The sequence below is a fragment of the Coregonus clupeaformis genome, chromosome 3, assembly GCF_020615455.1.
Source record: "Coregonus clupeaformis isolate EN_2021a chromosome 3, ASM2061545v1, whole genome shotgun sequence".
Lineage (NCBI taxonomy): Eukaryota > Metazoa > Chordata > Actinopteri > Salmoniformes > Salmonidae > Coregonus > Coregonus clupeaformis.
Genome location: NC_059194.1, coordinates 19032631 through 19104719, shown reverse-complemented (window position 1 = coordinate 19104719; position 72089 = coordinate 19032631). Strand labels below are relative to the sequence as shown.

The 72089-nt window shown below is 41.1% G+C and overlaps 2 protein-coding genes across 4 annotated transcripts in view; both read right to left on the bottom strand.

Annotated features, from left to right (window-relative positions):
* The window catches only part of elovl6 (ELOVL fatty acid elongase 6), a 23824-nt gene extending 4217 nt beyond the window's left edge, over positions 1–19607 (bottom strand). The window contains exons 1-3 of the mRNA XM_041850618.2: positions 19343–19607; positions 484–615; positions 1–119 (exon numbers count right to left, since the gene is read on the bottom strand). The exon at positions 1–119 is cut by the window's left edge and continues 33 nt beyond it. Of these exons, the coding sequence (XP_041706552.1) occupies positions 1–119; positions 484–615; positions 19343–19425 (334 nt within the window). The 5' untranslated portion in view covers positions 19426–19607. The remainder of the gene's footprint in view (positions 120–483; positions 616–19342) is intronic.
* A 22569-nt stretch (positions 19608–42176) lies between these two features.
* LOC121541548 (pituitary homeobox 2-like) lies at positions 42177–54790 on the bottom strand. Of its 3 annotated transcripts, none has more exons than XM_041850647.2 (4): positions 54627–54790; positions 49589–49657; positions 44596–44798; positions 42177–43342 (listed from the first exon to the last, which is right to left on the bottom strand). In XM_041850647.2, the coding sequence occupies exons 2-4, from the start codon at positions 49632–49634 to the stop codon at positions 42779–42781; spliced, it is 813 nt and encodes a 270-aa protein (XP_041706581.1). In that variant the 5' UTR covers positions 49635–49657; positions 54627–54790; the 3' UTR covers positions 42177–42778. The 3 variants fall into 3 exon arrangements, with proteins under 3 accessions (XP_041706581.1, XP_041706571.1, XP_041706563.1); XM_041850637.2 differs by lacking the exon at positions 54627–54790 and adding an exon at positions 52469–52886; XM_041850629.1 differs by lacking the exons at positions 49589–49657; positions 54627–54790 and adding an exon at positions 45525–46097.
* Positions 54791–72089: the final 17299 nt, after the last annotated feature.

Here is a 72089-nt window from a genome sequence, read left to right as displayed (position 1 = left end):
AGGCCCAGAACTTGCTGACCGGCCCGTTGTAGAAACTCTGATCACACACCGACTGCTTGAGCCCTTTAGTCATCAGAATGTATGTCATGTAGCTTCCAGTGCGGACAGCACCAAATATACTGGACAAGAAAGAAAGAGAAAACGAAGGAAAGAGAGAGAGTAGAATGCTGTAAGTGAACCCCCAGGACTCGGGAATAATGTTACTCCGCCGGACTCTGGTATACAGTCACTCCCCAGGACTCTGGTATTCAGTCTCTCTCCAGTCTCTCTCCAGTCTCTCTCCAGTCTCTCTCCAGTCTCTCTTGCCACAGCAATGTTTGTGCAGCATCGTTGTTTGAGTAAGTAATTCTGAAAACTGGCAGCATGACTTCTTTACTCTAAACTATCCTGACTGTTCCTTTAAGAGGTAGCTATACCTAAGGCCACAAGATGCTTACAGTATGTGCATTCACTGGTGCAGTGTTGTAATGTCTGCCCTCTTACCTGAACACTGCGAGGGTGAGGGACCATAGCACCAGCGGTTTCCTCAGATTGAATTTCTCCCTCTGTTTCATCACATGGCGGCCACCGAGTATGCAGGCAGCATAGAGGGCCGAGAAGAGGAAGGACTTCTTCCTGTAAAGGAAGAATGGAGTTTGGGGAACATAATCAGCACTTACTAGTGTCAAATAATGTAATAACAGATGGCCAAAAATACACAGTATAAAATATACAGTAGCGCAACATTAGATCATTTTTGGGGTATTACAAAAGCATCTGACAAACTTTGATTTTGGAGTAGACTACTCCATTAATTCCACATGGAGCACTGAATACCAGCTGAAACACCACCTGGCCAGTTCAGATCTAAATGATCTACATACTGAAGTGCTCAGCGTTATCATCTGAGGGGTTAGATGTTGAGTGGGCCAAAATAAAGCAACGTTTCAAAGCAAGATGTATTTGTTTGGTCCCAGTGGGCTCAGAATGAGACTTGAGGTCTAATCAATCACATTTGGGTGGCTGATGATGCAGCTTATGCAATACATTACTATATATAACAAAGTGATGTTAACTATAAACCAAGAGGAAGCCAGACTTTGGGCTCCCATATGTTATAACCAAAACCCTAGAGATAACTCCCCTTCTCCATTCTGCAACCTCAGCTTCATATAGTGACAACGGCACTATTTCTTGCTCTTTTCAGCTGACTAGGTAGGTCTACAAGAACTTAAAAACAGGAGAAGTGCTTATTTTTTTGACTTCGCTTCCCTGTGAAAAATGGCTGAAGAGAGGGAAAAGGAGAAAGCTTATTTAGGGTAATGATGATATATTGAGGAGGAAAATGTGGCTTGTCATTATGCTTGAGTTCTCTAACTCTATGATAGCATAGGCGTTTGCCTCTCAGCCTCCCTGTCATTCCCCCTGGCCAGATTGGAGTTGTCTTTTAATTTGTCAATGCAATGCAGGAATATTACCTAAAATCCCATTCATACCTCCACCTACTTTGCCCTGGCCATCCTTATAAAAAGTGTTTCAGAGAAGCATTATAGGGCTAAGCAAGATCATGCACCCTTTCTTGTCAATGCACTTTGCCCCACATAACCCCTAACATCATCTTTCCCTGAACCAGAGGTACATAGCATATTGGAAGTAGGGAGGTTTACATTTGGGTACTATATCTGATTCTGGTTAGATCTACTGAAAAAAAATATAAAACGCATCATGCAACAACTTCAACGATTTTACTGAGTTACAGTTCATATAAGGAAATCAGTCAATTGAAATAAATTAATTAGTCCCTAATCTATGGATTTCACATGACTGGGCAGGGGCACAGCCCTGGGTGTCAGGCCCACCCACTGGGGAGCCATCCCAGCCAATCAGAATATGTTTTTCCCCACAAAAGGGCTTTATTACAGACAGAAATACTCCTAAATTTCATCAGCTGTCCTTGTGGCTGGTCTCAGATGATCCCGCAGGTGACGAAGCCGGATTTGGAGGTCCTGGGCTGGCGTGGTTACACGTGGTCTGCGTTTGTGAGGCCGGTTGGACGTACTGCCAAATTCACTAAAATGACGTTGGAGGCTGCTTATGGTAGAGAAATTAACATTCAATTCTCTGGCAACAGCTCTCAAAACTTGAGACATCTTTGGCATTGTGTTGTGTGACAAAACTGCATATTTTTGAGTGGCCTTTTATTGTCCCCAGCACAAGGTGCACCTGTGTAATGATCATGCTGTTTAATCAGCTTCTTGATATGCCACACCTTTCAGGTGGATGGATTATCTTGGCAAAGGAGAAATACTCACTAATAGGTATGTAAACAAATTTGTGCACAGAATGTGAGAGAAATACGCTTTTTGTGAGTATGGAAACTTTCGGGGATCTTTTATTTCTGCTCATGAAACATGGGACCAACACTTATCAGTATATTTGCTTTGAAGTGAAGGAAGAAAGGTAAAAAAAATTGGCAAACAAAGTAAATCTAACATTATAGAAACATAATAGATCCTAACTTCCTATAGGGACACTCACTAGCCTGTGTTGACCAGAACTAACACTTCTGAACAACCTCACCCTGAACAATATCCTGAAAGAACATTACTGTTGTTGACAACGAGTAACCCTTTGTGCAAAATGCAAATAATCAAACTGCTAGTGCTCCCCATCATCTGTGTTTGCTTGCAGGCTTGATAACTGATTGAACAAAGGACAAAGCAGTGCAGTGAAAGTCCAAAGAAGCTGCTTTAACACAATGATAGCACAGTTCTGAGCGCAGAATGACATCATTGTTTCGATGCAAATAAACAAGGGTGAAGAATGGAGAGAGTCTGAGTAAGCGTCCTATAGTGAGGCAGAGCGAATTCCAGACGAACAACAAACCCACATTCCCCAGACACTGTCTTCACAGCCAAAAAGGTTAAAGGTCACAATGATACAGTAAATGGATTCCTCAGAACAGTACAGTTGAAGCTTCAGAGATGTGGATACTAGGAAGTAGAGGACCAAATACCCTGTTCACACCATCATACCAAACCCAAACCAAACTGTGCTGGTTCTGATCTTTTCTTTTCACGCGATCCTATTCAGCACAGTTCCCAGCAACTATGGTGGATGCTAAACCAGGTCAGCACAGTAAAGCTTGGTTTGGTTCAGCTTGGTTTGTCTCAGTAGTGTGTAAAGCCCTACAGAGTACGGTCTGAATGAGGTACAATAACATGGGGTAAAACCCACAAAGGTCGGAGAAAACCTGGGGCATGTTCAAAAGTTGACAAATGCTCGATCGGGCCAGCTGTGGCCAAGTTATGCCTCCAGGAATGGAAATGAATTTGAGACGTCAGTGTGAATTCACATCATGCCTCCACGCCTCGTAGTACCTGCATGTGGCAAGGGCATTCACGTCGGAGCTTCGGATAGGGGCTGGGGGCTGAAAGTGTCTCTTGCTGCCTCTCTATACCTAGGTCTAGGGGTCAGAGGTCATCACCTATATGCTGATCTATGGTCAGTTTTGCATGTTAAAGTCCGACTGCCTTTAAAAAGCAATGAATCCCTTTGAAAACGGCTTATGTGGCTTCGATATGAGTCAGAAACAGTTATTCTAGTGTCGAAACAGACTACAAAGTGTAAATAGGATAAGTTTAGTCATAAAGTCAGTCTCATCTAAAATGGAGTTTGGTACATCCGTGCGTCACAACGGGTAAATTAAGGTTGAGTTTTGGTTTGACAATGTACATTTGCCCACTAACATGGGGTGAACAGCTACGGTGATTGCTCTCTATCCAATAGCATAGACAGTGAGACAGACCTTGCACACATAAGACAACACGGCGCAAATGTTTTTACTTGAGAAATATTGCACCAAGTTAGTTAGATGTAAAATTGCGCAACTAAAACATCCTCGGCAAAAACATAAAAATGTATTATTGAGTTATCTTAGATTCATTCTGGGGATTTTGAGGAAGTGAAATAGGCTTCCGTGTCTACAGTGTCTCATGGGGGACAAACATTAACCAAATGCGGAATCAGTCAGGAAACACACCTCCAAGACTGAAATCTCATTTTTCTAATGAGCAACAGAAAAACAAACGAGCCAATCGGCATGTTGAGTGGCTCTTTAATAGTTAAGGTCATGATTGGGGGAGTATAAGTTTATCCTAGATCTGTGCCTCTAAGCGACTTCTAACAGAGAAGCTCTGTCAGGGAGGGTTATAGTCAGAGATATGCAATCGTCTCTGAATGATAACATCAGAGATGGTGTACTAATCCAAGAGATTTATCTTCACCTGAAACAAGATTTATGCACTTCAATCAAATCCAAGACATTAGACTCTTGGCACTGGACTCATTTCTTCACAACTGATTTATTTGTTATTTACTTCCATCTGACAATAATGAACCACAAATCTACCTGAGACAGGATATATTTAGATGAAAACTCAGTTTGGTGTCAAAAAACCCAGCAGTGAGTGTCTGCTAAAATGTAAATGCAATGCTATTTGGAAAACAGGAAACTCTACACTATGAATGCTGTTCCTGACTAATTACGATGGCACAATGTATCAGGAGAAGGAGTACTACTGTTACAAGTACAGTAGTGCAATCAGAAGAGACTTCTCACACTCTGCGCATTCTGAAACCTTGCTTTATTCTTCCAGCTGAGATTTGTTGAAAATACCTTTACGATTCACCTCAGCTTCATTGGCGGTTTAAAGCACAGCCTAACAGTGATTCAAAACGAATAATCACTGTGAAAATAATAAACATCACATACAGCAAATGTGGAACATTGAGGCTTCAAACAAAACCATGAGTGGGATTTCAAGAGATGTGATTTTATTTCCTGAAATTAGACATATTTCATGAAATGTTCCTATGCTTTAAATGGAGTTGTAGCCCTTTTTCTTCATTATTATATTGTACCTCTCACATCCCTGAGAGCTATCCAACAGATCTCCTCCTATTGCCAGTCATCATCAGCATCCGTGGAGAGCAAGCCAGCTCCCATGCATTCCCTTATCGCTGGGCGGTGGCCAAGTGTGTACCAGAGCCTCTGCTGGAGCTAAGCAAACATTAGGGGCTGACCTAATGCTTTCTGATAGAGCGAGCAAAGCAGTGGCGGCCTGCCGGGGGATCTCATTTCCTCCTATGTCTGCACCATGTATCAGGTCATCCTGCCAAACAGAGCTAGCTAGTGGCGTGAGCTATAAATATTAATAAAACGTTGATGACTTTTAATATGAAGGAGGCCACAGAACTAATGACTGCGCCTGGTTATAATCATAATGTAGGATCGCACAATATTGTACCTCTTTGCACTTACTTGTGGAATAATATGTCCCCTGGCTTAGGGCTTGTTTGAAAAATCATTGCAATAGGTATCTCGCTCTGTAAATATTTAACAGTGTAAGTGGAGAGAGATTAGATAGGGAAAGTGTGGACAGATCTCTAAACAAATCTTCCCTGAAGATACTGGACCATGGCAGGAACTATTTGACTCAACTTCTCTAATGCAAAAGGAGTCTTTCAATATTGCTGACTAGATCTGCATGCATCTTCTAATGGTTGGGCCAACCCAGTGTTATCAGTTCACAATAACTAGCCTAGTCGCCCTTGTGGCCCTTTCCCTCTCCCTAGCTGTGTTGGTCAAAGCTACTGGCAAACCTGATGTGTAACTTGGATCTGTATTAGCTGGAGCGGGAGATTTCACCCCTTACGTAACACTGCCTTTGAGGATGAGTGTGTGTTCGGTCTGAGAGCTGCCTTCACAGTATAGCGACTCAGTTCAGGGTGAATGGCCTTGTTCCCTGGCTTGCTTTAGTTGTTTGTAGGTTGCACAGTAGCAGGGGAATCAGTAGTGGGGTCAAGCCATACCCCTGAGGTACGCCAAACGTTCGGTTCTGTAACAAAGTGCTACATAAGGCCAAGATATAAATAAGCCCTGGATATAACAGATTAGACAGTCCGGTAAGAACCATCCTGATGCCCGATGTCCACCAGATGCATATGCGTTTTGTTTTGCTGGATGTCCGTCCTTGATGCACATGTGCTTTGTTTTCAACTCGCTAAAAGGTAGCTAGTTGGAGTCTGTGTGTGTGTAGTTCTGTTTGTACCACTGCACGGTAAAGCAACACACAAGTTGAAAATATTGAACACATGCGATACACCGCAGCCAAGTGTGGCACCCCCAATGTAGCGCTGCAGACTGCTCCATTGACAATTAATGACTTCTGCCAGAACGCAAAGTGTTTGATGCATCTGGTGGCCTTAAGGCGTGAGTCTAATTCAGTGGTGTACAGAGGACTATAGGCCTAGAACTGGACATACAGCACTGTGCAAGAAACATCATTGTTGTATCATACAAAGCCTAACACTAAAAAGTGTTACCTCTGGCGCTAGTGTTATGATACAGTTTAAAACATTTACGCCCGTGTATTCAATGGGAAGAATGAGTTTGATAATGATACATTTAAAATGTACACTGTTAGTTACACTGCCTATTTCAGTTGAGCTGATAATAACTGTACAACAAGGCAAATTATTTTGTTTGGCTGTGGCAGATAATCGTTTCAGCTTGTTAAGGGATTAAAGTGTAATGGTGAGTGGCTGGTTTATTTATAGTAGAAAGAGAATGAAAGGTTTGCAAAGGTTTGAATGAGACCTATTGCATTTAGCGAATAAAAATATGCAAGGTGAGCAGTGCAAATTAGATGTATATTTCACCTCATGGCCACTTGCGCAAATGCAAAAACACATTTAATGTGATACACTGGCAGGTGGAAAATGAATATCTGCCTCTGCAAAAGCTGTTTGATAAAATACAATGGAATGACTGCTCTTTCCTCCGTCTGCATCCTGACTATCAGCTGACACTTTGACAAGATGGCAAATTCACCCCACATCTCCCTCTATGTCTCCCCCATCCAGATGAGTTGCTGGGTGACAACATCAAGCCAGAGGTGGGCTCTGGGTCGATGCAGTCAGCAGCAATCACCATCATTGCATCCTATCCTTCTGGGAAAAGCAGCATGTAAAACATCCCTCCCAGAAGTCGATACCATAACTCATTGGGACCAGCTAGCTGGCCTAACCTTTGCGAAAGGAAAATTCTAACCTTTGTCAGAAAGTCACAATCAGTGACGATGTAGTATTAGCTACTGAGGGGAGAGGAAGGTTCCATAGGAAGTTGGAATGTGATGGCAATATAATACTGGGTATGGACCAAAGACTCCCCCTAGGAACTCCTGTAGGTCTGAAACAATTGGGTAGATAAGCAATGTGCGTTGCAGTTCTTGACAGAAACCGGTGCGCCTGGCACCTACTACCGTACCCTGTTCAAAGACACTTAAATCTTTTGTCTTGCCCATTCACCCTCTGAATGGCATACATACACAATCCATGTCTCAATTGTTTCAAGGCCTAAACATCCTCCCCTTCATCTACATTGATTGAAGTGAATTTAACAAGTGACATCAATAAGGGATCATAGCTTTTACCTGGATTCACCTGGTCAGTTAATGTCATGAAAAGAGCAGGTGTTCTTAATGTTTTGTATTCTCATTGTTTTGTATTCTCATTGTATGTCCACGCAATAAGCCAACATGGTATCTATCCCATCACGCTTTGTAGGGACAGCCCTTCCTTCAGAATTGCACAAAACAACTGATCCTACAATGATATGCAGTCACCCAAGAGGATGATGTCCGATCGCTTGGAAGCCCACTGAGGGTTTCAACAACTGAATACACTACACAACCTGAGCAACCATCACTGACTCTGAGCAATGGTGACATCTGTGACTGGGAATGACTCCGCAGGTAAATGGAATATGTGTACTTCAGAGGCAGGCAGCCACAATGTGTCGGACATTGAGACCAGCCAGCTGTGATGTAAGTACACAACATTATGGACTGATCTGTGCGTTGTTTGGACACTTGCTGGCACAGAGCCATACACTCATGCTTACACTCTTGCTTACACACGCACACACATGCACACACACAGGGACATACACACACACACACACACACACACACAGGGGCCAGGGCCGTAACTACATATTAGGACACCAAGGTCTAATTCAAAAAAAATTATATAATACAAATATATATTTTGTACATAATAATTTAAAATAAAAAATACGCATCAACATCTAAATATTGCTCCCAGCGTTAATCAAAGCTCAGAACGCTTATATTCTTGATCTGACTGAGTTCTAGTCGCGCCTGCCTCTTTGCGAACGAGTGGAATCATGAACAATGGTTTGTTTGTTATGTGATTTACCTTTAGCAGCACATTCACCACCCTCTCAAACGGCTAACTTCACCCTCTTGTGGCACAGGCAAAGGGCCAGATATGTGAAATTAACTACCCTAGCTCGGAGTCGGTTCAAGCAAGCAACTAGAGAAGCTGCTGACAGTGTGTTTGCGAGATGCCGGACAAAATGCAATTCTAAAACCGTCCTGCGACACCTGCCATGTCTATAGACATCCTCCAAACAAACAAAAACGGCTCTTGGCGAATGAGTGCACAACTGGTAAATAGTCGCTTATAGATGTGTCAATCAGTCAGGTGGCTAGCTGCCGGCAGAAACTTATATTGCAGTAACGTTGAAGGGCTCCGGCTATGTATTAGCCAGCTAGGATGAAGTCAGAAGCTAACGTTAAACGGAGCCTACCTCAGCAGGAGTAAAAAACTGTTCTCATAATAACTGGCAAGGCTGAGGCAGGCTGCAATGCATGCAGGAGGAAGCAGAGGAGACAGAGAGAGACAGGAAGCAAGCAGAGAGAGGTTAGTACAGTGGTTCCGAAACTTGGGGTTGGGGCCCCATGTGGGTTCCCCTGAGAAGATCTGAACTAATCTTTTCAAACAAGTTATAAAAAATAAAAATAAACGAACATATGTTTTAATATGAACATATCCACAAGGCCGATCTTCCCTATAGGCCTACATTAAAATGCTAAGTTCGAAAAATGTAATACGTTTTCGTTTATATTGGTGGATGTTTGTCTTATCGCAATCGCCCACTGGAGTTCATAGTTTACCCATTACCCACCTTTTTTTTTACCACTACATCACTGATATTAATACAGAATCATAAGTAGTATTCTAATAATTCATGTGAATGTGATAATGCGATCATATTGGTGCTCCATTGATGTCTGTTGATTAGTAATACCTAGGAATACAAATATGATTTAGTGAGGACCTCCAGACTTCACTAAAACTTAAACCCTGGTTACGGCCCTAACCAAAATTATTTTTCAATCATTTCGTTCCGAACAGAAGCATTATTTTTTTTGTTCCGTTCCACTGTTCCGACCAGCAAATTAAATTCTGAACTTGTTTGAATAAAACAAAAAGCACTGTTTTATATCATTCCTTTCTTCCCTTTATACAGTGGGGGAAACAAGTATTTAGTCAGCCACCAATTGTGCAAGTTCTCCCACTTAAAAAGATGAGAGAGGCCTGTAATTTTCATCATAGGTACACGTCAACTATGACAGACAAAATGAGGAAAAAAAATCCGGAAAATCAAATTGTAGGATTTTTTATGAATTTATTTGCAAATTATGGTGGAAAATAAGTATTTGGTCACCTACAAACAAGCAAGATTTCTGGCTCTCACAGACCTGTAACTTCTTCTTTAAGAGGCTCCTCTGTCCTCCACTCGTTACCTGTATTAATGGCACCTGTTTGAACTTGTTATCAGTATAAAAGACACCTGTCCACAACCTCAAACAGTCACACTCCAAACTCCACTATGGCCAAGACCAAAGAGCTGTCAAAGGACACCAGAAACAAAATTGTAGACCTGCACCAGGCTGGGAAGACTGAATCTGCAATAGGTAAGCAGCTGGGTTTGAAGAAATCAACTGTGGGAGCAATTATTAGGAAATGGAAGACATACAAGACCACTGATAATGTCCCTCGAATCTGGGGCTCAACGCAAGATCTCACCCCGTGGGGTCAAAATGATCACAAGAACAGTGAGCAAAAATCCCAGAAGCACACGGGGGGACCTAGTGAATGACCTGCAGAGAGCTGGGACCAAAGTAACAAAGCCTACCATCAGTAACACACTACGCCGCCAGGGACTCAAATCCTGCAGTGCCAGACGTGTCCCCCTGCTTAAGCCAGTACATGTCCAGGCCCGTCTGAAGTTTGCTAGAGTGCATTTGGATGATCCAGAAGAGGATTGGGAGAATGTCATATGGTCAGATGAAACCAAAATAGAACTTTTTTGGTCAAAACTCAACTCGGTCGTGTTTGGAGGACAAAGAACGCTGAGTTGCATCCAAAGAACACCATACCTACTGTGAAGCATGGGGGTGGAAACATCATGCTTTGGGGCTGTTTTTCTGCAAAGGGACCAGGACGACTGATCCGTGTAAAGGAAAGAATGAATGGGGCCATGTATCGTGAGATTTTGAGTGAAAACCTCCTTCCATCAGCAAGGGCATTGAAGATGAAACGTGGCTGGGTCTTTCAGCATGACAATGATCCCAAACACACCGCCCGGGCAACGAAGGAGTGGCTTCGTAAGAAGCATTTCAAGGTCCTGGAGTGGCCTAGCCAGTCTCCAGATCTCAACCCCATAGAAAATCTTTGGAGGGAGTTGAAAGTCCGTGTTGACCAGCGACAGCCCCAAAACATCACTGCTCTAGAGGAGATCTGCATGGAGGAATGGGCCAAAATACCAGCAACAGTGTGTGAAAACCTTGTGAAGACTTACAGAAAACGTTTGACCTGTGTCATTGCCAACAAAGGGTATATAACAAAGTATTGAGAAACTTTTGTTATTGACCAAATATTTATTTTCCACCATAATTTGCAAATAAATTCATTAAAAATCCTACAATGTGATTTTCTGGAGAAAAAAAATCTAATTTTGTCTGTCATAGTTGACGTGTACCTATGATGAAAATTACAGGCCTCTCATCTTTTTAAGTAGGAGAACTTGCACAATTGGTGGCTGACTAAATACTTTTTTTCCCCACTGTACCTCTGAAAACATTTCTTTTTTTTACATTTAGCTTGACATTAAATTACTTCACCAATCATGCAGTGCGAATAGAGCAGCTTGCTATGGAGTGGGCAAGCTATAGCTCAGTGAGTTGTTTGTGTGACAAGAGGCAACTGAAATTTTGCGGGTGGGGAGAGAGCGAGTTAGGGTGGAGGAGAAGGAGGCTTGGCTTGAAGTGCTGGGCATCTTGTTATGACATGCATTATTTGAATTAGGCCCACAGAATTATACCTACGGAGGAGCGGCTTCTATGGAGGATATTTTAATGTCTTTTAACATCAGAGTTGACTTAACGTTGGACCAGAGATAGCTAGCTAACTAACAAGCTTGTGTGTGCAGAGCAGCACCAGAATTAAAAACACGTCTTACCTTTTTGGAGTCAATAAATCCAATGTCAAATGTGATAACTATAGTATCCCTAACCAGTAGCGGTGTGTGGGTAAAATCACTGGGGAAGCCAAGCCAGAAAAAAAGCCATATTAAAACCTGTTTTGTGATAATTGTGTTTGCTCTATAACATGTCTTGACACCGTGATATATAAGCCTAAGGACGAGACAATAAGACCACACAGTGGCAGAATAAATTCAACCGCACCTTTGTTCACAATACTGGAGAGCAACCACTGTTGCAAACAGTTACATGATCTACAGCATGGTCAAGCAAGTTAATGTTTACGACATTTTCGGACCACTAAACAACTATTAATATAGAACCACGGAGAGTTGCCGCAAGTCGCAAAGAAAACAGGAGCTGCCTCCACTATTCCAGCACCATTTCAACATCATCAAATCACCTATGCATAGTCTAATAACTAAAAGATACCAAAAACAATTTAGTCCAATCAACGTAAGCTAAATATGATGTGGCTGTCCATTGTTCTGATTTGTGTGTGTGTGTGTGTGTGTGTGTATATATGTGTTCATGAAGTAGAAAAAAAAATGTTGACTCATCCTACAGGTAGAGAAACGCCAATGCCATCCTCCTCTCTTTCATGTTGCCTAAACGGTCTATGACTCTATCATGCAGTACCTGTTTTATTTTTTGTTGTCCTTGGCTACCTGGCTAAAATGCTTGCTCGCTAGCCTTACTTCCTTTCATGGGAAACGTTAGCTAGTTAACATTAGCCTTCTACATCTAGCTACATATTGAAAGGCTGGTCATGGCTCACAACACCATCTTCCCAGAAACCCTAGACCCACTCCAATTCGCATACTGCCCCAACAGATCCACAGATGATGCAATCTCTACTGCACTCCACACTGCCCTTTCCCACCTGGACAAAAGGAACACCTATGTGAGAATGCTGTTCATTGACTACAGCTCAGCATTCAACACCATAGTGCCCTCAAAGCTCATCACTAAGCTAAGGACCCTAGGACTAAACACCTCCCACTGCAACTGGATCCTGGACTTCCTGATAGGCCGCCCCCAGGTGGTAAGGGTAGGCAACAACACATCTGCCACGTTGATCCTCAACATAGGGGCCCCACAGGGATGCGTGCTTAGTCCACTCCTGTACTCCCTGTTCACCCACAACTGCGTGGCCAAGCACGACTCCAACACCAACATTAAGTTTGCCGACGACACAACGGTGGTAGGCCTGATCACCGACAACGATGAGACAGCCTATAGGGAGGAGGTCAGAGACCTAGCAGCCTATTCCCCCTCATGAGACTGAAAAGATTTGGCATGGGTCCTCAGATCCTCAAATAGTTCTACAGCTGCACCATCGAGGGCCTCCTGACTGGTTGCATCACCGCCTGGTATGGCAGCTGCTCGGCCTCCGACCGCAAAGCGCTAGAGAGGGTAGTGCGTACGGCCCAGTACATCACTGGGGCTAAGCTTCCTGCCATCCAGGACCTCTATAACAGGCGATGTCAGAGGAAGGTCTTAAAAATTGCCAAAGACTCCAGCCACCCTAGTCATAGACTGTTCTCTCTGGTACCGCACGGCAAGCAGTATCGGAGTGCCTAGTCTAGGTCCAAAAGGCTTCTTAACAGCTTCTACCCCCAAGACATAAGAATGCTGAACAGCTAATCAAATGGCTACCTGGACTATTGGCATTGGCCGTTAAATAAGAATAATTGTTTTTAATAATTTTTTTACGCTGCTGCTACTCACTATCAATTATCTATGCATAGTCACCTTACCTATACCTACATGTACATATTACCTCAATTACCTCGACTAACCTGTACCCCTGCACATTCACTCGGTACTGGTACCCCCTGTATATAGCCTCGTTATTGTTATTTTATCGTTACTTGTAAAACAATTTTTACTTTCGTTTATTTAGTAAATATTTGTTTATTTAGTAAATATTTTCATAACTCTTAGTTTTCTTAAAACCGCATTGTTGGTTAAGGGCTTGTAAGTAAGCATTTTACTGTAAGGTCTACACCTGTTGTATTCGGCATATGTGACAAATAACATTTAATTGGATTTGATTTGAACTTCCATCCTCTCAGTCCAGAGGCACAATATATGAATTTATGGTTGGATCAGAATCCCTGTTACAATCACTGGCCAGTACGGAGAATTAAGTAAAACCACAAGTCCAAATCCCTATCTCCATCCATGGCTAATTTAAGAAAGGGACAATTTTAGCTAGCTAGCTAGCCACCAGAAGACAACAATACAATGAGATGCAACAATTCAAGTTGTTTCTGTCAATTAAGTATTTCTCGCAATGCGATGTGATAGGAGTGCAGCCAAATCCAAACTGGCTTCCCTTTACACTTTTTTTTGGTGCGCCAGGGCCATTTACAGTTGAGCTCACTCAGTTTTGCTCAACGCTGATTGGCTATTATTTTATTTTTTAAATGATCAAGGGAGGCCAAATGCTCGCTGGCTTCCCTTGCATTCAATGCTATGGGCGGCAACAATGTCATACTCTTTTTGACCAGACGGCATCAGATAGATGGCCTACACATACAGAGACAGAGGGGCGCTCTTTCGCTCGCTCGGATGCTTTCTCTGGTGAGATACATTCAGCCTCTTCCGAATTGAAGGAAAATTATGAAACACAGAGAGACGAAAAATAAATTATTATTTCTTTTTTTCTTGGTCCATTTTTTGGGGAAGCCTGGCTACCCTTGGCATCCATGAATACACACCACTGTCCCGAACTAGCATTGAAAAAGTTAATCCATTCTTCTATAACAAATAAAATCTCTCTCCCCATCTTCTGAATCACAATTGTAACATCAGTAGGCTGCTGCTATGCTTCGGAAGGGGAACGGCGGGTAGACTACACGCACACATACTGGCAAAGATTTTCAGCTGGCAGGCAGACACTGGAAGAAGTTAATGATTGACAGAGAGGGCTTTGCATAGGTACTTTTTTTGCATCTTTTGTGGGACTGGGAAAAAAAATGCCCAGAACGTAAAATAACGTTATTAACTAGTTCCCATGCTTTTAAAATAACGGTTCTGTTCCAGAACAGTATACTGTAGATCACTTTCATTCCCGGTTCTGATTCTGTTCCTTTAAAATGTTTGTTATTTTCCAGTTCAGTTCTGTTCCCTGAACCAGTTCCAACCGCTGATACACACACCTCTAGAAGAGGGTGATCTGGTGCTATAGGGTTTGAGCCCGGAGGGAATGTGATAGTTAATAACGCTATGCTGAGCAAAAACAGTCCCTTGGTACTATTTTTCTCTCTCACTGGGCAATGTCTCATCAGGTTTATAACTTAAGACCACACAGAGAACAAACAGTGTCGTCTTTATAAAGCTCAAAATATAGAGACATTTGAATGTCCAATTATTTTCAGTTATATCCACAAAGTGCATCCTATTGGCACTGAACGCTGATCTCAAAGTCACCTTGTGAAATAATCTGTTTAATGTCAAAGCATCATCAAAATGTCACAGTGCCACTTTGTTGGCTAACTCCAAAAGAACAGGTGTCTGTTGCCAAAATGCTGTATGTGCCCAGGACTGAGATTGTAATGGAAGGATCCCACTAGGCACAACCTGGTTGAATCAATCTTTGTTTCAACATAATTTGTCAATGTAAGTCAAAGTAAACTGTTGTTTTGAGGTTTACATTTTAACCACAGGATTGTCATCATGGTAACCAAATTTCAACATAGACAATATGTTGAATTTGTACCTATATTAAAACAACGTCAGATCATTATATCCACTATCAGAGAAAAAAACAATAGGCTGGGCAACACCTCCTACTGGAGAATTGTTATATCTACAGCTACCATTTGGTCTTCTCATCCAGGGTTTTAACCAAGCCCAGTCCTGCTTAGCTATAATATTTGTCTCTATTACAATGTGCTATTATGAGAATGCTTGTTGAGAGATCTCCTCTTAAAAAAAAAAATAGATTCACTGTTGCTATCCAAGTCATTCCAAAGGGTACGTTTAACAGAGCAAATAAAATGTGACCATACTTTATCACTCATACAGTTGAAGTCGGAAGTTTACATACACCTTAGCCAAATACATTTAAACTCAGTTTTTCACAATTCCTGACATTTAATCCTAGTAAAAATTCCCTGTCTTAGGTCAGTTTGGATCACCACTTTATTTTAAGAATGTGAAATGTCAGAATAATAGTAGATAGAATGATTTCTTTCAGCTTTTATTTATTTCATCACATTCCCAGTGGGTCAGAAGTTTACATACACTCAATTAGTATTTGGTAGCATTGCCTTTAAATTGTTTAACGTGGGTCAAACATTTTGGGTAGCCTTCCACAAGCTTCCCACAATAAGTTGGGTGAATTTTGGCCCATTCCTCCTGACAGAGCTGGTGTAAATGAGTCAGGTTTGTAGGCCTCCTTGCTCACACACGCTTTTTCAGTTCTGCCCACACATTTTCTATAGGATTGAGGTCAGGGCTTTGTGATGGCCACCCCAATACCTTGACTTTGTTGTCCTTAAGCCATTTTGCCACAACTTTGGAAGTATGCTTGGGGTCATTGTCCATTTGGAAGACCCATTTGCGACCAAGCTTTAACTTCCTGACTGATGTCTTGAGATGTTGCTTCAATAAATCCACAACATTTTCCTTCCTTCATGATGCCATCTATTTTGTGAAGTGCACCAGTCCCTCCTGCAGCAAAGCACCCCCACAGCATGATGCTGCCACCCCCGCACTTCACGATTGGGATGGTGTTCTTTGGCTTGCAAGCCATCCCCTTTTTCCTCCAAACATAACGATGGTCATTATTAGCAAACACAACATGCCATTGGAACACAGGACTGATGGTTGCTGATAATGGGCCTCTGTACGCCTATGTAGATATTCCATAAAAAAATCAGCCATTTCCAGCTACAATAGCCATTTACAACATTAACAATGTCTACACTGTATTTCTGATCAATTTTATGTTATTTTAATGGACAAAAAAATTGCTTTTCTTTCGAACACAAGGACATTTCTACATGACCCAAATTCACAATTGCTGTAACAATCTGTGCAGAATCTTGAACGGCATTGATCACTTGCACCATGTACTTTTAATGTAATCTCAACTGCAATCCAGGTCATGTGGTTGTGCTATTAAATGAAGCACAGTGATATCACAATCTGTTGTATTAATAAACAAAATATCTGACATTGTATTCCCATTTGAGTGGTTGTAATCTCATTGATCAACATCTCAACCAAATATTACCCAATTGTACACCTTGAAATGATGTGGTGTGCCCAGTGGGATATTTTATCAATTTACTGAGTCTCAACCAAAAACATTTGTCCTGAGGGGGATGGTACTTGCAGGAGCTAACGGCAAATAAGGGTAGTTTAATTAGCCATTATGTGAGGATAGCTAAATGCTGTTTTTCAAGTTAAGCACACTGTCCCCTGAAGCCGTAACAGTGATTTGAAGATCAGCCTGGACTGGCCAGATGCCATTTCCAGACATGCTGAGTCAACCATGACATTTTTCTCCCGTTTGGATTGAACACCCCAATAGCAAAGAGCAAGCCTTGTTACAACAATGAGGCAAGGTTTGCGTAAGCTTGATTCTTTGCAGTCGTTCCCAAAAGAGCTTATCATCTGTCCTCACTTTCCCCAGGGATTTTGTCCTCGCTGGACTAAGGTGCACTTCCTGAGTTTGTTAGTACTGGCAGCTACAGAGGCCATCCCTGAATCCGTTTCATCATACAGTAGTCAATAGACTACAGCAGCCTACCATTAAACCTTTCCTCTCTTTCCCATTGGTTTTTGGTAGGCCTCAACATACAGCAGCCCTTTCAAGAAATGTGATGAGAGAGAGAGGGAGGTCACCTGCATAGTGAGAAACATGCTTAAATTACAATGCTGTAGAGTTTGAAATAGTTTTTTTGATGAGTTCATGCATCAGAAAGTGTCATTAAGGTATTTCGTTTTATTGAATAGGGCCCCAAGGGTTGAAGGTAGTTCAAATGTGCCAGACAATCACACATGAAACAATGCATTGTTATTGTATCTGTATGGCAGAGAAAGAAACAGGTTGGTTAACATTCATTGCTTATTTCTCTCTCTAGGAGTTTATGCTTAATGGCTGCACCTATATACAACTAGGTTCACTACTCTATAACATAGCTCTCAAAACATGTAACATGTTCATATATCTATTGTGTAATGTCAATTTGGGTGAATATGACTAACCACTCATGAATTTGTGTTGTGGTTATTTCCTCTCAGAACCATGTGATATGATCTTGTCAGAGCAGACATCCCTGCTGCAGTGCAAACGCTGCCCAGAACAGTGGGCCCAGATCCTCAGCTGTGATGTGATTGGCTAGCACTCTGTCAGCAGACATCATAAGATAATTTCTATTGGTCAATTGGTAGCACCAATTTATAGGCAGCTCCTGCACAATGTTTCCACAGGCTTGATTCTGAAAAGGGACACATTTGGACTCCCGGTAAAATGTCCGGTAAAATGCCCTTTTTTAAGGAAGTGTTTTAACTGCAACATAAATGTTTCTACTATTATAAATTCCCACACTTATTTTTGGTACTTCCTAGTTCTGTAGCCTACCCATAAACCAGCATGTGGCATTAGTGTATGCTGCTGTTGCATTACAAATTAGATTTTTACCTGTCCATTGAAGGTTTTTCAACAGGTATAAATACTTGGATCATCATTTAAGTCAGTTTATAACCAATGCATGAGTGGTAACCTCCCATAGGCTACAACAATGGTAAACTCAGGAGACTAATTAGACACTGATGGTCATGGATAACAGTAGGTTATAAAAAAATATTTGTAAAAACATAATGGTGATTTATTTGCTAGACACTTGTATTAGTAGGGTGTGATTGCAGATCGAGCATAACCTGATTATGGCCGTGCTCATCACCTGCATCATCAATATGCATTACCAAGCCAAATTATTCAGTCTGTGGTGGATATATAACGGTTTTACTCCGTCTTTGGTGAGCATATGTCTATGTTAAGGGTTTGGCCAGAACATGAACATATAGCCTATCCAAGCAGTGCCGTTATTTTGAGTGTTTGGCTATAATTTGGTCATATTTTCTTTAGGAATGTGGTTGTAATGGTTAGCACCATAGACGTATAGGCTAGGAAGGCAATTGCCACAGACACTGATGCGTTCTGTGTCAATGAATGAACACGTTTGTTTAGTTATTCTGTCCGTTTGGCTAGAGAAACGAGACTACAGACACCAAGCCGGTATTGTGCATATTGTGCGTATTGTAGGTCTAGATGTAATCTGTTTTTGGAGCGCAACGGACGGTAGACTAGATAAAACAGTATGCTAATAAACGAACGGTCTACCTCTGTCAAACCCTCGGCCTACCAATGTGGGGTTTCTTTCATTCATAGCCTATCGGTTGTAATACGGGCTATTGGGCAGCGGTAAATGTAAGAGGATGGAATTATCTGGTCAGGAGACAGATAATAGCAGCACCGCATCACCTTGAATACCTGGAATCTGATGCCTAAAATAAACATTCTACATACGCAAACCACTTTAAGTCACATCAGAAGGCAAGGCAATTGTAGCGAGATGTAGCCTAACAATAGGGTGCTATGTTCAGTTGGTAGGCTATGCACCAATGGGCACTTTCTTGATTCATTGTAACTAATTCACAGCCATGCCTATATATGCATATGCTGTGAATAGGGCAGGCTACTGTGTGTGCGGATGATCCTCTAGCGGGTTTATGCAAGAGCTTTTATTATAGGAAAGCCTAAGCAGACCATAACATAAGCTATTTGCAAGCTTAACGTTAGCAGCATCCAGAATAAGGCTATTCTTATTCATTTCCTGTTCCTATTAATAAGATGAGGAAATTATGTCACATATACACCAACAATCCTCCCCACATCAATATGATATTTCATAGACTATATCTACCAGTTTTCTTGCATCCATCGTATGGCTTCGTCCTCGTTGAACTGTCTCTCAAATTCGTACTCTTGTAGCGCCAACACCGACATGTTCACTGTGCGCTTTCCTGTAAACAGATACAAAGCTATATTCTGATTAGATGTTATATTTAACTGGTTTCCTTTAACTCTCTATCTCAGCTACACCCCTTGTCTTGCATTGCTCTTGCCACTGCCAGAAACTCCAACTGAATGCGAACGTCCGGCTATATGACAGCTCGAGCCGGCATAGGCCCTCTCCACCAAGAAGGTGGATTCACGGTCCTAAAGCCTGAGTGTCATATTTGTTCTGCAAGTAGATTGTCACTGTGATGCCTCGTTCACATTAACCAAAGGCACTCCATTACGTTGCGCAGGATGTCATTCATTTCAATGGAATCGCAATGCTCCCGTGCGATTGAAGGCTCTGTTGCGAGGACGCTGCACACTGAATCCCCACTGTAATTCACATTAAGACAAGATGTCACCAAATTATTTACCCAACACTTTCCCTGGCTGTCACTGCTCTTGCTCAACAACAACAAAATGTCATCTGTGTCATCACAACTTTTGGAGATATTTCAACAAAACGATTGATCCATTTTTTTGCAATTTTGAAAAAGTTGTAGATATATTCCAATGAAGTTAGATCTATAATTGTTTTTTTTTAATATACAAGTAGGAAAGCCTTAAGATAAATAACCCACCTGTTTAGAGAGAAACATTTAGAAAATGTTTGAGTAAAGTAGCAATATGTTGGATGAGTGTGTTGGGGGCTAGTTACCCCTTTATGGTTATGAATGTGTTTCTACCTGTCATTTAGACAATGACTAGCCCAGTTAGCGCTACTTTATGCTAACTTGCTAGCTAGCAACGTCACTAGCAGTAAATGCTAGCCAGCTAGCTAGTTAGCGTAAGCTGCTAGGAGTGTTAGCTAGCAACCTTACTACCAGATCGTCTGAGGTAAAATACATAAAAAAGATCGCGTAACTTAATTGCAGTTGTAAATGTTTCTACTAGTGACTGATAGCTTTACAGTTAATCTTACTCTATAGCCTTCTAGCTATTTTACACAGCATTTTATGTCATATAGCTAGATAGCTAGCTACGTTTTTAAGAGATAGCTTTTAAATTGGCATCTCTGCCCCTGTTTTCAGTCACCGATTGGATTAGGGTTGAGCAGCGCAGGAGGTGGGCTCATGAGTTGTGCTCCAATTTTACTAGGGATAGCTTTATTTGTGACCTATGTACAAATTAGAATGGTGCAATAGCAGAGCATAAGAGAGTTGCCACATCAATGTTACACTGAATTAATTAGTTAAGTTATTGTTATTAAATGTTATATTCCAATGTAATTTAATGTTATTAGTTATATTCCATTCCAATATTATATTAAAATGAATATATTTTAAATGAATTTAAAACGACTATTGAAAAACTTTTGCTCCTGAATGTCATTTTAAAGACTGCTGAGATATAAAATCTTGCCTTACTCAAATAATATTTAGTGCAACTGTACATAATGGATTGTATGGAAAAGGAACAACAAAGAAAGGACAAAGAAAATTAATGTGCAAGTGCGTTAAAAATTGGGACTTTACATCAAATCTCCTCATAGTGCGGATATTAATGGTGACATGTGCAATACCATTTTCTCCCCATATTTTATATACATAATTAAAATAAGACAACTAGACTTAGCTTTTAAGTATTACTTACTAAAGAATTTCTAAATAAAACAGATTAAATAGATTTTAACACACTTGTGTGAAACCCTATGCCATAATCTTCTACCTGGGTAACTGGCAGTTACCCAGGTACTCGGAAAAAAACGCCCCATTTCTAAAAACAAAGTTTCATGAAATAACAAAAAATTTGTAAATGTGTAGCCATTTATTTGTCTTTATAGTTTTTCGCTTAAGCATGACCTTCATCCACATACCATTTATTTTCCAAATGTTGCTTTTTTGAGTCTGCAATTAAACTAAAAGCTCTAGTTACCCCCTAGTAACCTAAGTGAGTACTATTTTAATAAAAATGTTAAACAATACACATTGGCTGTTAATCCAATTAAATGATATGACTGTTGCCTCCCATTAAAGTTAGTGTTGGTAATTCCGTTAGTTTGTAATGATAATTATTAGGTGGGGTAGAAGTCGCTAGCTGGAGTGGCATCTTCAACCTCGCCTAGCTTTTAGTTAGCTAGCTAGCTAGCTGCTCTGCAAGCTAGCTTGACTTGCTACAAAGTTAGAGAAACAAGTTGAGGAAAAAGTAACTAAACAAAATATTTTTTATTATCACCTGAAACAATATATTACCCCTGTCTTGAATGAAAAGGTCATATTTTGCAGGAATTCCGTATTCAGGTTTGCAGGGTTTTTAACTTATAATGCCTTATGAAGCAGTATTATAATGCCCTGTATGAAATGCTCTACAGGGGTGTAATGACTTCCGAGACCATCCAGGAGTTCCATATTCAAGGCAGAGTTACATTATATGCATATGCTTGTCAGTGGTGGAAAAAGTACCCAATTGTCATACTTGAGTGAAAGTAAAGATACCTTAATAGAAAATTACACCCAGTAAAATACTACTTCAGTAAAAGTCTAAGTGTTTGGTTTCAAATATACTTAAGTATCAAAAGTAAATGTAATTGGCAAAATATACTTAAGTATCCAAAGTAAAAGTATAAATCATTTCAAATTCCTTATATTATGCGAACCACGCGGCACAATTTTCTTGTTTTTGTATTTCTTGAAGGATAGCCAGGGGCACACTCCACCACTCAGATATAATTTACCAACAAAGCGTGTGTTTAGTGAGTCCGCTAGATCAGAGGCAGTAGGGATGACCAGGGATGTTCTCTTGATAAGTACGTGAATTTTCCTGTCCTGCTAAGCATTCAAAATGTAACGAGTACTTTTGGCTGTCAGAGAAAATGTATGGAATAAAAAGTACATTATTTTATTTAGGAATGTAGTGAAGTAAAAGTAGTAAAAAATATAAATATTAAAGTACAGATACCCAAAAAAACTACTTAAGTAGTACTTTAAAGTAATTTTACTTAAGCACTTTAATTCACTGATGCTCATTAAGTGATATAGTGGGCCCCGTGTAGCTCAGTTGGTAGAGCATGGCGCTTGCAACGCCAGGGTTGTGGGTTCGATTCCCACGGGGGGCCAGTATGAAAAAAATAAATGTATGCACTCACTAAGTCGCTCTGGATAAGAGTGTCTGCTAAATGACTAACATTTTAAATAGTGTCCTTACACACGTAACTCTGCCTTAAGGGCCAAACCTGAATACGGAACTCCTGCATGGATTCCCAAGTTATTACGCCCATGTGGAGCATCTCATACAGGGCATTATAACACTAATTCATAAGGCATTATAAGCTGCTGGTTCTATTCTGCTCCTGGATGTCCCCCAAATGTGCTACCTTAGTTAGAGTTACGTCTTATTAGCAGGGTGGTAGGATGTGGAAAGAGAAGAAAGGTTGCTGGCTGGAGTATCATTGTGCATTGCTCCATCAGTTTGGACCTGCATATGTTTACATTAGGCTGAACTTATCTGAACTACTGCAATCAAAGAGTGATGTTTCCCAAGCCAGCAGGTGGCAGATCGCCACACACACAGTGCAGACTGATCGTGCTTTGTCTACAGTACCTTTGACTTGATGGTTGCATTCTGTCTTGCCTCATTCAGTCATCCAATATGGAGTGGACTTCCACAACCTTGCCCAAGATTTGACATGGGGAGGTAATATCACCTGATGTAGAAATACTGTCATCCTCAGTGTGTGATAATGTGGTAATATTTCTGTCTGCACATATTGAGTCATTGGGTGTTTTTCAATATGCATACTACCGTGCTCCACACGCTCATGCTCCGAGTGCATTCTCCGATGACGTTCTCTTGAGTGTGTTCTTGTGAGGACGAGAGTGTGGAGAATGCATAACACATTACATTTGAGAAGCACTTGCACTCAACCTACTGTATTACCTCACGCTTCACCTCCCCATTCACTGAACCTGTAACGTCGACGCAGGGAGTCAGGAAGCAGTGCAGTTAGTGAGTTTAACAATAATGAACGTAGAACGATTCAAAACAAGAGAAATATCTGACAAGGAAACATAACCAATACTGCCTGAAGACTAGGGAGTGCTAGATAAAGGGGGAGTAATCAGGGTAGTGATGGAGTCCAGGTGTGCCTCATGATGGGGCACAGGTGTGCGTAATGAGGGTTGCCAGGTGTGCGTAATGATGGGTTGCCAGGACCGGTGGATAGTAGACCGGCGATGTCGAGCGCCAGAGAGGGGGAGCGGGGGTAGAAGTGACAGAACCTTCTTCCAGCCAGGACAATGGCAACAATAGACGAAACAAGATATATACAAAGCAAATGTTTTTACTTCATAATTATCAGTTAAATATATTAATCGTAATGATCTGCCTAGCCAGCTAGTTAAACAGGCAAAAATGACCTAAAACTATTGTTATGCAAGGTAGATGTACATTTTTTGTGGCTAGCTAGCTAGCCAGTTAGCCCTATTGACCTATGGACTTACCCATTCACTGAACTGTCTTCCAGCCAGGACAACAATGGCAATAGAGACGAAACAAGAAATACACAAAGCAACCGTTTTACGTCATAACTATCAGCTAGCTATATGTGAATCATAATAATGTAGCTAACCAGATAGTTTAACAGGCAACATGACCTAAAACTAATATTATGCAAGATAACAGTATTAGCTAGCCCTATTGACTTATTATGGGCTTGCGATCTACGGTAAGTAGGCAGGTAAACATTCCAAAATTAACACAGCATGTATTTATCAACGTATCAAGATAAAATATTGTAATAGTGTATTTTCTCTTGCTTCAGCTCAAATAATGTCCGCCATTGATTTTAATACATTTTGCGTAGTTTCTTACATGGTTGCATCATATTTCTTTGCATACTTTCCATTGAAGCTTGCATCGATGCATGCTTCAAAATATGTACAAATGGAGTACACATTCGAGAAGTGCCCTCTGCGCTCCGTTTCACATACTTGATTTGGACTCCGACCCTGCCGTGCTCTAATTTGCGTGCTCGGAGCACAGTAGTATGGACTTTGAGAAACACCCATTGTGTCTGTGTAACGGAGGTGGTACGGTGAACCAACATCGCCTGATAGTAACCTCACCTGAGACCTGAAGATTTGAATTAGCTCCCTGAGCTAGTCCCTAGGCTTTAGCTCTGTGGGCTAACACAGTTTTGTGACTCTTAGGCATCCTGGATTTGAACCCCAGTTGGCCACCCATGAACAAGTGAATTACCAAATACAGTGCCTTGCAAAAGTATTCACCCCCCTTGGCATTTTTCCTATTTTGTTGCATTACAACCTGTAATTTAAATGGATTTTTATTTGGATTTCATGTAATGGACATACACACAATAGTCCAAATTGGTGAAGTGAAATGAAAAAAATAACTTGTTCCAAGAAATTCTAAAAAATAAATAACGGAAAAGTGGTGTGTGCATATGTATTCACCCCCTTTGCTATGAAGCCCTAAATAAGATCTGGTGCAACCAATTACCTTCAGATTTCACATAATTAGTTAAATAAAGTCCACCTGTGTACAATCTAAGTGTTACATGATCTCAGTATATATACACCTGTTCTGAAAGGCCCAGAGTCTGCAACACCACTAAGCAAGGGGCAACACCAAGCAAGCGGCACCATGAAGACCAAGGAGCTCTCCAAACAGGTCAGGGACAAAGTTGTGGAGAAGTACAGATCAGGGTTGGGTTATAAAAAAATATCTGAAACTTTGAACATCCCATGGAGCACCATTAAATCCATTATTAAAAAATTGAAAGAATATGGCACCACAACAAACCTGCCAAGAGAGGGCTGCCCACCAAAACTCACAGAGCAGGCAAGGAGGGCATTGATCAGAGAGGCAACAAAGAGACCAAAGATAACCTTGAAGGAGCTGCAAAGCTCCACAGTGGAGATTGCAGTATCTGTCCATAGGACCACTTTAAGCCGAACACTCCACAGAGCTGGGCTTTACAGAAGAGTGGCCAGAAAAAGCCATTGCTTAAAGAAAAAAATAAGCAAACACGTTTGGTGTTCGCCAAAAAGGCATGTGGGAGACTCCCCAAACATAGGGAATAAGGTGCTCTGGTCAGATGAGACTGAAATTGAGCTTTTTGGCCATCAAGGAAAACGCTATGTCTGGCGCAAACCCAACAACTCATCACCCCGAGAACAACATCGGCAGGGACTGGGAAACTGGTCAGAATTGAAGGAATGATGGATGGCGCTAAATACAGGGAAATTCTTGAGGGAAACCTGTTTCAGTTTTCCAGAGATTTGAGAATGGGACGGAGGTTCACCTTCCAGCAGGACAATGACCCTAAGCATACTGCTAAAGCAACACTCAAGTGGTTTAAGGGGAAACATTTAAATGTCTTGGAATGGCCTAGTCAAAGCCCAGACCTCAATCCAATTTTGAATCTGTGGTATGACTTAAAGATTGCTGTACACCAGCGGAACCCATCCAACTTGAAGGAGCTGGAGCAGTTTTGCCTTGAAGAATGGGCAAAAATCCCAGTGGCTAGATGTGCCAAGCTTATAGAGACATACCCCAAGATACTTGCAGCTGTAATTTCTGAAAAAGGTGGCTCTACAAAGTATTTACTTTGGGGGGGGTGAATAGTTATGCACGCTCAAGTTTTCTGTTTTTTTGTCTTATTTGTTGTTGGTTTCACAAGTAAAATATTTTGCATCTTCAAAGTGGTAGGCATGTTGTGTAAATCAAATGATACAAATCCCCCCCCCAAATCAATTTTAATTCCAGGTTGTAAGGCAACAAAATAGGAAAAATGCCAAGGGGGGTGAATACTTTCGCAAGCCTCTGTAGCCACTTGCTTAATTTTGCTTCCTCTTTACGACACAATTATATTTGGGGATTCAGGTTGGTGTACTGATGCGCCTTCCCATAACTGTGATAAGTAACTAAATCAAAGCTGTTATGACTGCATGGCTGCATAACGTGATGACTATTTCAGTGTACTATGTGTACCATTACATTAAGCACCCCCCACAAAGCTATATGACTCAGCCTGTCAGTGCCTGAGCTCATTACATTAAGGACCCCCCACAAAGCTATATGACCCTCTGCCTGTCAGCGCCTGAGCCCATTACATTAAAGACCCCCCACAAAACTAAACGACCCTCTGCCTGTCAGTGCCCGAGCTAATTACATTAAGGACCCCCCACCAAGCTAGATGACCCTCTGCCTGTCAGTGCCTGAGCTCATTACATTAAGGACCCCCCACAAAGCTAGATGACCCTCTGCCTGTCAGCGCCTGAGCCCATTACATTAAAGACCCCCCACAAAACTAAACGACCCTCTGCCTGTCAGTGCCCGAGCTCATTACATTAAGGACCCCCCACAAAGCTAGATGACCCTCTGCCTGTCAGCGCCTGAGCCCATTACATTAAAGACCCCCCACAAAACTAAACGACCCTCTGCCTGTCAGTGCCCGAGCTCATTACATTAAGGACCCCCCACAAAGCTAGATGACCCTCTGCCTGTCAGTGCCTGAGCTCATTACATTAAGGACCCCCACAAAGCTTGTTCTACTTGGTTTGTGTTTATTCCTTCCTTAGGGATAATATAAGTGCACATCCCTCTTTGACTTCAAGTGATCCTTAAAACACTTTATAAAAGAACAAGCTTCAGGGCCAACTCAACAGAAGGATCAAAAGGTCAAAAAGGCATGAAGTTGTGTTAATTTAGCTATTGTCCAGGGGAGGAAGAACTGATTTGGTCTGCATTGTGTGTGTGTGTGTGTTTGTGTGTGTGTGTCCACTTGTTTTTGTGGCCCTTGCCTCGAGGGAATAGCCAGCTTCTCTGGTCAGGCATGCCAGGCATCTTGGCCTTATTCTGTACAGCTGGGATAGGGGCACCCTCAAAGGTACTCTGGGGGATAGGAAATTCATCAGGGTGTGAGAGACAGAACGAGAGAGGATGTACAGGGAGATATCATCTAACATCAGCTCACACAAATGTATTCAGTTATTTTCTGATATCAAGAGAGGGTAAGAGAGAGATAGAAAAAGAGAGAGAGGAGCGGATGGGGAGAAAGCAAGAGAGAGAGGGAGAGAGAGAGAAGAGAGAGAAACAGAGAAAGCCCCCTTGCCTTCTCAGCAAAAGAGAGGGAAGGAGAAAATGAATAATGTGAGGTTATATTGCACTTTATGTATTGCTTTCCCCCTCTGCTCATGACGTGAAACATGATTACATTTACAGTCATTCTTATCCAGAACATTTCAGTTACCGGCCCAATTCTCTTAACCGCTAGGCTACCTGCCGCCCTACAGATGCTTAAGTGGATCATAGGGGAATCTACATACCGTTTTTCTGTTATGCCCTTGCATTTGTTTGTACTGAGCACCTCTTTGTGGATCCTTGCGGTGGCACTGAGGTGGAATTGTATAGAGACCATGCAGAACCGAAGATGGCATACTCAAACTGAGGTATAAATTGAAAGTCAGAGATTCAAGATTACACAGCACTCACATGTGGAGAGAGTCATAGAGAATAGATGTGGTAGGTGTTATCTACTTGTAGAATCGTCTCCCAGATGTACAGAATATTGGTACAGAAAAATGTAAGTCTCGGGCCTAACAACACCAGTGCCAATATATCCTCCAAACACCGGCTTCTCTGGCATTATCACTTAAATACACTACATGGCCAAAAGTATGTTAAACATCTCATTCCAAAATCATGGGCATTAATATGGAGTTGGTCCCCGCTTTGCTGCTATAACAGCCTCCACTCTTCTGGGAAGGCTTTCCAGTAGATGTAGGAACATTGCTGCAAGGATTTGCTTCTATTCAGCCACAAGAGCATTAGTGAGGTTGGGCACTGATGTTGATCGATTAGACCTGGCTCGCAGTCGGCGTTCCAATTCATCCCAAAGGTGTTTGATGGGTTTGAGGTCAGGGCTCTGTGCAGGCCAGTCAAGTTCTTCCACACCGATCTCGACAAACCATTTCTGTACGGACCTCGCTTTGTGCACGGGGGCATTGTCATGCTGAAACAGGAAAGAGCCTTCCCCAAACTGTTGCCACAAAGTTGGAAGCACAGAATCGTCTAGAATGTCATTGTATGATGTAGCGTTAAGATTTCCCTTCACTTGAACTAAGGGGCCTAGCCAAAACCATGAAAAACAGCCCCAGACCATTATTCCTCCTCCACCAAACTTTACAGTTGGCACTATGCATTGGGGAAGGTAGCGTTCTCCTGGCATCCACCAAACCTAGATTTGTCCTTCAGAACGCGTTTTCACTGCTCCAGAGTCCAATGGCGGCGAGCTTTACACCACTCCAGCCGACGCTTGGCATTGCACATGGTGAGCTTAGGCTTGTGTGCGGCTGCTCGGCCATGGAAACCCATTTCATGAAGCTCCCGACGAACAGTTATTGTGCTGATGTTGCTTCCAGAGGCAGTTTGGAACTCGTTAGTGAGTGTTGCAACTGAGGGCAGACTATTTTTACACGCAACACACTTCAGCACTCGGCGGTCCCAATCTGTGAGCTTGTGTGGCCTACCACATCGTGACTGAGTCGTTGTTCCTTCTAGACGTTTCCACTTCACAATAACAGCACTTACAGTTGACTGGGGCAGCTCTAGCAGGGTAGAAATTTGACGAACTGTCTTGTTGGAAAGGTGGCATCCTATGACGGTGCCACGTTGAAAGTCACTGAGCTCTTCAGTATGGGCAATTCTACTGCCAATTTATGTCTATGAAGATTGCATGGCCGTGTGCTCGATTTTATACACCTGTCAGCAACGGGTGTGGCTGAAATAGCCGAATCCACTAATTTGAAGGGGTGTCCACATACTTTTGTCCATGATGTGTAGTGTCTGGTTGAAAATACAACCTACACAGGACCTTCTAATCAACAGGTTTGCATGGGTGGGAGTTTTGGCTTGCCTGGTGACATCACCAGGCAGTAAATGGGTTAATAGACCAATAACAAAGAGAGTTCCAAACCTCTCTGCCAATAACAGTCAGTTTTAAGTTTTCCCCTTCCCTGTCAGACCACTCGCAGACAGTCTTAGCAAAAATTCTTGCTTAAGAATTATTTTTTTTGCTAACAAGCTATTTTTGCCCATTTTAATGAAAATCTATTACGCCATTATTGTTACACACAAACTATTATAAAATAATATAAAAACGGTTGCATTGGGCCTTTAAGCCTAGTCCAGGACTTGAAAGTGCTTTCAATTAAGATTATCTTTCATAAAGGCTCTTATAGGGAGCCACGGCCTATGAATTATAAACAAATCTATGACACTCTACTACATCACAATGTTTGTGCTGCATTTTTGCACTTTATGCATTTATCATTGCTCCAATAAGCAGTCATTGGCTGTTGAATCCTTTAAAGTTGGCATATACATAAACCATTTCCACATGCAGTTACAGTTACAGAAGGTACCAAAACCAACAATGCATTTCTAAGGAAAATAAGCCACACAATAAACCTTGACACAGGAATCCAGGGATCCGACTCCAAAGCGCAGCAGAGCACCCGAATTGAAGTATAACTCCAATTGAATATCCACCATCTTGCACCCTTTCAAGAAAAAGCAGAATTTTCCTAAACCTTCTGTGGTGATTATTAACTATGCGGTTCACATTAACTATGTGGTTCACAGATAGATTGGGAAGCTCTTAGCAAGCACAGTGGGGTTGCTTTTGGAAATCCTGCAGGACAGTGTGAACTTCACGGCATAGGCTTTATATGAACTCCAAATGGGTGTTCTATGTGTACTTTCTGATTAGACCCTGTAATTGTGGAAGCTTTGCAAAGCTAAGCAATTCCCAACCCAGAGTGAATGCTATCCGGATCTCCATAGAAAGTTTTTCAGAGTGCTTTGAGTGGTGAGCAGTGTTCATTTTCTATGTGTGCTTAGCCTACTGAATTGAAAATAGGATTAGTAACCTTATTTGATCCAGACACTGCATTGGAGTGCACACAACAGTAGGGTTTGTTCAATTGCATGATGGCAACGTTATACAAGCACAATAGCACTATTGTTTAGGAGGAGACAAGTCTGTGTGTGTCTTCAAGGCAATGAATGAGAGGTATACAGTTTGCCTGTATGTTCCATTCAGTCATTGTTTTTTTCAAGTAGAGTGCCATCTGCTGGTTGTATATTAGCAGTGAACTTCAAGGAGCAGAACAGAACCATTCACTCACCTCAACAAACAGGATTCATGATATAGCCTCCCTCTATACTTTATTCTCTAAATACAATAAACTCTGTACCTCACAATAACTCTACTCCAGGTTACATTTTTTGGATTAAGGGAGACATGTTCAATAAGAATGAGAATGGGTGATATGATGTGTGATTGAACAAGGTAAACAACCATGTTCATTTCTAGCGGGAGCGCTTCAACCAAAAGACATCAGGTGCTGTCACAGGGTTGTGGTGTGGGAAAGTGGCAATATAATTGGTTTAGAGAGGATCAAATACATTTTGCCTGACCTTTCTGCTTCATTACCCTGAAGGTTACCAGATAAATTGCCAAAATGCAGGTCCAACCAAGTGAGACAACCTTTTCTGTGACCATACGCAGCACACTATTGTGACTGATTGTAGATAAAATAGTTATAACATGAACACATAGAAGTTGTCATGTTACAATGTTTACAAAGTGTGTATAATGCAAATTCTTGACGATGATAAGAGTGGTTTAATTAATTTCAAGCACAGTTAACTAAAAACGTTCAAATGACCCAAACACCAAAGCTCAATGAACTTGTCATGACCAGACGACCTTCTCAAATGATGACGCTTTACACCATTTTAATTGGTTTAACTAAATTTGCTGCCCTCTTCTAGCTAGATGTTTTGCAGCCCTCTTCTTGCCAAATGTTTTGCTACCGTCTTCTGGCTAGATGTTTTGCTGCCCTCTTCTGGCTAGAGGTTTTGCTGCCCTCTTCTGGCTGGATGTTTTGCTGCCCTCTTCTGGCTGGATGTGTGCATCAACACACTGAGCATGCTCTTCAAGGACTGGGGTTGTGTGGAGCTACCCCTAGTTATAAAAGTGCCTTTACACCTTTTTTTTTTTAAGCATACAGTCCTATTACGAATGGACATATTTGTCCCAAAATGTCTTCACAGGTCCAGCAAAAGGAAGGTTGGTGAAGTCATGGAGTAGGATGAATGAGGAAGAGATGAAGAAGGCAGGAGAAAACCGCCCAGACCAGAGTTAGCTGAAGATGAACCGCTGAGGCCTTTTACTCCACTATATGAGCTGAAAGGAAGAAGTCAAGTAAGTCAAGTCCAGCAAAAGGTCAGAAACACACTTGATTCAGGAAGGAACATGTTAATGTAAAAGGACATAATAGACCTCAGTGGCAGCCTGCCTACACCCATATGTCGAGAGAAAGAGAAAACATATTTGTTTCAGAGGCACGACGTCTTATTCTCCCGCAGAGAACACCAACGCATTTGATATATGCGGTTATGTGTTGTGAGTCGCATCCATCTTCCATCCATCCAATCCCTTGTGTGTCTTGCCTTACCGTTCCGTCCATTCCATTAATGATCGTGGCGCCTTCCAGCCGGGATTACCGCATCGCACACAGTGGATTTCCCACTGCGCCCCGGTAATGAGCAACGATGTTGGAATGGGACTCCCATTATGGAAGCGTGCAGCAGATTGATTTTCACCAGAGTTATTAGAGTGAGAGCGGGTTCGGACGTGCCTTCCTTATTAAAGATTATAATTGGCAGAGGGAGGGAGGTTGGAGGTGGCCAGGTGACTGCTAATGGTTGTATGTTGTATGGACATAAAACATAATGCAAGGTACATTTATACGCTTGTTATCTCAACCTGTCTGGCACATATACCCCTGCGTGGCCCTTTCACCGGTGTGCAATTTCACAGCAAACAATTGAAGGGAGTCATGTCAAACTGGCCAGTTTAGTAGATACTGCTATTCATGGTTTTGTATTGCTGAGTGAGAAACTGTAGGGCGTCAATTCAATGTCCCTTGTTACACCACAAAACTCACCTTTCAGCCGCCTCAAACCAATTGACATGCTCTAACCTGCAAAGTAGTCCAGGCCTATGTGATCACGTTAAGGTTGAACTATATTTTGTTCGTGAGAAGATGAACTATCCCTTTAATGTTTGTGAGAAAATGAACTATCCCTTTAATGTTTGTGAGAAGATCAACTTTCCCTTTAATGTTTGTGAGAAGTTGAACTCTCTTTAATGCTCATCAGAAGATTAGGCATGTCTTGTCTTGTCTTCTGGCTGTTGATAAAGCTGTGTAAAAAAGTAGGGTAACTGAGACATGGTTTGGTTGTCACAGACAGCGCTCCAGACTTGGGTCAAATCATACATCAAATACTTTCAAATACTTGAGATGCACTTGATTATGTTTACAATGGAACCAATTGAATATATAGTCCCAAAAGTGCAATCTCCAAGCTAAATGAAGCATACCTTAAATACATTCAAGTATTTTAAAGCCTCTTCAAGATTTACTTTATCTGAACACTTATCTGGTAGTATTGGATATTATCTGAATTACAGAGTGTTAAAAAGCAATATAAACTCCCTGTCACTTATGGGAACAGTTTAAGCCTTTTTAATCCCAACAAGTTTTATTGACATCTTTATTTATTGAGACAATAATCATCCTTATGAATAGCAATGTAATAATCATTGCTTGCATCATGTCAAAACAAACCATATACATTTTGGCAACTGCATACTTTAATACACTGGTATGATGAAACTTGAACTGAAACAAACTATTTTCAATATGATTAGATTAGTCATGCAGTAAGTATTACTAGACATCATGTTTCACTGCAGTATGAGCATGCATCACACTGTAGTGTAGAATCTAGATGGAGAGAGGTAGAGCCTAGGTCCGTGGTGCCATGGTTCTCCCTGGTATTGTAGCAGGTGTCTGTCAGAGGACAGTAGGTACTATAGGAGATCCCATTAGCTTTGTCTCACTGCAGCCCCCAGTGGAAGTGGACATCCTGTGGAGATCAGGCATAGAGGATGTTTCCACAGATCAATATTCCTCAGTGGATTTCCTACATCAACTCCCTGAGATTCTACCATCTGTGACATATAGCTTGAGCCAATAAGTCGCTGCTGGGCTGGGTTCCAATACTATCCATTGGTCTCTACCCTCTCTCCTTGTTGATTACCCTTGTTCTACTGATCGTAAAGATCTGGGTAGGTATTTTCGTTGACAAGGTCTAGTTTCTGACATGTTACTTACAATGATTTAGTTATTTGCAGATCTGCAAGGGTTAGTCAATAAGGTCAGGGGTAAGGGAACACGTTTTTGGTTTGGAATTGGGCCATATAGACATATAACGCCACTCAATGCCTGCCAACCTCAAGACTGCAGAAAATGTCAGTCTTACCTACATACAGTGAGAGAAAAAAGTATTTGATCCCCTGCTGATTTTGTACGTTTGCCCACTGTCAAAGAAATGATCAGTCTATAATTTTAATGGTAGGTTTATTTGAACAGTGAGAGGCAGAATAACAACAAAAAAATCCAGAAAAACGCATGTCAAAAATGTTATAAATTGATTTGCATTTTAATTAGGGAAATAAGTATTTGACCCCCGCACAATCAGAAAGATTTCTGGCTCCCAGGTGTCTTTTATACAGGTAACGAGCTGAGATTAGGAGCACATTATTAAAGGGAGTGCTCCTAATCTCAGTTTGTTACCTGTATAAAAGACACCTGTCCACAGAAGCAATCAATCAATCAGATTCCAAACTCTCCACCATGGCCAAGACCAAAGAGCTCTCCAAGGATGTCAGGGACAAGATTGTAGACCTACACAAGGCTGGAATGGGCTACAAGACTATCATCAAGCAGCTTGGTGAGGTGACAACAGTTGGTGCGATTATTCGCAAATGGAAGAAACACAAAAGTCTGTCAATCTCCCTCGGCCTGGGGCTCCAAGATCTCACCTCGTGGAGTTGCAATGATCATGAGAACGGTGAGGAATCAGCCCAGAACTACACAGGAGGATCTTGTCAATGATCTCAAAGCAGCTGGGACCATAGTCACCAAGAAAACAATTGGTAACACACTACGCCGTGAAGGACTGAAATCCTGCAGCGCCCGCATGGTCCCCCTGCTCAAGAAAGCACATATACAGGGCTGTCTGAAGTTTGCCAATGAACATCTGAATGATTCAGAGGAGAACTAGGTGAAAGTGTTGTGGTCAGATGATACCAAAATCAAGCTCTTTGGCATCAACTAAACTCGCCGTGTTTGGAGGAGGAGGAATGCTGCCTATGACCCCAAGAACACCATCCCCACCGTCAAACATGGAGGTGGAAACATTATGCTTTGGGGGTGTTTTTCTGCTAAGGGGACAGGACAACTTCACCGCATCAAAGGGACGATGGACGGAGCCATGTACCATCAAATCTTGGGTGAGAACCTCCTTCCCTCAGCCAGGACATTGAAAATGGGTCGTGGATGGGTATTCCAGCATGACAATGACCCAAAACACACGGCCAAGGCAACAAAGGAGTGGCTCAAGAAGAAGCACATTAAGGTCCTGGAGTGGCCTAGCCAGTCTCCAGACCTTAATCCCATAGAAAATCTGTGGAGGGAGCTGAAGGTTCGAATTGCCAAACGTCAGCCTCGAAACCTTAATGACTTGGAGAATATCTGCAAAGAGGAGTGGAACAAAATCCCTCCTGAGATGTGTGCAAACCTGGTGGCCAACTACAAGAAACATCTGACCTCTGTGATTGCCAACAAGTACTAAGTCATGTTTTGCAGAGGGGTCAAATACTTATTTCCCTCATTAAAATGAGTTCAAATCTCACTGTTCAAATAAACCTACCATTAAAATTATAGACTGATCATGTCTTTGTCAGTGGGCAAACGTACCAAATCAGCAGGGGATCAAATACTTTTTTCCCTCACTGTATCGCATACCATTAGAACGCATTGACTTGACGTCTTACCAAGATAAATTATCTTACTGCACTGGCAGACAATTTTGCTTATTTTAACCTAAAAAAAAGGCTTGATACAAGTCAGAATATCTTGATATAAGACAAAATATATTGATTCATTTTCTGAGTAAGCGAGATCAACCCAAAACAAGTAATTTTACCTTAATTATTTCAATACAAGACTATCAGTCTAAGATTGCCATTTTTTTGCAAGCAGTACCTAGGTTGGCCTCTGGCGGACTCAAGACAGTGAAGTGACCGTGTCTGAGTGTCTCAGCTGAATGAGTGTTGTATGTGGGTTGTCTTGTCATTTTTCTCACCATTTAATTGTTGACAGGAATAACATTAAAGGCAAACTCAAGAATTGCTGATAATTACTTGTTTTAATCAACTGTAAAAAAAAATATATATATTGTTTTGCTATAAATAGTGCCTTCTAGGAAATGTATCCTGCTACATTAGGTAAAATATTAAACCAGCATGGAAGTATGTTCTGTATCAGAACAGTTGTCAGAGACTCTGGGTGGCTGACAGTAGAGGGTAGAGGTAATAGCCAATTATAATGTTACAGGAGGTGACGGCAGAAAGGAAAAACATTGAGGAGCGATTGACGCCATTTGGCCAGACGGCAGACAGACAGTGTAAACTTAAGGTGTCTGAACATGATGACTCACATGAGGGGGAGACTCAAGGCTTGTCAGGTTAACATGAAGGGACATGAAGAGGATGATATTGGCAGTTGCAGTAGGTGGGGTGATTAGTGGATAATATGGCTCTGTGTTTGAGATCATATTTTTTTAGGCATACCTCAAAAGGCACTACGAATGTGCTTATAATGTATTAGGAAGAGGATATTCACAGAAAGTGATACCCAGCTTTCTTGCCTCAACCTCTACACAAAATGTGTCTATATAGGGCAGCCAACAGAGACACAACAGACGTATCGCATATTCAATAAATTATAATGCATTAGTGTATTTCGGGTTTAAAAACCCCTCACACTGTAAAGCACAGGAGGCTGCTTAGGGAAGGACGGCTCATAATAATGGCCGGAATGGAGCAAATGGAATGGCAGTTAATAACACGAGCCCGTTCTCCCCAATTAAGGTGCCACCAACCTCCTGTGCTGCAAAGGCATAACTCCTCCCATCCACCACCAATAAACTAATGTTATCCTTTTTCTGCTTATCTGAGTTGCTTAAATATGGTATGATTCCCATTACCATGTACAGCAGACGTTAAAACATTCCTAGAACATGTTAAATAAGGCTTTCTGTCTCTGTCTCCGTCCCCCAGTGAAATTGATCACAGGTCATACAACAACTACAGTACATAACGCTGACAGAAGAAGAAACACACTATCCTTTCAAGCATTTATTCAGACATTACCGTTGTTATTTGAATCCCCTGCTGTGACCTTGTCAATCATAGGAAGCAGTGACACCACAAGAGCAGCGTCCCTATGTATTAAGTGTCTCAGCTACCAGCTCTCACAGTCTCATGTCAGAATTAGACGTTCATCCATGTTTCTCAAACGTCAAATTTAAAAGTGTTTAAGGTTAAGTTCAGCCAATAACTCCAAATTCATAAAGTCAACTTAGAATGGTTAAGGTAGGGGTTAAGGTTTGGGATAGGCTTAAAACAAAAATATCAAAAACAACTTTCTATTGCTGGAAATGAACTTGTAACCTTTGGAATCAGAGGCAAATGCTTAATCTGCCCATCCGCCATTCCCGCCTACAACACCCATGCAAAACCGAATCCTACTTGAAGGTAACAGCGCTTACTGTTGCCCCTATTGGCCGATTTTCACGTCATCTCCCGACATCGTCAGACATGGATGGACATTGAATACTGACTTGTATCACGGGTGACCTGGCTGGTCTCAGAGTAGGAGTGCTGATCTAGGATCAGTTCCCCCCTGTCCATGTAATTGTATTCATTATGGTCATAAGGCACTCCTGCTCTGAGATGCTTGATACATGGCCCCATGTCACCCAAAAGACACATAGTGCACATTCCTAATAGGCTATTACCGATTCCAATACATTTCTAGAAGCCTACTAGAAAACTGAATAGTCAATATAACACCACATGGCTGAAGGCAAGACTGTTATAAAACACAAGACTGTTTATTTATCAACTGACTCCATCCGCAGATCATATTAGTTTTCTATTCCAGGCACATTAGGGCCATGGTACCGATCCTTTGAACATGCTCAAGGGTGAAGCCAACATGCTCAATGTGTAGCAATCGATTTGGAGCAAAAACTTCAGATAGTTTTTTTCTGCACCCTTTATTATAACTTCACAGAGCAGGAAGTGTGTGAGTCATGAAATTTTCCCTGGTTATCTGCTTTCACACGCTCCGGCTGGGCCGGCCAGCCAGCGGCCCTCGGTAACGGGACGCCCGCGGTGAGTGGAGCTAGAGCTGTCCGTGTCACACACACTTGCAAGTTCCCAGCCTTCACAGCACAAGCAGACGCATATACACACACACACACAGGCGCACACACACACAGGTGTGCACACATGCAAGCATACACTTTAGGACCCCTTTATTGTAAGGTTCTCACTTGTGTTATGTACAATTATTTACCACAAACAGGTATAACATATGTTTTATGCAAAAATGTGTTCCTACACTGTAATTACACTGTCTATGCAACTACCATATATATATATATATATATATATATATATATATATATATATATATATATATATATATAATTTTATGTTTTATTTATTCGCACAAACGAAGACCAGGTGATGTATACATTTAGCTATGGAAGAGTGAATACTTTTATTACATCTTGTAATGGAGGGCCTCCTTGTGTGTGTGTGTGTGTGTGTGTGTGTGTGTGTGTGTGTGTGTGTGTGTGTGTGTGTGTGTGTGTGTGTGTGTGTGTGTGTGTGTGTGTGTGTGTGTGTGTGTGTGTGTGCATGCATGCATGTGGGTGAGAATGTGTGAGGTCAGCTCATGTGACCTCTAGCAGCGACCCCTATGCTATGATTGGTTAGAAGCCCCCCACTGACCCAGAGTGGTATGGCCAACGTTTATGTGTGTGGATTCCTGTGCTTGTGTGTGTGAGAGGAGAATAATTGGAATTGATAAGCATGAACGAGTTTGTCTGAGATTATTCAATGTGTATTCCTACTATCCAGCCAATTCAAGAGGGCTTGCCATTCTCTTTGATATTTCACTGATTATGACATTACCAACTTGCCTTGTAAAGCCTAATGCAATCGAAACATAAAAAGGAAGACGTGCACCTTTCCATGGCTGAATGGGATTTGCATTTAAGCAACACCTTTAATGTAGGCCTGCTCAATAGTTGTTTGTTTATTGCTAGCCAATTTAACTCATGGGAATGTTGTATTTGACAAAAAAGTAGGCATATTCTTGTCAAATAATGTCGCCAATTCCGCCATTGCCAAGCTAGCCTAAAATGCAACAGTTTTGAAAGTGTTAATAAATTGGTAGCTTTTGAAATACTATAATTCAACTTGACACATAAAAACAAAGGATGAATATATAAATAATTTTTTCGGTAGTTAAGAACTAATTCACCCCGTTCCCAGCTTAAAAGAGAAGAAACTCCATGATTCTATTGAATAATCGCCCGTCAATGCTGCTTGGCGCCCATATGAAAAAATGCATTTCAATTTTGAAAACATGAATTTCTATTTGCTTAAGATTGTTCATGAATTATATATAATAACCCAATAAGATGACAAAACCTATGCTTGATTTGGTTGACATTTGAATACAAAATAAATTGAATAGATAATTGCTCATGCATTTATTTCAACTTGTGCACCCATGTATCTGAAATGAAAAATTGCAAGGGCATGTGGAGCACATTTTGCACAGAACAGAAAGACCTAAACAAGTTGATGTGCATAACAAAGTCGGTGGAAAATAGCTTTCAGAAGATCAGAGTTGCATGTAATTTGGTGTGTGTAATTGGACAACAAATAGACACCATATTGGCAAAATGTCTCACATGTTTGGCACACCATGACATGAATATTGAGAGCTTGTTAATTATTTAGATTAGAAGTAACGAGTCATGCACGGATGTGTGCTCTCACTTGCTTAATTTGAATTCCCAGGGGTGGAATAGAGGTGATAGGGTCTCTGCATTTTCTGTTACACTTCCTTATCATAAGAAACCCAACACGAGGTGACTAAATTAGACAACGAATTGAATCAGCATTCACATTATGTTTCGTGATATTTTCTATTTATGATAAGAGTAAGCTACAATCACAATGGCAATAAAACAAACAAACTAAAAAAAAACTGCAAAAGGGTAACACATCTTCAAAAAGGTAGCAAAATGTTGCTTATTCTCTAAAGTTTCCTCGAAGTAGTTATTAGTCATATTGGTGATGTTTGTGGTAGCCTAATACACGTTGACACTGTGTAATAATTGCGAAGTAGGCCCAGCATAGTGGAGGATGAGCTCTTGAAATAACAATACTTCATGAAACAAGGAGTTGAGTTTACTTTTGAATGGTTGTCTACATGGCTTTAAAATGAATCTCAATAATGACAGCAATCAAACCGAAGCGTTTTAAATATGATTTAGGTCGTTAGCTTTGCTGGACGTAAAATTGAGCTGCATCAAAATAAATCTGGTCAAATTGATTTCCTTCCTACATTTAAAAAAGCGAAAATCATTTTACATAATTTTAAATTCAAAAACATGAAATAATTTAGTCACGGGAAAAAAATGCATGAGCAAACAAACCACTTGTGCTCAATTACCAAAATATAGGCCTATCAACCCTGTTAGATTTTTGTAATTTATTGAAAACATTTAAATATATTTCTTACCGGGTAGTCCATGCTTTACTGAAGAAGAGGTCTGGAGTCTTGGGCGGTTTCTGGGTGAGTGAGATGTCTCCCTGAAGACTTGTCTCTTCAGGCCCTCTGCGCCCAAATGTTGATTGGGATGTGTATTGAGACGCAGACTGCGTATTCGCCAGGCTGCAAGACTTATCCTTGTCTGCCTATTATTGCTTCATGTTACTGACTCCATCAAGCTCGAGCGGATCTGAAATTGAAAATATATGGCCTACAGGTCTTTAGGAAAATTTTTTAGGGGGGCTCTTTTTATGGAAAATGTTTGTTTGGTGTAGCCTAAGAGCTCCAGCTGGTGGATGCTGCTATAAGGGCAACATTTTCACCAGGCTTGTTAGGGACAACAAGAAGCCCAGAAAATGATATTATTCCAGTTTAATTTCCCCCAATATTTTTTTCTGACCAGAATAACTTTCATTTTAGGGTATATTTGATGAGCCTCAATGCGCTTGCAAAATAGTGACTGGCTTTGGCTACAGCACAACTAGGATTCCAACTTTTCTCTCTAAATTAGGTCAATTATTGTTTCATACATTGCATGAGCATAATGAATAACACATTATCAAATGAACAATAGCTCACTTGAAAATATGAAATAATCCCATTTGGCCAAATAAACAACCCTGCACAGTGCATTTGATTTCGAATGGAAGGCTATTTCCCTCGTCGTCTGCTGAAGGTTTGAAAGTGGATTTTTCTTGTTAGCTAATGTGGCCAAAAGTGGTAACTCTTCAATTTTTAATCTGATAATTTTCATCTCGAGCTCTGCCCTGTCATCAGATCACACGTCCCAGCCTCCTCCGTCCCCGAGCTAAATACCTCTCTTTGTTTGTTCAAACTTGTGAATTATATTTTCTCGGTGCCTTGTTGTTGTTTAGATTTTCTATTTTCTATAAACGCACTGGTGCATTTGATAACGGAACACAGCACATCATAAACAGGACTGTCTAGACAAACTACAATGGCGGATCGAACATGTCAACACAATGCGTAAAAGAAGGTGAATGGGCTGGAAAAAATAGTAGGCCACATTTAAATATGTTTAATGTACTATATTGAGCCAAGAATAACATTGTTATTATCGTAGTCATAGTTAGCCAATTGTTATTGACATTATGATTGGTGTTGTTGTTATCTTATGGAAAAGACAGATTGTTGTAGATCTGCACAACAAATATTGCAAAAGTGCAAATATGTACCTTATCAACACCTACGCCCAGAGCACGACGACATAGGCCTATCATTTAGCCTATCTCTCAATATCATTAATATAGCCTATCTCTCAATAGGCTAGAGAATAGTTTTGCAGTAGTTAATCGTTGTGTTTATGAGAGAGTCGTAGAACATTGCACAGGTCAAAATAAAAACAAGAGGCTAACATTGTATTGGTATTATTGATTATGGTAATGTTTTACGATATAGAATATGTTATGTAGGTCTATAATCACTTTCCACTGCATCAAGAGGCGCATCTTAAACGTCCAGTGCTGTGCATTGTTTGGCTATACATAGCACTCATGAGTATTATGTGTCAGAAGGTAATGAGCTCGTGCCTTTGTTGTGTGGTCCAATTCCGGTTTGTTGATTCCAGTGTTATTTCAAGCACCAGTGATCACTCGGGGACCTTGGCTAAAAAGCAGACATGTATTCAGCAGTTAATCTGACGGGGCATCTCGCCCTCTCCACCGGTGCATCTCCCTGCGTCTCGACTCATATGTGTATTGGAGAGGGCCATTGTTTTCGCTTTAGATTAGTAGGCCTAGTAGCTAGCATAATCGAACCCCGATAGACACACTGTCATTCCCTGCACTATAGACTCGATAAAACTCACACTAACACTTCGATCAGCACAAAAATCCTTAACAAAACGTTTTGAACAATATATTTACTTCCATGAAATAAAACACAATAGTTTATTTATTTTTTTGTTGAAAAAAAACGAAACAAAATTCCGTACCAAATAGTATACACAGAGCAAAACCAATTTAATTTCGCAGGAACATTTGAGGCGTTTTTTATACGCAGGATTTCTACTCTAAATCGATATTCACACAGACATTTAATAATAAATTTATAATATGTTAGAAACACACAACTGGTGCGTTTAGTATGTACATTCCCTTGTTTGCAAGCAAAACATTATTCCTTTAGGGTTTTCACATGCTTTGTTAAATTGAACCTTGAGAAAACTGGAGAGAGCAAGAGCATTCGCCTCAGTAAACTGGAGATGATATTTCGATATATATATACAACCTTTCAGTCAATTAACGTCCAAAATTAGAAACCTCAAAATAAACAAGCTTAGAAAGTAAAGTACCATACATTCTCCACTCGCCGGTGTAGAACAGAATATTAATTAGGAGAAAAAAATGCCTAATTACTTCCGTTTAAGTTTGGAACTCCATCGCGGGTTTCAGTGGTTTAGTATTCTAGTGCCCTTCTGAAAACAAAAAATAAGTAGTCTCTCGTTCCTCTGACTGGGGTTCGTGTATTCTCAAGTATTACACTGGTCTATCCACGGCGTACTGGCACGCGCTCAGATTTGAGACTGGATTCTGAACACTGGTGTATCCAAAACTCGAGTGCTGCTTGGCTTTCAGTCTCAGGCTAGCCAGACTGGAGTTACAAGTGTCCCTGTACACATAAGGAGGGGTCGGCGGGGCGTACGGGCAGGTTGGCGTGGGAACTCCCGAATTCAGAGAGGGGTTGCTAAGGTTGTTTAAGTTATTGAGGCTGTTGAGGCTCGAACCGGGTACGCCAGTAACCGAGGACGGCACCATACTGGAGGTCATGCTCATTGAAGAGATGGAGTTCGGCGGCGAGAACATCGTCTGCGATGACAAAGGGTTGACGTTCATGGAATTGAAAAAAGGGAAGCTTTTGGTGGACAAGGAGGCCGAAGTTAGCCCTTTGGCCGCCCAGTTGTTGTATGTGTAGCTGGGGTACATGTCTTCATAGGGCTGCATAAGTCCATTGAACTGAGGACCGAAGCCGTTCTTGCATAGCTCGGCTTGTTGGTTTCTTTCCCTTTTCCTCCATTTTGCTCGCCGGTTCTTGAACCACACCTACGACAAAGAAAAATATGAGTTCAGAATTTGATAATAGGCTATTAATGCAATATGTAGACCCCATGCGCTTTATTTTATAGCCAACAGGCCAACGTAAGTATTTTAGGACTTGTTGGCTATCCTGTGCAATTCACAAAAATGTAATTGATGGGTAGCCTAATTGGTCTGCAAGGAACCAGATGTGGTATTCATGTGTGGCCTTCAGATGTGTCTTAAGTCAAAATCAGACTGTAAATCAATTAAATTAATTTCTCACAAATGACAAATCTCGACCTTATAAATATGCAAAAAATATATAAATATACAACTAAAATTGTTAACACAGGATATGCCAAAAATCTTTAACGAGTTATTCTCAAACTTTTAATAATTTACATAATCAAAACAAGGTATTGCTTGAAAAGCATATACAATCATATGTTGGATTGCAACTCTACAAGGCCTAATTGAGTCACTTTCTCTCATGCAGAGCATTCTGCCCTGATTCCAATAGAATCCCAATACACATACAGCGTTCCTAACTGTCGTTGGACCATCTTAATGTGGTGTCTGAAGATGTGTATTCCTCCATATACTGAGACAAAGACGTTATTATACAACACGAGAGTGACAAACGCAAAATACAAGCGTTGCACCTCATTCACACGAACATAGTAACAAGATTGGTATCTGTCAGCGGTGAATGTTAATAGTCCTAACAGCTAACACGTTTATTAGCCTGTAATTATGCTTTGTTTTCTAAAACAACTAATAACAACCTAATTATGTAGTTATCAGCAATGTCAGATATCCTACAATACTGTGATATTATAGCCTAAATATAGGAAATGTGTATATTTAATCCATTCCCATTTAATCCACTGCAGAGATATTGACAGTTTTACATGGAAAAATATATGCGTAAAGTAGGTGGATGGCCTATCATTATAGATTTCTCAAAAAACAACACATTATAGGCGTAGCCATCTAATGTATGGTATTTTACTATTTTGTGACTTGTTAATTGACTCATATAATTGTAAAGAATAACCTGTCTGAGTATTTGTTTTTTAGGCAGCCTATTAACTACCAAGGATATTATGAATGCAACTTTATTTCCCTAAGACAACATGTTTTGGCAGTGCGTAATTATGCGTGCCTAAATTCCCTGCGAAATAATACACATCCTTGCCTCAGCTCCATATATGAGTGGCACAAATCACCCGAAATTATACACATGAATGGTGTTTGTTTTTTCTTAAGGGCCTTACCCTGACGCGGGCCTCTGTGAGGTTGGTCCACACCGCTATCTCCTCTCTTGTAGACATGTCCGGATAGCGATTCCTCTGGAACGTGGCCTCCAGTTCCTGTAGCTGCTGGCTTGTGAAGTGAGTCCTCTGTCGCCGCTGTCGCTTCTTTTTAGAAGGATCATCTGAAGAGTCGTCAGTTTTGCTCTGGCCCTTTGAGTCTTTCTCTGTGGAGACATTAAACAAATACTACATCAGTCATCGTCGGGTTGGTCAAAGGCATGAAGTAGCCTATTCTGGGTGGTATTATAAGAGGTATCCTCGTAAAATTGGAACCCATTTAAAAACCTTTGGATCAAATGTTACTCTCATGGTAAAACTACTAATACTGTAACGATTCCTTATTTGAAGCATGTAGGCTACATGCAAATTAGTTAATATAGCCTACAACGTGACTACAAAACAATGTCAGCATGAAATTGATTGTTTTGTTTTATTTGCACAATGGTAATACTATACAAATGGTATTTCAAAACGTTTATACATTTTGTAATTCATCGAATATAGGTTTACATTTAAACAATGTAAATGTCTGATTAGAATTATTACACTTATGAAAATATGCGTAAATACATTACACATTATGAGAAAAATATATATAACTTCACCGGAGTCAAAGGTGGTTAGGAAAGTAACAACAAGTTCCCTGAAACTTATGGAACCAATTACTGGCGCAATCACAATATCTGCATAGTCAAAAAGAGAGTAATCCTCTGTCTGTCCAATAGCTTAACTATTTGCAGACATAAAATAATAACGTCCTCGGTCTCAAACTGCCTTTGTTGAGAGAGGCTGTAGGGAGACATCTTATGTTTCCTATCAACAGAAAAACGGCCATCCCTCCTCTCAAAGCCATGTGCTGACAGTACTCTGCACCACGGGGTGATTCTTACCTACGGACTCCGGACTGGAGGTGTCTGATACTGTGTGCACCTCTAACCGGTGTTTGGAGTCCACAGACCGCTGCAACGGCTGCAGACTAGAGGCCATTGCTAGTGCCGTGTGGTGCGTGGAGGAGAGTTTAGTCCCGGTTAGGTGGTGGTGGTGGTGATGGTCCAAATTCAATGGATCCTTCATAGAGTTCATATGGATAGGATAGCGCGCAAAACTCGCTGCCAGAGGCGGATTAAGTTCCCTCAGTGCAAGCAAAAAAAGAGAGACGTCCGACGAATAGGGGAAAGGGGGAATCAGTGGTGTCAAGATTTACAGCAACACCTCTCCTCAAGCAATTTAATGTTGGGAGAAAAAAACGTTGTTTAAACGGCTTAAAATGTCTTTAGAAGAAACCCAGCATTATTCGTGTTGGATGAAAAAGCAACGGCGTTTTGATTAACGCAGGAGCAAATATATATATCGGGCTGATACTGCTAGCTGCGCGGAGTACCAGAGTGACAAGGACAGGTAGGTGATATTAGATCCAGAGGCTAGGCACACTACGCCGCTCGCTCTTCATTTCAGCTGTTCGCTGCGCCCTGTCTGTCCCACTGTGCCTCTCTCCTACGCCTTTGACGTCACCGAGAGCCCTCCCATTTTTTGACAGGCCGTCAACGTGGATATGACGGTTTGCCCAGCCAACCGGTGCGCGGGGAACTAAGAGATGTCTGCCAATGTGTTTAAGCGGGGTACGGTACGGTGCTTATCTTTCTTCCAAATGAAAGCATGTAAAGAGAGACGGGATGCACGGTGTAGTGTAGCCTACCCACGACGCACCGAATGCCCGTTTTGCAGAATTGAACACTAACCCAACTAAGGCAATCATTTCTAAAAATCAAGTCAAACAAACAGCATGATGCATTTATTTGGTCAACATTGGCCTATTCATTGTGTTCTTGCTAATCTTATCTTCTTCCCATTGAAGAAACGAGTCAATAAAGATGACCGGATGAACTGACCTTTCCATAAACAGTCATCTCTAAGCAATGCGCACAAGAGCAACGCTACAGTATGTCTATGATGGGGATACCGTGATGCGCTGACCCCATGCAGGGACCAGTTCACAGAACTGATGTTTTCACTTTCAAGTTGTTGCCAATGTCGATTCTACCAGATAAATGATGACCAGCAAAATCAACCATATCATAAGTAAAGTGACACAATCTAGTCACACATTTAGCCTAATTTGTCACCAATTGGGTAAAAGTTAATTGGCCTTGGCTTAGGCCATAAGTGACCATTTCATTCTAGCTCGTCAAAATTACGCAGTTTATCTCGGTCCTTAGCAGGGTATCCTGTACGTTTGGACCTCTCAGCGGTTCTCAGGGAGTCGATTTGTAGTGGTTTTTAATCTGATAAGACTCTCATTTGCCTAGAAATTTGGTATAAGGACTTTTAATGACTTCAAGCTGATTTCCCATTGAATTTTCGCTAATTCCCTCAAGATCATGACGCATAAAAGTAAAGTAAACATATGTCCACTATCCTAGCAGATAAATGGCCGTGTGCATGGAGGTTATTCTCTAAGCAGGCTTTTGACAGTAGTTGACATGTGACCACTATACTTCCCCTTAGGCCTGTGTGTTAACATTGTAAATGCAAACAGCATTCAACTCTTCATTCATGCAACATTACATACAATTATTCGGAAGAAATTCTTGTCAGTCCCTACATGTCCGATAATAGATTCATTGATTAATTGATAATATATTATTGTCTATGAATGCATTGCTATTAATACTATTACTAATAATAATTGCACACAAATTCTTCATAACTTGAGTTGATAAAAAAAAGGATTCAAATTGTTGCATGCATCTTCATAAGGCAATAGGCCGGCATGTAAACTGCTGAATATTTAGCCTTACGCGTCTTTTCTCCCCATTCTCGTAGATATCAGGATATGGGCTACTAATACGTTATTGGGCTAATCCCGTGAAAGCCCTTGATATACACCTCATTTGCGCTCTTATGGGAGAGCCGCCTCCGGACCATTGAGGACGGTAGCGAGAGCTGTCGAAACCAAGGGTATGATTATTCCTCCATCCTCCCTCCTTATAAAAAATAACTTCGTGCTGTGTGTTTAGCCACTCCACTGTAGGTGCATATGTAGCTGGCCGATAATATATGCAATCCTTGACTGAAGATGTGAATTTAGCCTGCATGTCTTCATTTCATCATTAATTTCTTCAGTTTATTTTGAGGATTCTCGCGCATGTCTATCCGTGCGCCCCTGTCAGGCATATCAGGTGGATTTTATTTGTTTAAATCCCCCTTATATGCAATTCATTTGGGGTCTAATGTGTCATGATCTAAGTGGTGACCCATTTTATTTGAATATGACATAGGCCTAAAGCAATCACCTGCATTCTGCGTGTTAGCGAGGATTTCGTGAACAATTTAGCGGTTGAAATGATTACCCAGAATGACTGATTTATGTTTTAAAATAATAATATAAATAATAGGCTAAAAATAATAATAATAATTTCAAAAGAAAAACATATAAATGGCATAACAGTCTACGTGTATTATGTAGCCTATGCAAGCAAGTGAAATGTTGATTGCTCAATTATTTCTCTGAAAGTAATACTAGACTTGCAGTGGATTATCGGTTTCCGCTTCTTTTTTTACCTTCAGAATGCTTTATCTCTCTTCTGCGGATTAGCGCGCGCGACACGCCATAGAGGGCCATTAATTAGCAATTCAGTCAATATAAGGGAGACGACAAGTCTTTTTACATAGGATTAAGGGGACATCAGATTCCTCCATTAGTATATTCCTCCTCACGAATAAGCTTTCATTATACATTTAGTTTTCCCTGGAGTCAATCTATCAAGACCTGCATATATTAAGGCCGGTGTAAAACAGTTGAAAGGGGATCCCAATAATCAGGTCGCTTGAGTGTCTCTTCACTCCGGTGCCTACATTTGCAAGCCTCGTTGGCTCATCATTGCATTACTTCAAATAATGATGTGTTTCTATTTATCTTATTATTGTTAATCAATGAGTGATCACAACGCCGTCCTTGCTCAAAATGCTGCTATGGAGCAAAGTAGGCTCACGGGATGATGCGTGCTTTGTCACTTGATTAGATCCAATGAATGAAATAAAATGAGCTCAATTAAGAGTTGCCAAACTGGTAATTCGTTTAGCACTTCAACAAGATTCGTTTTATGTCATTCCCTGACTACACAATCAATTAAATCCACTCCAACCTTACTGACCTGGCACAGACGAAATAAACTATATTTTTCGTTAATGCAGCCTATACTCATACGGACAATAGCAGTTTTTGTTTATGTGCATATTTCTGTGTATGCATTTAAAATGCTTCATCATATTTTGGCATAGGCTAACTGATATGGGCCACAACTTGGTGTAAGATACATAGATACAGCATGGATATCCACACGAGTGCAATATCAATTACAGATACTGTAAGTTTCAATGGGAGTCTCTTATAAAATAAGAGTTCCTTATAGGCTAATTGAAGAAATAAAATTAAGTAGCATATCATTCATAGGCCAAGGGTCAGCTATTAGACTACTTAATACGTAAAATGAAGAAGACAAGATAACATGACAACAAAAAAAGTCGTCCATATATAGTGTCGCGTGTAATTTCTAACCCCTGGCACGCTTAACAAAAGCTGGGTGTATGAAGATAGAATTGATGCTTAGGCCTTTCCCTACTCCCTTTCCCAGTCGCCCACTACTGCACATCCATACCCAGCCACCAGGTGCCACTCTAAGACAGTATAAGACCACTTTTCCCATTTTAACTGAACTGAAACGCCTATATAGTCCTAGACAGTTCTCTGATATTTTGGGAACGAACACGTAGGCCTATGAGACAAAAAGTGACAATTAAAGAAGAGAAATGCATCGTATTTCCTGCTATGCAACGGAACCAAAACGTGAAATGATGCTGCTATAGTCTCAGCATCTGTTTTCTGCAGTGGGCGAAAATAATGTCACGTTGAAGTGTGGGGATGGTGCGTCAAGCGTTACACATATATACTCACCTATTTGTGCACAAGTTGATGAAAGCTTGCGGCGTTGTGAGTCCATTGTCGCAATTAAAGGAACAGATTCTGGAAAAGAGAGGGACTGGATTTAGCATGAGAATGCTGAAAAGGTTGTGTCGATTACACACTACCTTGTGTGCTAAAAAAAAATCGCACAATTATTATTCATTTACAATCAATACATTGCAGTATAGGACCAAACACAATTTTCACCTATATGTTTTCATAATTTTTGATATGGCACTATACACTATTTTCCTAAAGTTTCCTCAAATATCCAACATTTGAATAGGCCCCATAACATAAACTGCTCTTCAAATGTGAGGCCCATGCAGTCCCACAGAAAAGCAGTGCAACGTTTCACACCGTGCTCTGTGGCGGGGTTGGTGTAAAATGTGTCAGGCATCATGCAGCAGTTTGGGGCGCTGGAAGTTGAGTGAATCCGCAGTAAAATCACGGGATTAATGGCTGATTGAGATGTCTGTCGGTGGGATATTACAAAATTCATTATCGCAGCTCTATACTAACTCGATATGAAGTAACACAGATGGGATTTTATTAGACCAGACCTCCGACTGTTTGCTTATGATAATTTAAGATGGGAAATTTGCATGCAATCATGCTGTTAACCGTTTTTCCACTTCATTCTTTTTCTCTCTGGACCCGCCTGCGCCGCACGGAACTGCTACGCGCCTCACCTGCTTTGTAGCATGCATCTGTGATTTTATTCAAAAGGGTGAGAAATTGGAGGTTAAGTTTCCCATGGCGTGTACCTGCTAACCCTGGTTTGAGTGGAGCAGGTTCTCCTGTATTCCGCCGTAAAATGAAAGATGGGGTGTCAGGTTGTAAGGTGTAAGGTCATTGCAAATCCCTCGTGTTATCTAATCAGCAGCAGTAATACGATTTCATTCATATTTCAGCAGGCTCCCCTTAGCCACTTCTCCATTACAACTGGTTTGGAAATGGCATTGACAGGGAATAGCCGTTTCAAAGAAGTCACACATAGAAATATCGAAAATAAATGTTTGCCTGAATAAAATTACATGGCCCTAAAAAGGAGCAGTAGCCTTGTATGCTCATGGGCCTGTTTGTGAGAAAAGTTAGAAGTTCAATTGATCATATTCATTCGATTCATGTTACTATCAAATAAATTACAAAGTAATAACTGAGTAATAATTCAATTAATATTGCACGATTAGGAGGTAAATGTACCTGGTTGTAGAAGTTTATTTTAACTCCAATTTAACTTGCATGCATAGTCAGCGCACATTTTGGCACCCCCATGGAAAATAATATACATTACTATGTAGGTCTCTCATTATGTCAACCATTTTACTACTACTAGGCCTAGTACTACTACTACTACTATTACTCCTTCTACTACTACTACTACTACTACTACTACTACTACTACTACTGCTGCTGCTGCAACTACTACTACTATTACTGTTGTTACTATTACTACTCTACTACTACTACTACTACTACTACTACTACTACTACTACTACTACTACTAGGACTACTACTACTACTACAACTACTACTTTTGCTGCTACTACTACTACTGCTACTACTATTACTTCTACTACTCCTCCTCCTACTCCTCCTACTACTACTACTACAATTACTACTACAATTACTACTACTGCTACTACTACTACTACTACTACTACTACTACTACTACTACTTCTAGGCCTACTACTACTACTACTACTAATAATAATACTACTACTACTACTACTACTACTACTACTACTACTACTACTACTACTACTACTACTACTACTACTTCCTGGCCTACTACTACTACTACTACTACTAATAATAATAATACTGCGGCTACTACTACTACTAATACTGCTACTCCTACTACTACTACTGCTGCTACTACTACTACTACTACTACTACTACATTTACATTTACGTCATTTAGCAGACGCTCTTATCCAGAGCGACTTACTACTACTACTACTACTACTACTACTACTACTACTACTACTACTACGAATAATAATAATAATAATAGGCCTACTTTATCATTACTACTTATAATGGGCAAAAACAATACATAATAATAAAAATAATAATAATAATAATAATAATAATAATAATAATAATAATAATAATAATAATAATAAAAATAAACATTAGGTCAATTTAAATGTGTGTATTGTGACACCATAAATGTCTAATTACTTTTATCATAAATCATTACATTCGGTCTATATTCGTTGTTAGCCTAGTTATAAGCCTAAATTATCAGTATTTAGCTATATCATCATCAATGTGCCTTTTACTGGTGTAAAATATTTTGAGGGTATTACTATAATAGACATATAAAGATAATATAAATAGCCTATATTATATTTATTTCAATCTGAGGCATGTCCAGTTTGAGATTACGAATGCAATCACAGCAATCAGTATATGCAACGCAACTGATGTGCAATCAGTCCAGTAGCCCACAACCAATTGTTGAATCAGAAGCTATATTTGAAGGTTCGATGAAGGCTTCTTTATTTCTGTAGTTTGCACCATTCCCTTCAACACCACGAACAATCTCAGTCCAGCCTGTCTGCATTAGGAAAATGAATAGCCATATGTTTTTGTATTAGGCTAATTAAAGGCGCGAGACCACGAAGTCCAGTCCATTCCATGTTCCATTCAGTGCTAATGATACATCATTATCATCTGGCGGATTTGTAAAGTGAAACCTGCCACGAACTCACTTATCATGTCCTTTCATGTTACTGCGGTGCTGATGAAATTCACATCAGACTTTCACAGATTACGTCGAAAAGGCTAACCCGAGGTGGAACGAATTCCTTCACTTGCATTAACTCACATCTCGGCAAAGAGTATCCTCAGCACTTACCAGTAGTCGACGACGCTAGCGCTTTTCGTCCTTTCCTGTTTTATTCTTGTCTGGTTAAGAGGTAAATTCCACACCGATGGTTCCGCTTATCACCTTTCAGATAAGAACCGGAGACAACGAAGTTCCAGGTCCAAAATATGAAAGTTGCTGTCTGCCTCCCGAAGAAAAAAAGTCTCAGAGCTACTTAGATGTATTTTCTTTACCGTTTATTGGATCAAAACTGATGACACATATGATTTTATAACCATCTAGCTACAGTGCAATTAAAAAGAGTGAAGCAGGCGCTGTCACAGTAGGGCATTCTCTTCTTGGATCGTCCTCAGCGGTAACAACTTTTTTTCTCCAGACAGACACTCCAAGAGTGGCGCATTTTTCTCTCTCTCTCTCTTCAGCTTTGAGACAGAGCGCCTGGGTGTGTGTCTGTGTGAGTGTCAGTGGGTGTCTTTATCTGCGCCGACGTGCATGTGTAGTTAAAGACAGTATAAACTTAGAAACGCTCAATTCACAACCACAATGAAATAGAAAATAAAATAAACGAAATGTAACAGCATTGCATGAAACCTCATTAAAACACATTGACTACCCTTTGTATTTTCTTGTTTTTAGGCCTTTATTAATTAAAAGAATATATCAAATATGGAATTAATTCAGTCTATGTTTGCATAAGAAAATAGGCCTAGGCTACATATTTTTTTACTCTATAATTCCCGTATAAAATAGCCTATACTATTAATATCTCTCAGTAAGATTAGGGCATTTGAAGCCTATGTTTATTTATATCACTGTTATTTCAAAGTCAATCCTTTCTTTGCGGCCCACATAGGCTACAGGCTACAAGACATTTGCTGGAAGAGCGCCTTATACATGTTGACATTTACCAGAAACCACTCGCTAACGCTATATATTCATGAATTGATTACATGTACTAACCAGCATCACAACAATAAATTATAAAAGTAGGCTAGAATTTAGTTGACAGGTGCAAATATGAGGATTGTGAATGTTCATATCATGATAAAACAAATATCTGCCATTTGAAACAGATTTACAGTGTCAGTTTAAATTACCATGTCTTAAATGCTCATTAAAAACATTTACATAAACTTTTTGGCAGTTAAAATGAATCATTTTTGGTGTAAGATTTTTGGTGTAACAGAGATAAACATTTATATAAATCATAAATCTAGTTTGTAGGCCTTCATTTTAATTGACACGTTTTGGGTTAGACCTTATCTTATATTTTCTGCAGAAGCGAACAGCTGGCTGGGATGCAAATGCTCTTTATAGATCCTTAAAATACAGACTGATATTCCTTTCGCATCTTAAGTGAGCCAAGCAGACCGGACGTACATTTAACGTGCCTAATCCTTCTTTTAATTTTTTTGTCATACTCCCATTAAACAAGTAATTCATGCACACAACCACATGGGAATTTCGCGGCAAAGGTGCATTGTAGCAAAACACGCACACGACAAAGGCCTTGTATATCTTATGCTTTTTCCACATTACCCCTTTAATTTAATGATGCGCGCAGAATACCATTACGCATAATATTTGAAACACTTTCCTAACATGTAGGCCTTATAGCCTTGTGGGTAAATTATGCATTCGACGTGCATGTCTAATGGAATATTGTAAAGATATGATTATACTGGTGCTATCATTTGCGTGTAAGGCGTCTGAGCAGCGTGATGACAAGGCAATCGGATTAGATCTATGGACACAGGAAGTCAATTACCCTTATTTATGAGAGTTGCAAGGCTGATTTTCTCTGCGTCCGGTCATAGTCATAAAACATGTCTATAGCCTAGTTAAATAACACGCACATTCATAGGCTATTATGAATTAAGACACGCACACGGTAGCCTGTAATGCAGAATTGTTAAGCAGCTATAGGCCTATATTTTCTGTTCTGCAACGCCCTATTTTAATATCAGGTCAAAAAAAAATTCTGAAGATGACCTATACACACCCATTATATTTGATCTCCGTGAGGGCCTACAGCGAACAAGCAGGATTCCTAAATCCCCCAACTCTGTTATCAAATATATCAACCTGGCATGCATCCCTTTGGTACATCATGCCCAACCCCGCCTGTCATATCAGAAGGGGGAAAGGTGGCGTCTTGAGAGTCACGTTGTTCTATAACCGCGCTTACCTTCATCTGGAGAATAAAAACGAGAGTCTGCCTTCGCTTTCTCACGAAGAAAGGTGCAAAAGAGTGCCTGAAGTTCAGTAAAGGCTGCTTGCTGCTGGTGCTATGAAATCTTTTGCCTCGGGGGCAAACCGGCTGCTTCTTTTCATTTCAAGCACTTATCGATTCGCTGTTGTCATCTTTGGCGACGCAGAAGGACACTTGAAAGAATTTCTGATGGGGCTGTGATGTGAGAAAGGAGGTGACCTGACAAAGTGCGCTCTCCTGATTCTTAACGAGCACATCAACTACTTGGCACACATTCAGCTGTCGACAGCAGTACAGTTGGACATTTACATTTTTTACTTGTGCATACTCTATAAACTTTTAGACATGACCCTCTCCCTTTCATGTTTATGGATGTATTTTTTATTCCACTATATGAATGAGTAGCCTAATGAAGCCACCATATAACCAAAGAGAGGGCAAATAATATGGGATTGACTATCAATTGCTGAACTAATCAATCAACTCCATATAGTCTATTAATTGTGAATATGGTATAATAAACATTGCATTGCAAATGGAATTAGTAAAAACCTATGTCACATGCATGTGAGGGTTTTCTTGGTTGGATTTAGATATAGCCTACATCTACTTTTATCTTCCTAAATTATTTATTATTTTATGTATGTTACATTAGTAAATGCTTCATTGACTGTGTTGTGCCAGAGCAGGACAGTCCTCTCACTCTCTCTCTAGGCCTTGTTGCTTTGAGCCCAAGAACTAGAGTGTTTTGTGGGGTGGGAGGTATAGGGGGTGAGTGATCACTGTGTATAGCACACATTTGTAACAGATAATTTATCACTGATTAAATTATCACTCACCTGTACTACATCAGTGGAGGCTGCTGAGGGGAGGACAACTCATAATAATGTCTGGAATGGAGTCAATGGAGTGGTATCAACCCCATCAAATGTGTGGTTTCCATGTGGTTGATACCACTCCATTGACTCCATTCCAGCCATTATTATGAGCCGTCCTCCCCTCAGCAGCCTCCACTGATACTCATGCACCATAATCAGAAGAGTTGAGATATTAAACTATTTGGCATTGCATCACACATTTCCCTCTATTCAGCTCCATAGTGTCATTAATATTAAGCCCCTGACACAATGTGTTATAAGTCTATTTCGAGAACACTTTATTTCTTCTGACATGTAGGATAAATAGTTTGGCATATCCAATTATTTTTCGTGCCCTAGTTTCTAGTCATTAAAGTCAAACCCAGCGTAGACCATGAGGAATCAATTAAAGTATAGTTAATTCGGACTAAAAATGCCCCAAAGCAGAACGTTGTGCAAATGTTTCTCACCTGCACTAATCAAATCTCTACATCACTACTGTCAATACATTCCATTCCAGGTTGACATGGACTTGTACATTTCTCATACCATCTCCCACCCCAAAACACTGGACTATGCATGATGACACCATATGGTCCACTATCAATCTATCTTTCAGCATAAAATCTGTCTTTCAGTGGCAGGATTTGGTAATGTGGACGTGAAGTCGATTAATCAGGAGTGTACGTCTGCCTGAGAAACTGGGTTGCCTTGTTTTCTGCATCAGCCCTCAAACCCACATGCGAAGTGTCGCCTAACGTAATGTCTGGCCGGCACTCTGTTGCCATGTAATAAAACGTGGAGTCAAAATGGTATTTCCAAAGCCACAAATCTTTAAACAAATCAGTTTATGTACTGCTAATATGTTAGAAAGTAATGGCTTGGAAATCAGCTTAATTTACCATCGCTACATTTGAGTGAGGAGGAAAGGGAGGGAGAAGAAGAGAGAGAGAGAGAAAGAGAAAGAGAGAGGGAGAGAGAGAAAGAGAGAGAGGTAGGGAGAGAGAGAGAAAGAGAAAGAGGGAGAGAGAAAGATTAGAAACTCACTACTACCAACCCCTTCAGTGGAAAAAAACAAAACTGTATTTCAATTGGCCCAGCATTATTCTAAGCCAAATTAATAATAACAAGCTGCCTGTAAATTAACCAAATGAAAAAGATGACTCCTGGATAGCTCTTGAGCTTGTTGAACGGCTTTCTGCCTGATCCTTATTATATCCAAGCTGTGTCTCAACACCCAAAGGGAAAAGATGCAGCATGACAGTAGGCTAGGCTACTAGTACAGTCCAGCTAAACATGAGTCTGTGGTTTGAATTTAATAGAGCTGGCACATATAATGACTTACATGGTTGCCTGCACTCCCTCCTGCCTACCAACTAATGCAGTGTATATTTAAAAAGTACTCAGATGTTTGCCTATACTATCTTCTTTGTAATTATCCTAGCCTTGAGTTCCCCCCAAAAATGCACCGCTGATGTCATGGTGGTTTTGGCCATTGACTGCTCTAATATGAATCTCATACATTACAACGGCTTCCAATGAGAAAGGATTAGTTTGAATTAAATTTGGGCCCATGTTGACATGTGAACAGATTTTCTGTTGTCATTTCTGGTCAGATTTAACAGGCATGTCTGTATTCTTTTTGACTTAAGACATGACATTGCTATGGTCAGACGTGATTTAAAATGTTCCAGAGAACAACAAACAATCCCCCAGGGAAGTCAACCCACGCTCATATAGAACACAATGCAACCTTTTTTAATATGAGTGCCAAGATCCCACAATCAGTCTTGCAAAATAATGATGGACACAGATACGGGCACGTAGCGTGCTGATCTTAATCACAGATGCAAGGGGACCAATAAATTGCTCAAGCAGTTCGCGGATCAATTCCACAAAAAATCTATGGCGAACTGCCACTAACCTGCCGAAGGGGAACTCGGCCAAGAATGAAATTGGTGTAATAAAAAGACTATGATACTTCCATCTCATCAATAACATGTAAAACAGATCAGCTACACGCTAACTCCCCTGACCATGTACCTCAGGTGTATCGCAGGGCGCAATCAGAATCAGCTTAGCGGTAATTGGTCTACTGAGGCAGAGAGAGTGTGACTGTAAGGGAAAAGAGGGAGAGAGATAGAGATAGATGTTGATAGTAGAAGAGGAGCGGAGAAGAGATGGAGAGATATATGTTGATAGTAGAAGAGGAGAGGAGAAGAGATGGAGAGATAGATGTTGATAGTAGTAGAGGAGAGGAGAAGAGATGTAGAGATAGATGTTGATAGTAGTAGAGGAGAGGAGAAGAGATGGAGAGATAGATGTTGATAGTAGTAGAGGAGAGGAGAAGAGATGGAGAGATAGATGTTGATAGTAGTAGAGGAGAGGAGAAGAGATGGAGAGATAGATGTTGATAGTAGAAGAGGAGAGGAGAAGAGATGGAGAGATAGATGTTGATAGTAGTAGAGGAGAGGAGAAGAGATGGAGAGATAGATGTTGATAGTAGAAGAGAAGAGGAGAAGAGATGTAGAGATAGATGTTGATAGTAGTAGAGGAGAGGAGAAGAGATGTAGAGATAGATGTTGATAGTAGTAGAGGAGAGGAGAAGAGATGGAGAGATAGATGTTGATAGTAGTAGAGGAGAGGAGAAGAGATGTAGAGATAGATGTTAATAGTAGTAGAGGAGAGGAGAAGAGATGTAGAGATATATGTTGATAGTAGTAGAGGAGAGGAGAAGAGATGGAGAGATAGATGTTGATAGTAGTAGAGGAGAGGAGAAGAGATGTAGAGATAGATGTTGATAGTAGTAGAGGAGAGGAGAAGAGATGGAGAGATAGATGTTGATAGTAGTAGAGGAGAGGAGAAGAGATGGAGAGATAGATGTTGATAGTAGTAGAGGAGAGGAGAAGAGATGTAGAGATAGATGTTGATAGTAGTAGAGGAGAGGAGAAGAGATGGAGAGATAGATGTTGATAGTAGTAGAGGAGAGGAGAAGAGATGGAGAGATATATGTTGATAGTAGTAGAGGAGAGGAGAAGAGATGGAGAGATATATGTTGATAGTAGTAGAGGAGAGGAGAAGAGATGGAGAGATAGATGTTGATAGTAGTAGAGGAGAGGAGAAGAGATGTAGAGATAGATGTTGATAGTAGTAGAGGAGAGGAGAAGAGATGGAGAGATAGATGTTGATAGTAGTAGAGGAGAGGAGAAGAGATGTAGAGATAGATGTTGATAGTAGTAGAGGAGAGGAGAAGAGATGGAGAGATAGATGTTGATAGTAGAAGAGAAGAGGAGAAGAGATGTAGAGATAGATGTTGATAGTAGTAGAGGAGAGGAGAAGAGATGTAGAGATAGATGTTGATAGTAGTAGAGGAGAGGAGAAGAGATGGAGAGATAGATGTTGATAGTAGTAGAGGAGAGGAGAAGAGATGGAGAGATAGATGTTGATAGTAGTAGAGGAGAGGAGAAGAGATGGAGAGATAGATGTTGATAGTAGTAGAGGAGAGGAGAAGAGATGGAGAGATAGATGTTGATAGTAGAAGAGGAGAGGAGAAGAGATGGAGAGATAGATGTTGATAGTAGTAGAGGAGAGGAGAAGAGATGGAGAGATAGATGTTGATAGTAGAAGAGAAGAGGAGAAGAGATGTAGAGATAGATGTTGATAGTAGTAGAGGAGAGGAGAAGAGATGTAGAGATAGATGTTGATAGTAGTAGAGGAGAGGAGAAGAGATGGAGAGATAGATGTTGATAGTAGTAGAGGAGAGGAGAAGAGATGTAGAGATAGATGTTAATAGTAGTAGAGGAGAGGAGAAGAGATGTAGAGATAGATGTTGATAGTAGTAGAGGAGAGGAGAAGAGATGGAGAGATAGATGTTGATAGTAGTAGAGGAGAGGAGAAGAGATGTAGAGATAGATGTTGATAGTAGTAGAGGAGAGGAGAAGAGATGGAGAGATAGATGTTGATAGTAGTAGAGGAGAGGAGAAGAGATGGAGAGATAGATGTTGATAGTAGTAGAGGAGAGGAGAAGAGATGTAGAGATAGATGTTGATAGTAGTAGAGGAGAGGAGAAGAGATGGAGAGATAGATGTTGATAGTAGTAGAGGAGAGGAGAAGAGATGGAGATATATATGTTGATAGTAGTAGAGGAGAGGAGAAGAGATGGAGAGATAGATGTTGATAGTAGTAGAGGAGAGGAGAAGAGATGTAGAGATAGATGTTGATAGTAGTAGAGGAGAGGAGAAGAGATGGAGAGATAGATGTTGATAGTAGTAGAGGAGCGGAGAAGAGATGGAGAGATAGATGTTGATAGTAGTAGAGGAGCGGAGAAGAGATGGAGAGATAGATGTTGATAGTAGTAGAGGAGCGGAGAAGAGATGGAGAGATAGTAGATAAAGGTAGAAAGAAAGGAAGAATGAGGGATAAAGAGCAAGAGGGAGAGACAGAGAGCAGTTGCGCTAAGGACCTGGGCCTGTTTGCATAAAACATCTTAAGTGTTTCCCTTAAAGATTTCCCTTAAGAAATATTTTCCCCTTACCTAAGGAAATTGTTTAAGGGTGTTGCATAGAGCCCCTCAAACATTTTCCTTAGGTAAGGGCATACTTAAGGGGTTTTATGGTAGTTTGAATGCATACTGTAGATGAGGTAAAGAGGTCAATCGAACTCAACCAAAACAATGGGGTTGCCATGGAATCGTGAGGAGGAAAGGGCCATGGGGGAAAGATCCCGAGTAGCCTCATTGCCCCCCAGCAAAATTAGTCTACTTTTAGGATATTGTTTATGTGTATTTCACACTATGTTTAGGTAAAAATCGGAGTATAATGCTTGTATGGATGTCAACCCCAACACATGTTCATGTCATCATTACCAATCAACTGCATTACAGTTAAAAAACGAATTTCACTACCACCAGCGATTTCTGTATGCTAGCGATGCTAACCAGTTTATACGAACCGGAGTTGGCATTTAGCAGTCACTTCTTCTAAACCTGAAAACGGACAACTTCTACATGTCTACTTTCCATTGACTCCTTTACCACATCTATGTATGGCAGAAATAGTCTCTGGTTACCATGGAGATAACCTGATTTACTGACTGAACATCTTGTCATAGAGATTGCATTTTGGGGGACTGCAAAATAGAACTTCTACATTCAAGACAGGAGAAGCAAATTGATTCAGAAGATAATAAAACACGTTTTTTTTAGTGACTTCTTTCTCAACTTGTTTCTTTACTTTCTAGCATGTCAAGCTAACTTACAGAGCAAGCTAACGTTAGCTTTGTAGCCATTGATTGTGCACCTTCCATTGTTTAGCTAAGTAGCTAGCTATCTATACACCTAGTTAGCTGGTTGATGTTTTCCTTTTGCAACCAGAAGGGTTTCCTACGAAGCAGGTTTGAGGAGTTAGCGAGGTAACTTTGGTCCTACAAAAGTGGCTCAATTTTAGCCAGGTAAATTTATATGGCAACGAATCCTTCAGAACTAACCTACTCTGGGGCTAATCTAACTCACGGCTAACTCCACTTACCCTGAATGAAATGACTGAGCCGCGAGATGAGGACCAATGAAATCAGATTCCCTCCCTCTTGCAAAAATAATAATGTTAAAATATATCAAGGACCTCAGCCACCTGAGCCACGGCTTGTTCAACCCGGTACCATCTAGAAAGCAGAGACAGTACAGGTGCATCAAACCTGGGACAGAGTTTGTAGTACTCTAGACCGGTCTGGACCACATATTGAGTGTCTCGGTCTTGTCTCGGGTGTAGGATACATTTGTACTCAGTCTTGACTCGGTCTCGGACAGTGAGGACTCGTAATTTCTTCCTGAGACCAGCCGAGACCAGCGGAGTAAAACACTCATAAGTATTACCTTCCATTCAGTCAGCGCATATAACCGCTTCGCCAGGCCAAATATTCTTCAAACCTTAATACAGTATCTTAACAGTCTATAGACATGTTTGCGCAGTGGTGAACCTATAGGCCTTCAGTGTGTGACAGGTTCGTGATTCTGAAAAGACAGCAACCGTAATACCAGCGCAGGCCCAGTGGTGTAGTTGAGGCTATATGCAGGTATAAACCGTATACCCACTTTTCTTTCAGTGGGCATTGTTGTGTATACTCACTTCCTAATCCCTACTGATGCGTATCAAAGTAGTGTAGTGGAGGTATACGACTTATCAATTATGTAGTACAATAGAGATATCATGCACAAAGTAGCCTACACAATCGCAAAGCACCTGAAATTTATTCACATGCGCGCCACACACATAGCCTAGTTTCAGCGGAATATCATCTGCAGGCAGCAAGAGTTTGCAGCTCTCGACTGGTTTTGGCATGGAGCAGCTCACAGAAGAATGACATCGGTAGCCGGTAGGGTAGAAAAGACGTTTCAACTTATGATATCTACCAGTAAATGTTAACTAAGGCAACAATGGGTATGCAAACCAGGTATTGAAAAAGTTTAGTCCAAAGTGTTGGTTAGTAGGCTATTTGTGATGCGCAATTGTCATCTTGTACTGTTTGTATCAGGGGCGTAGACATGGATGGGCCTGGGTGGACTGAGGCCCACCCACTAGGGAGCCAGGCCCTGACAGGCCCACACAATCAGATTGATGTTCTATAAAAAAAAAGGTGAGATTTTGAGAGTGAAAATCTAAAAAATCTATAGGAAAACAAATAAGAAAACATATTGGAAAAGTTTTTGCCAAAATTAGAGTATAACCACTTCTACAGGCACCACTACACCACTGCACACACAGCATGATGTTAAAGGATAAGCATTTCATAAACTCAGACATAATAAGCCAGTAGGTCACAATCATAAGAATACAAAAACAACCATTAAGCATTTCCCAATCGAAATGTACAACTGCCCATTGCAAAAAATATTTCACGTTTAGCACACAAAGTAACTGATGACCTAAAGTTTAAAGTGGACATGACAGCGTTTTAACTACTTTGAAGATATGAAACAAACAGACAATCATAATATAGGTAAAAATATATAAAATTCCCAGTTTATGCTACAAAACCAACTTTATAAGAGTTTTTAAATAGGTTCTATTTGACTCAACATTCCATGGCGTACACTAAGGCATTGTTGGCAGAATAGATGGATGCAGTTCAATGCATGATTAATATAATTCAACAATACATTTCTTGGTAGTCAAAACAATATTGCTATCAGGTTGTAAATCACAGCTGGCCTGGTACATTGTTTGCTGCCTCCACTCGGGATGCACTGTTTCAGTTTCAATAACTCAATATTCTGGACAAAAACAGACTAATGTAACTAAGGCTGGGAATGTCAATACAATCAAACCAGCAAGGCAATGATTACAAGTCAGTTATAATATGGCTAATAGGCTAGTGTATCTATATATGAAGCAAGCTAAAAACACAGAGCCTAACGTTAGCTTGATAGCTAGCTAGCTAGCTGGTAAGAGGATGTCATGTCATGCCATTGGAGGAGTGGGTGAGTGACTGACCTTTCCCCCTCATATCATTTTTTGGTGGCTATACACAGCTAGAGATGCAGGTGTCATTTGGTTAGCTAGCAAGAACTTGAAGCTAACTCTCCCCGATTTCAGAGCACTCTCGTCAACTGATTAATTTACGAACATGCAACACCCACTGAATATGACCGGTGCCAGTAAACGTAGACAAAAAAAAAGTAATAGTAGGTCAATAACGCTCTAGATAACATGTAAACAGCCTAACCAGCTCTGCTATGGCGAGTACAAATGTCAGAGTGAGGTGTTCTCTCATTTGGGTCTGGAAGTAGCTAGCTAGCAAGCTAGCCAACTTTAGCCAGTTAGCTTGGGTGCTTGGTTGGGACAAGCATGTGTAACAATTACTTAACACTATGGGCTACTGTATGTTTAAGCTGAAACTCTATTGGAGCAGTTAGGTTCACTAATGGAGCAGTAGGGAGAAATTAAAACCGTACAACTGGATAATTTAGGAAAAGAATGCCGGCTTGTATTTTGTAAATAAAAATACTTATAAAAAATGAATCACCTGGAGTAAATATTGATATGTGAAATTTGTACAATGAGCTCAATATGAATGCAATACATCAACAGTACAATAGACTTAGATATCGTCCATATATCCCGCCTATAGTTTACTAGGGTGCACCCAACTCTATTTTAATCTAAGAGTATCTCAGCTTTCAATGTTCAATATCCAATACAAATACAATAAACATGAATCCACAGGAAAACCCAACCCAATTCACAAATACTGACTTATAAACCACTACGAGATGGAATCAAATGAGTGACTGTAAATATCAATAAACACTGTAAGGTGTTTAAATGTGGTATGTGCTTATGACAGTTCCACTGCAATGTATGATGCTATGATGTCTTGCAACAAAGAATCCTACCACACCGTGGTATGGCAGTGAAAATTCAGTATCCTCCAAGGAAAAGGAAAAATAAGTCTTTGCATGCAAATCTTATTATGGATGTCCTGGGTTCGGGCGGCTCGCCGTCCTTGGTGGAACTGAATTCATACAAAAAAAAACCTGACCTGTTTTACAAACAGGATCACACAATATAAATACCATGAGTACCTTTCATATAAACATTAATATAGCTCTTAGCATTAATCTCTTACAGGAATAAGAAAATAAAACATAGTCAAAATGCTTTACACTTTAACTACAGCACCAGGCTCACATGGACTAAACAATAAACTAGCCTGGGCAATGCAAAGGACTTTACACAACTACAACACAGGGCTCACGTGGTCTGAACAATAGTTTAGCCTGGGCAAATGGAAAGTACTAGTGCTTACACCTATACACCCTTTCTTATAAAGTAATCTAAAACACAACTGTGTACCAAAATGGATTATGATAATAGCTAATCTCATTTTATAAAAGTATGAAAACTAAAATGGTTCACCATGCATGATTAGCATGATCACCAACATTTGCTATTTCAATTGATCGATAGCTGAGCTAGCCTAAATGTTAACGGCTTGTGCGTATGCTTGGTTCAGTATGAACAAGCACAAAATACTAGCAATAGCTTAGCTAGCCTAATCGCTAGCAGCTCGTTCTCCTTATGAAAACTCAACAAATCCTGGCGTCAATCTTTCCCTCAACCACTTCACAGCACGTTCACATAAATAAGTGAGTTATTATTCGGTTTTCTCTTTTTAGTTCAGTATTATACAACTTCTCACGACGATTTGAAACTTAGTTTTTCTTCCATAGAATGGCGGTAGCTCTTCACGTTCCGTTCTAGCTCCTTTTTAACATGTTGGCGCCCACTGGTGTAGAATGTGAGGTTAGGAGAGGGACTAAGATAGAATATTTAGTTTTGATTGGCTCAACATAAACTGCTCGTCATGCAGCTTCTGACAGCTGATTTGTAACAGCTGTCAACTTTGAAACATATCACAATATAATATAATATGATTGGTTACTGGAATCTCACTAGTAACGATAAGTATTCAACATGAGTTGACCTGCGTTACACATGGATTGGCAGGCAAGCTTCAGAAGGACGAGGAGGCTACAATTCCCCATCGTTTATCAGTGAAATTTGGACGGCCAACTAGCTGAAAAAGTTTGAGAGGGTTTATCTAATGTTAGTTCCTTAGATTTTAGCTCATCTTGCTCCGGCTAGCATTAGTTGTTGATCTTGTTGTTGTTGATGTGCATAACTGAGGAGAGCCTACCTTTTCATGGTTGTTTGATCAATTGGACTGTAAAGTTCCCAAATGTAAGAGGACTCCCGTAGTGTTTACAAATTTGCAGAAATCCATTCAGGTGTATTTTGGGGCTTTTGGCAAATGTGTTCTAATGATCTAGTCGTGCTGTTGCAACTGCCTGTAAACCCACAGTCCAGTTAAAAGTGAATGATAACAGGCCCATGTGGCAAATGGTGTGTTTGTATAAAGGCTTACTGTAGCTCTGATTGGCTATAGCTCATTGGTCTGTGTAGGCTCCTGTCCAAGACAAAACAGATTATTTTATTCGGTTTTATTTACTGCAGTGTCTATTAATTGTCCGAACACACAGCCGCTTTCCCACTCTATATTGCTATAGAATTTTCACAAATGCCTTAGTATATGTCATTTCCAAACAATCTAAGAATTTATGAAAATGTGAAAATGACCGTATCTCGCTTGTCAGATTTTCTTTTTTTAAGTGTCATATTCTTCCTGGGGGTGTATATGAAAAGATTTTAATAAGATTCCATGTTGCTAAAATGCTGTCAGTTCCACTTTAAATGCAACAATGTTTCACACACAGAAGTTATTTTCAAAGAGATGGCTAACAACAGCAAGCGCGCTGCAATAAAAAACATAGTTCCACTCACCAGATGATGATAATTTGAAACATAACTTCTTGTTGAAAGTTAATCTTGAAAAGGGAGAAGCTAACAAATTAGCAACAACATCCTCTTTGATAACACCTGCTGCAGCCGCTGCAAACTAGCCGACAACAAAAGCTAGCTAACTAGACCATGGGAAAACTACTGCTTGCTGTTGCACAGTGACCTGTTGGCCTTCAAGAAGGTTGAAGTTTCCATTTTTATTTATTTTTTAAACAGTCCCACCCATTAAGTCAAAATGTGATTGGTTGATTCCACTGTCACTCCAAAATGTTACCTTAATACAGTTGAATGGCAGATGCCTTTATCTAGCTTTTGATAGCCAATGGCTGACTTAGCTAGCGAGATTTACTGTCACGCCCTGACTCAGAGGACGCTTGTATGTTGAGTCAGGGTATGTATTTTCCTTGCTGTGTTTGTCCATGTTGTACATTCTAGTATGTATATTTCTATGTTGGCCGGTGTGGTTCCCAATCAGAGGCAGCTGTAGCTCGTTGTCTCTGATTGGGGACCATACTTAGGCAGCCTATTGGCACTAGTGGGTTGTGGGATCTTGTTCCGTGTGAGGTATGTTGTTTGTTGTACCTTGGACTTCACGTTTCGTTTAGTTTGTTGTTTTGTCATTGTGTTTATTCGGTATAATAAACATGTATGCATATCACGCTGCGCCTTGGTCTGACCCGTCGATGAACGATCGTGATAGAAGATCCCACCAAACGAGGACCAAGCAGCGTGTCCAGGAGCAAACGCCGGGAATTCAACAGGAGGTTACATTAGTAGATGTCCTCCTCGGTTGGGGGAGAATTACGGAGGAGGAGGCAGTCCGTTATCGGAAGGCGATGAAGGAGGATGCCCAGGTAGGCGACGAGAAACGGCGCCAACAGTGCCGACGACGGAGACCCGAGAGGCAACCCCCAAGAACATTTTGGGGGGGGTGGGGCACACGGTGTGGACGACGAGGCAGCAAGAGGCCGTTAAAGGGCGGATCTGCAGGTTAGGAGAGGAGGCCACCATGTTACGGGGGCTATTGGTTCAGAGGGAGCAGTAGTTATTCGGTCAGAGGGAGGCGCTACAGGAGGCTATAAGGGAGAAGGAAAGTGTAGAGGCACGGCGAGAGGAGCTGGTTAGGCAGCAGAAGGAGCGAGGGTTAATAAAGGAACCCAGTCCCGCACCTCGCACCAAGCAAGTGGTGCGTGTCGCCAGTCCGGTCCGGCCCGTTCCTGCTTCCTGCACTAAGCCAGTGGTGCGTGTTCCCAGTACGGCCCGACCCGTTCCTGCCCCTCGCACCAAGCCAGTGGTGCGCGTCGCCAGTCCGGCCCGTCCTGTTCCTGCTTCCCGCACTAAGCCAGTGGTGCGTGGTCCCAGTACGGCCCGGCCTGTTCCTGCCCCTCGCACCAAGCCAGTGGTGCGTGTCGCCAGCCCGGCCTGTTCCTGCCCCTCGCACCAAGCCAGTGGTGCGCGTCGCCAGCCCGGCCCGGCCTGTTCCTACCCCTCGCACCAAGCCAGTGGTGCGCGTCGCCAGCCCGGCCCGGCCTGTTCCTAACCCTTGCACCAAGCCAGTGGTGCGCGTCGCCAGCCCGGTCCTGCCTGTTCCTGTCCCTCGCACCAAGCCAGTGGTGCGCGTCGCCAGCCCGGCCCGGCCTGTTCCTGCCCCTCGCACCAAGCCAGTGGAGAGTAAGTGGTCGTCATGCCCTGAGCCGGATCCGCCTCCGAGGCGGAATGCCCACCCGGCCCCTACCCTGTTATGTTTATGTTGTGCGGTCGGCGTCCGCACCTTTTGGGGGGGGTACTGTCACGCCCTGACTCAGAGGACGCTTGTATGTTGAGTCAGGGTGTGTATTTTCCTTGCTGTGTTTGTCCATGTTGTACATTCTAGTATATATATTTCTATGTTGGCCGGTGTGGTTCCCAATCAGAGGCAGCTGTAGCTCGTTGTCTCTGTTTGGGGACCATACTTAGGCAGCCTATTGGCACTAGTGGGTTGTGGGATCTTGTTCCGTGTGAGGTATGTTGTTTGTTGTACCTTGGACTTCACGTTTCGTTTAGTTTGTTGTTTTGTCATTGTGTTTATTCGGTATAATAAACATGTATGCATATCACGCTGCGCCTTGGTCTGACCCGTCGATGAACGAACGTGACATTTACAGTGCATTCGGAAAGTATTCAGACCCCTTGACTTTTTCCACATTTTGTTACGTTACAGCCTTATTCTAAAATCGATTAAAAAAAGAAATCCTCATCAATCTACACACAATACCCCATAATGACAAAGCAAAACAGGTTTTTAGATTATTTTTGCAAATGTATTAACTGAAATATCACATTTACATAAGTGTTCAGACCCTTTACTTAGTACTTTGTTGAAGCACCTTTGGCAGCGATTACAGCCTCGAGTCTTCTTGGGTATGACGCTATAAGCTTGGCACACCTGTATTTGGGGAGTTTCTCCCATTCTTCTCTGCAGATCCTCTCAAGCTCTGTCACATTGGATGGGGAGCGTTGCTGCACAGCTATTTTCAGGTCTCTCCAGAGATGTTAGATCAGGTTCAAGTCCGAGCTCTGGCTGGGCAACTCAAGGACATTCAAAGACTTGTCCCGAAGCCACTCCTGCGTTGTCTTGGCTGTGTGCTTAGGGTCGTTGTCCTGTTGGATGGTGAACCTTCGCCCCAGTCTGAGGTCCTGAGTGCCCTGGAGCAGGTTTTCATCAAGGATCTCTCTGTACTTTGCTCCGTTCATCTTTCCCTCGATCCTGACTAGTCTCCCAGCCCCTTCCGCTGAAAAACATCCCCACAGCATGATGCTGCTACCACCATGCTTCACTGTAGGGATGGTGCCAGGTTTCCTCCAGACGTGACGCTTGGCATTCAGGCCAAAGAGTTCAATCTTAGTTTCATCAGACCAGATAATCTTGTTTCGCATGGTCTGAGAGTCTTTAGGTGCCTTTTGGCAAACTCCAAGCGGGCTGTCATGTGCCATTTACTGAGGAGTGGCTTCCGTCTGGCCACTCTACCTTAAAGGCCTGATTGGTGGAGTGCTTCAGAGATGGTTGTCCTTCTGGAATGTTCTCCCATCTCCACAGAGGAACTCTGGAGCTCTGTCAGAGTGACCATCAGTTTCTTGGTCACCTCCCTGACCAAGGCCCTTCTCCCCTGATTGCTCAGTTTGGCCAGGCGGCAAGCTCTAGGAAGAGTCTTAGTGGTTCCAAACTTCTTCCATTTAAAGAATGATGGAGGCCACTGTGTTCTTGGGGACCTTCAATGGTGCAGACATTTTTTGGTACCCTTTCCCAGATCTGTGCCGCGACACAATCCTTTCTCGGAGTTCTACGGAAAATTCCTTCGACCTCATGGCTTGGTTTTTGCTATGACATGCACTGTCAACTGTGGGACCTTATATAGACAGGTGTGTGCCTTTCCAAATCATGTCCAATCAATTGAATTTACCACAGGTGCACTCCAATCAAGTTGTAAAAACATCTCAAGGATGATCAGTGGAAAGAGGATGCACCTGAGCTCAATTTCGAGTCTCATAGCAAAGGGTCTGAATACTTATGTAAATAAGGTATTTCTATTTTTTATTTTTTATAATTTTGCAAAAATTTCTACAAACCTGTTTTTCGCTTTTTCATTATGGGGTATTGTGTGTAGATTGATGAGGATTTTTAAATCCATTTTAGAATAAGGCTGTAATGTAACAAAATGTGGAAAAAGGGAAGGGGTCTGAATACTTTCCAAATGCACTGTATATCCCTAGAGACATCAAAGAACAATTCTGATTGGATCTTTTTTTCTCTTCATTGTTTACCCTTTCTTTTCCAACATGTACTGAAGAGTATAAATCAGAACATCATTAAAAATGATATAATTATTATTATTATTATAATCATTATTTTATAGATCCTAAGCCCTTCTCTGAAGGCGTAGAAGGCCCATTGTTCCCAACTGTGTTTGGGTTAGTAATAATTTGTAGATTGGCTCTATTTTCCCTCAGAATGCATTTTTTCGCTATTTGTATATCTAAAGAATCCATATGTTGTTCTGTAATATGAACACAAAAATACTGGAAATGTTGAACTCATATGGCGGTGATTTGACAAAATGACAATCATGGTTTGAATTGGACTCGCATTTTTTCTGGTCTTGGTCTTGAATCGGTCTCGCTTTAGGTGGTCTCAAACACAACACTGTCTCCAGGCCATCAGACTGTTGAATAGTCACCACTAGCCGGCCTCCGCCCAGTACCCTGCCTTGAACATAGTCACTGTTACTAGCCGGCTACCACCCGATACTCTACACTGCACCTTAGAGACTGCTTCCCTATGTACATATAAGTGCCTTCAGAAAATATTCATACCCCTTGACTTATTCCACATTTTGTTGCATTAAAGCCTGAATTCAAAATGGATTAAATATATTTTTTTCTCACCCATCTACACAAAATACCCCATAATGATAGAATCACATTTGGCAGCGATTACAGCTGTGAGTCGTTCTGGGTAAGTCTTTAAGAGCGTTGCACATCTGGATTGTACAATATTTGCACATTCATTTTACAATTCTTAAAACTCTGTCAAGTTGGATGTTGATCATTGCTAGATAGCCATATTCAAGTCTTGCCATAGATTTTCAAGCAGATTTAACTGTAACTAGCCACTCAGGAACATTCAATGTAATCTTGGTAAGCAACTCCAGTGTATATTTGGCCTTTTAGGTTATTGTCCTGTTGAAAGATGAATTTGTCTCCCAGTGTCTGTTGGAAAGCAGACTGAACCAGGTTGTCCTCTAGGATTTAGCCTGTGCTTAGCTCTATTCCGTTTATTTTTATCCTTAAACACTCCCTAGTCCTTGCTGATGACAAGCATACCCATAACATGATGCAGCCACCACCATGCTGTGGTCCTCTGTAGGTCAGCTGGTAGAGCACGGCGCTTGTAACGCCAAGGTAGTGGGTTCGATCCCCGGGACCACCCATACACACACACAAAAAAAATGTATGCACGCATGACTGTAAGTCGCTTTGGATAAAAGCGTCTGCTAAATGGCATATTATATTATTATTATTATTATGCTTGAAAAAATGAAGAGTGGTACTCAGTGATGTGTTGGATTTGCCCCAAACGTAAAGCTTTGTATTCAAGACATAAAGTTAATTTCTTTACCGCCACATTTTTTGCTGTTTTACTTAAGTACCTTATTGCAAACAGGATGCAAGTTTTGGAATATTTGTATTCTGCACAGGCTTCCTTCTTTCCACTCTGTCAATTAGGTTAGTATTGTGGAGCAATTACAATGTTGTTCATCCATCCTCAGTTTTCTCCTATCACAGCCATTAAACTCTGTAACTGTTTTAAAGTCACCATTGGCCTCATTGTGAAATCCCTGAGTAGTTTCCTTCCTCTCCGGCAGCTAAGTTAGGAAGGTATGTTGTAGTGACTGGGCATATTGATACACCATCCAAAGTGTAATTAATAACAACACATGCTCAAAGGGATATTCAATGTCTGTATTTTTTATTTTACCATTCTACCAATAGGTGCCCTTCTTTGCGAGGCATTAGAAAACCTCCCTGGACAATTTAATAATGTTTACACAATGTTTAACTTACTTCACATGTATTCTAGTCAAGGCTCATCCTATATAACTACTACACCTTTTCTATTCATATACTGTCCATAATGTCTATATACACCATCATCTACAGCACATACAGTATACACTGAGTGTACAAAACATTAGGAACACCTTCCTAATATTGAATTGCACCCCCTTTTGCCCTCAGAACATCCTCAATATGTTGGGGCATGGACTCTACAAGGTGTCGAAAGCATTCCACAGGGATGCTGGCCCATGTTGACTCCAATGCTTCCCACAGTTGTGTGAAATTGGCTGGATGTCCTTTGGGTGGTAGACAATTCTTGATACACACGGGAAACTGTTGAGCGTGAAAAACCCAGCAACGTTGCAGTTCTTGACACACTCAAACCGGTGTGCCTGGCACCTACTACCATACCCTGTTCAAAGGCACTTAAATATTTTGTCTTGCCCATTCACCCTCTGAATGGTACACATACACAATCCATGTCTCAATTGTCTCAAGGCTTAAAAATCCTTCTTTAACCCATCTCCTCCCCTTCATCTACACTGATTTAAGTACATTTAACAGGTGACATCAATAAGGGATCATAGCTTTCACCTTGTCAGTCTGTCGTGGAAAGAGAAGGTGTTCCTAAT

Coding starts and splice junctions, on each gene's coding strand:
- LOC121541548 (XM_041850629.1), bottom strand. CDS start 45,717: ATGAACTCTATGAAGGATCCATTGAATTTGGACCATCACCACCACCAC. Junction 44,799..45,524: donor CTCCAGTCCGGAGTCCGTAG/GTAAGAATCACC, acceptor ATGTCTCCACAG/AGAAAGACTCAAAGGGCCAG. Junction 43,343..44,595: donor TCACAGAGGCCCGCGTCAGG/GTAAGGCCCTTA, acceptor TCTTTGTCGTAG/GTGTGGTTCAAGAACCGGCG.